The 60,948-nt window shown below is 42.9% G+C and overlaps 3 protein-coding genes and 1 pseudogene across 5 annotated transcripts; 2 read left to right on the top strand and 2 right to left on the bottom strand.

Moving 5' to 3' along the window:
• Positions 1-1,922: 1,922 nt before the first annotated feature.
• Positions 1,923-16,571, top strand: STYK1 (serine/threonine/tyrosine kinase 1). Of its 3 annotated transcripts, none has more exons than XM_077178395.1 (10): positions 1,923-2,173; positions 9,221-9,325; positions 10,151-10,294; positions 11,261-11,509; positions 11,759-11,940; positions 13,661-13,744; positions 13,976-14,184; positions 14,393-14,433; positions 14,716-14,812; positions 15,258-16,571. In XM_077178395.1, exons 2-10 carry the CDS (start codon positions 9,259-9,261, stop codon positions 15,460-15,462), a joined length of 1,278 nt encoding a protein of 425 aa, XP_077034510.1. In that variant the 5' UTR covers positions 1,923-2,173; positions 9,221-9,258; the 3' UTR covers positions 15,463-16,571. The 3 variants fall into 3 exon arrangements, with proteins under 3 accessions (XP_077034510.1, XP_054487135.2, XP_077034511.1); XM_054631160.2 differs by lacking the exon at positions 1,923-2,173 and adding an exon at positions 7,629-7,846; XM_077178396.1 differs by lacking the exon at positions 1,923-2,173 and adding an exon at positions 8,686-8,765.
• Positions 16,572-19,849: 3,278 nt separating this feature from the next.
• On the top strand, positions 19,850-26,344 carry LOC143694007 (killer cell lectin-like receptor subfamily G member 1; annotated as a pseudogene).
• An 11,253-nt stretch (positions 26,345-37,597) lies between these two features.
• On the bottom strand, positions 37,598-46,724 carry GABARAPL1 (GABA type A receptor associated protein like 1). Its single transcript, XM_054631162.2, has 4 exons — positions 46,494-46,724; positions 42,820-42,898; positions 41,572-41,690; positions 37,598-40,248 (listed from the first exon to the last, which is right to left on the bottom strand). The coding sequence occupies exons 1-4, from the start codon at positions 46,581-46,583 to the stop codon at positions 40,183-40,185; spliced, it is 354 nt and encodes a 117-aa protein (XP_054487137.2). The 5' UTR covers positions 46,584-46,724; the 3' UTR covers positions 37,598-40,182.
• A 7,114-nt stretch (positions 46,725-53,838) lies between these two features.
• On the bottom strand, positions 53,839-56,967 carry TMEM52B (transmembrane protein 52B). Its single transcript, XM_054632352.2, has 5 exons — positions 56,920-56,967; positions 56,270-56,313; positions 55,561-55,599; positions 54,491-54,657; positions 53,839-54,089 (listed from the first exon to the last, which is right to left on the bottom strand). Exons 1-5 carry the CDS (start codon positions 56,965-56,967, stop codon positions 53,839-53,841), a joined length of 549 nt encoding a protein of 182 aa, XP_054488327.2.
• Between the last annotated feature and the right edge of the window lie 3,981 nt (positions 56,968-60,948).

The following is a 60,948-nucleotide window of genomic DNA, read 5'->3' as shown; positions in this document are numbered from 1 at the left end:
TGTGCTCCAGCTGTCTTGGAGATAAAGAGGATGGTTATGTTAATAAAACTGCCAGTCTGCTGCCTTTCAGTGTGCTTAATCATAAGGAAAAAACAGAGAAGGATAGAGGATGTTAAACAGGCAATGTTTTCTTTGTGGATTCGCATACAATACAAGACATAGCAGGAAAAGTCTGTTTTTCGCAGGACAATAAATGACTTCTGTCACTTCACTAAGCAGGGGGAAAGGCTTGTTGATGAATGAGGAGGATTATATAGGCTGAAGCCTGAACTCTGAACCATTAAAATATCTTATCCAACCAGTCAGACTGGGAGCACAACAGGGACACTGGTGGGGAAAATTAAAAGCTGCAGCCATTGCTGCTTTTGCACATGCTTACCCTGAATATTTAACCCTTTGCCTTTCACACTCTCTTCCACAGTAGAGAGGTGTAGAAACTGAAAGGAGGAAGATTTTCAGTTGTCATATTTTTAAGCAGGAATCTGAATAGGTTTTCCCATAGGTGCCCTTGAGGAGGGTGCCTGTGGAATGTAACTCATTTCAGTAAGGAACTCATTTAAATGAGGAACTGTTATTTGCATTTTACTACTATTTAATGGAGAATGAGGTATAAGACAGATCCCCTGCTCCTTCATGGAGAAAACACTACAGAGAGTCAATGCAAATTAGTACCAGAATGAGAGGAAAGCTGAAATCAGAGTCTAGGCCTACATTCTACAGCTGTAGTGATCTTTCTATTTCAAGAAAATTTTCAATCTAGAAGATGTCTCTCCTGGTTTCTCAGGGGATAAAAATCCATATCACAGGACTGTTTTACTGATACTACTTTGCCCACTCCTGCCAGTGTCTGTAGAGAGATCAAGCAATGAAAAAATCACTCCTGCTTTTCACCATTTTGCACACATGGGTTAATGACAGCTGGAAGAATAATGCTAAGGAGAAGTCTCTCTTAAATTAACTATTGTCTTTTGATACCTAAAGGTATTGATTGTGCCACAACTAGAGTTTTCCCCACAACAACATAATTATATGCAGTGACAAAATGTTAATAGGAGTAGATGAGTTTGGCCAAAACAGTTGGCAGAGATCACATCATCTGCTTCATCTTCCCCAAGCCACCTGCATCGAGTTGCTGAGTGTGAAATGAAGTTTGTCTCTCAACAAGAACTGTTGTTTACTCTTGAAATGCAACTGCCTCTCACTCCTGTGAAGTAGGTAAGCAAATAATCTTGTGTAGACTCACATAGGCAGGACTCAGGCTTCTGAAACTCTTAACACAAGATTTATCAGTGACAGGGGAGGGCAGACCAACAGCTGGGGCTTGCATACATGGATTGGTTGGGAAGAAAGTCCCCAGAACTAAAATGCAGAGGTGTGATGAAGATTAGACCCCACGGCTGCTGAGGACACCAGGGAGCACAATGGAGACCCCTAGGGCATCATGGCAGGAAAAGGTCACAGGGAAGTTCAGGAATATTGTTTGTCCATGCATTCTGCCAGACCTTTCCAAAGTTCTGGCAGAATGCATGCACAGCCCAAGCAGGAGGGACACCAAGGGGCAAGGCAGAATGTGAAAAACCCTGTGTTTCTGCTGTCTGCTGTAGCATATTTTGATATCATTAGTCTTTTATCTCTTTCTTCATTTGCAGACTGTGTTCCTGATGGAATGCTTTTTCAGCCTCTGGAGTCCTGGGGGTTTTGTACAGATTTTCTGTTCCAAGAGCCCATTCTTTTTAAATGTGAACCTGTAGCCAGAAGTGTATGAATTCTTTTTATTACATAACCTGTCCCTCTTGATCTGTGTTGGTGTGCCTTTCAAACCCCACTGCAGGTGCCCGCCCGGGGGGCTCTTTGCTGTGCCTGTCTCTGTCGTCAGCCCATGAGCAGCTGGTGTGTGGAAGCCAGACAGACCTGTTCTGCAAGTGTGTGCCTTCCTGTCAGCTGCGTGTTGGACATCCCTGGGGAGACAGCTGGGGAGACCTAGAGCAGCAAGGAGCTGAACCTGGGCGGGACTGGAGTAGAAAAATCAGTGAGGAGGAACTTAATCATAAGAATTACAACCCTACCAAGGTAATCATCAGAGTTACTGGGAGTGGCCTCACAAACTGGGAACCGGCAGCCGGAGAGCTTCAGGAAAAGACAACCGCAGGGCAAAGGACGTGGTGTCACTCAGGTAAGTGAGAGAAAGAACTTCTGGAAGATCAGCCCATGAATATTAATTTCTTAAAAGACTTTTAATAACATAAATGTGACCTGAATTAGAAGGTGGCTGTACTGTAAAGTCTATATGTCTGTGTGTGTGCATGTGCATATGTGCATGTGCTTACTGCTGGTAGTGAAGCTACTTACAGCCATTTCTGTGATCGTAATGGTGTTGGGGTTTGAGGAAAAAATAAAAGAGGGATGTCCTCTACACTCTGTCTAATTTGAATGAAATGGCTCATAGGCCTTTTTTAAAGAGGAAGAAATTAATAAAGTAATTAAGTTTTGTATAAAATTAGCCTCAGTTCACTGAAACAGGGTGATGCTATGCATGTGTGTATAAATATGTCCAGTCTTTAGTTAAGTAATACATGCCTCGGGCTGAATTCGGAACTAATTACCATTTTACTCCCATCACTGTTGCTTGATTGTAATGCAGTGATCTCTAACCCAAAGTGGTGCAGATATCTAGATTTTTATGTGTTTACCTGTGTGTGCATGAGCTACTGATTAAATGACAAACAAAATCTGTGTTAGATCCACCAAGAAACATCCAGAACTTGGAAAACTAAAACTAAAGTTATCTACACAGCTTCAGGTGGCTGTGAATTTATGAAACCAGATTTATGTTGGATTTCTGAAACCATTAAGCAGCAATGTGATGTCATACAGTGTTTTTATCCCACAGTTGATTTTTCACAACAAGAGCTATATGTATGCATGGTCCTTTGAAACAAAAATCCTTCATTCTTCTCATGTTCTGTCATAGCTTTTGCTGTCACGGTTTTTCAGAATTTTTGTATTTGTGCTGGGGTTTGATACAGGCTTAATACAGACAGCTACCAGCAAAATCAGAGCTCAGTCAGCAGGGAGACATTTTCAAAAGTAGTATATGATTTTTGCTTTCATAAAAGGAAGCCATAGATAATAGTGTACTGTTGAAAGTTTGGCCTCTAGACTTTTAATAGCCTGCTCATTAAAGGCTTCGGTGTAATGTACTCCGTGGGTTTTTTTATTATTTTAACTCATTCTTCAGATTACCTGTGAGGAATTACTTTGGGTGGCCTTAGTTCATTGGGAATGTTCAAGATATGTTAATTTTCAAGATATGTTCATTGGGAATGTTCAAGATATGTTAATTTTCCAGAAATTATAGTAGTCCATGTCTGCATTAGAAAAAAATATCTTTGTCTTAATCCTCATTCAGGTTCTGTACCATTTCACACTTCTGTACTTAGATTTCCTTATGCAGCACAAATAAATTAATTTTTGTAGATGATCTAAGCAAAACCTAGCACCGTAAGAACTTGCATATCTCCACTGAAATGGTGCCAGTTAGAGCTAACATTTTTAGCATAAAGCACAGCAGCAGTGAGTCCTCCTGACTCATTTTTCAGTGCAGTAGTGACTGTTAACTTTGCCTGTTTTTCCTGCTCTATTGAAAGGGAGCCAAGTTTCCTCTAAGTAACCACCTGCTCAAATAGCAGCATGGGCCTCATTATTTGCTGTTTTCTCTGTGATCTAGCTCTTCAAAAGTGGTCAGCCTAATTTTCTTCCACTCTCTTAATATGCTTCTGTAGCAGCTAGCCTAAGTTTGATATTCCAGTATTGCTTTTAATTTTGGACCAAGAGAAAATCTTGTGTTTCTGTATCTGATTTTTGAAATACTGTTTTCTTACAGGGTGTTACAAAAGTGTTTCAAAAGTGAGTTATACCAGCTGTTTCAAAAGTGAGTTATAATACTAAATCTTTACAGCTGAGACATTGCTACAGCAAGCAACAGGATATTATTTTTAGTCCTTGATCTCAAGGACAGAAGGGACTTTGGTGTGGCTGGTCAGAATTTCCCATTCAGCAGAGGTGAAGATGCTGCTTGGTGACCCACAGCTGCCTTGCAGTGAGAGATGAGGTGACTCCGTGGGCCAGGGAAACCTTGCAAAAGTGACATGGTCTGCCAGGCTGTTGGAAATAGTCTCTATAAGGTCTTCTGCTGGCAGAAGAGACAGAATATGCAGCCTAACAAATGGATGGCTGAAACCTGTCAGGCTCATTTTTTATTTGTTTTGGATGCTGCTTTTAGTAAATGGTGGACATGGCAGGGAAAAAAAACCTCTCTTTTTCACTGTTTGCTTTACAGTGGTGCTTTATTCCTCCCTCTTCTCTGACATTCAATGTCCACAACTGCTCACACCTGTGGTTTCCTGCTGTTTTGGTTCCTGCAGTTCCCTGGTAGCTCCTCTCCCTTCCTGCTGCACAGCCAGCACAGTGCGCTTGTGCAGAGCAGTTGCCAAAGCCTTGACTGTTGACCATGTTTAAAGGTCAGATAAAAGAGGAAGGAAATAATAAAAGCAGCAGTGAAATAGTAATGGTCAAAGCTGGAGAGCAAGGTTTTGCCCCTGCAAGAAATTGAGTAGAAGACATAACGTTTAAGGATTTGTCTTTTATCAGTCAGGCAGTGGGCTGGACGAAAATTACTGAATTACTCAGCTGTTCTTTATGTGCCTGTAGTCACATTACAGCTGGTCCTCCCAACTAGTGCATGAAAAACAATTATTATTTTTACAACAATTATTAAAAAACAATTATTATTATTATTATTTTTATAATAAAGTGGTATGCAGTTAACATGGGACAGGATGTCTGGAGAAATAACTGCATTAAGTCCATGTCAGCTCATAGCATTTTTTATAGGGTCTAATAAAGATCTAGATGAATCTTAGTCTTTGTTTTTGTTGTATTTAATTAATCAGCTGTTTCTTTAGACCTTTAGCTAATCATTACACAAGGATTTGAATGTTTGCACTGATGATGGGAACTGCTCATAGCTTACAAATTAGACATATTCAGGGGCAAAACTGCATATTTGCTGTGAATATGGACAACTTAACTCTCCTGAACATGGCAGGAGCAAGCAGCAGGCAGCTTCTGTGTGGGCAGTATTCAAGCTGTCTGTTCCCATATATTCCATGGGCGTCTTAAGTCTTGATATTTCTTTTCAGTCTTCACCGCAAAGTTTGTCACTCAGGCTTCTTAAGTCTTCGTTCTGGCATTTTAAATAACATAATGAGAACTTCAAGGCCATAAAATGTCAGAGAGGATTGATTACTATAGGGTTTTACAATTATGTGAATGCTTCTGCTATTGCTATGGGGACAATATCCATCTGAGAATGAATGACAGGGGACTGGAAAAATCATGGTAAGGTTTCTGCTGGCACACAGTGCTTGTGGATCTGTGCTGGCACAGGGAGTGGTTTCACACTGCAGCTTTAGATGAATTAGCCATTCACCCCTGACTAATACCTGCCACTAAAATGGCAGGAAATCACCATGGCAAAAGAGCAGTGGATTTTTCCTTCTTGGTTAGTGGTTTGAATCAATTTACCATGTGATCAATTGCACATTTGAGAGCAAAACAAGCAATAAGAAGACAGCAAAGACAGGAGATAATCCCTTCTTTTGGCATTGGTGAACACTTAGTTCAGCTCAGCTACATTCACATTAACTATTTGGGTTTCCTGAACTGGTTTAAGCAGCTCCCACACCTGCCACCTTCTAGCTGCTTATTCCTGTCGCTGTGTTGCCCTCTGTGCTTTGTCTAAATTGCCAGGGCAGCAAAACAGCTTGGCAAGCAAACACAGCTGGAAACAAAATGCTGCCTTTTCCCCAAATGTTCATCCTGTTGGCAAATGTGCACAGAGGGGCAGTGTTGGTGTAGGATGGGGGCTAATTAACTTGTCACTGCTGCCAGGCTGTGGAACTGCTGTGCCACGTGTAGCGAGCACCAAGTAGCCTGCTAGGAGCAGTTTGCAAGTGCAGGTGACTGTAGTTCAACTTCTGCTAAGGTTTTGCCTTGTATTTCCCATTGTCTAAGAGCAGCTGCTTCTGCTATTTTTAGGTACTGTGGTCTTCATTGTATATTTAGCTTTGACATCAGGATTTGGGTTCAGAAGGGTCAGAAGGCTCTGCAGAGGGATCTGGACAGGCTGGATCCATGGGCTTAGGCCAGTTGTGTGAGATTCAACAAGGCCAGGTCGTGGGTCCTGCCTTGGGTCACACCAACCCCCTGCAGCTCCAGGCTGGGGCAGAGGGGCTGGAAAGCTGGGAAAGGCCCTGGGGGTGCTGGGGAGAGCGGCTGGACAGGAGCCAGGTGTGCCCAGGGGGGCAGGAGGCCAATGGCACCTGGGCTGTGCCAGCCATGGTGTGGCAGCAGGGCCAGGGCAGTGACTGTCCCCTGGGCTGGCACTGCTGGGGCCACACCTCAGATCCTGGGGCACTTCTGGGAACCTCAGGACAGGAAATGGACATTGAAGGGCTGGAGCGTGTCCAGAGAAGGGAACGGAGCTGGGGAAGGGTCTGGAGCACCAGGAGGGGCTGAGGGAGCTGGGGGGGCTCAGTCTGGAGAAAAGGAGGCTCAGGGGGGCCCTTCTGGCTCTGCAAAACTCCCTGACAGGAGGGGACAGCTGGGGGGGATTGGGCTCTGCTCCCGGGGAACAAGGGACAGGACGAGAGGAAACAGCCTCAAGTTGTGTCAGAGGATGTTTATATTAGATCAGGAAAAATTTCTTTGCTGAGATTCATTAAATATTGGGATAGGCTACCCAGTGAAGTTGGTGGAGTCACCATGCCTGGAAATGTACAAAAAGCCTGTGGGTGTGGCACATGAGGGCATGTTTTAGTGGTGAACATGGTGGTGGTGCTGGGCTGTTTGATTTGATGATTTTAATGATCTTTTCCAATCTCTATGATTCTGTGAATTTCAGTGAGTGGAATTCAGTCTGTGTAAAAGAATATTAAGAAATCCAGTGGAATAAACAAGCTGACATTTAGTTAAAATTGCACAAATTCTCTAATGCACATTCTAAATTGAAGTAACACAGTGTATATGTGCACATGATCTAGACAGCACTGATCTTGGTACAGTGTTAACCCACAGGCAAGGAAAATCAGAATGCCAGTGAGGTGCAGATTTTGAACCTTTTAAAATATTTTGCTTCCTTTATCCTGTCTTGGTACTGGAAAAATGTCTTCATCTAATAAAATAAGTCCTGTTCTGTGTTGAGTATGCACATGAACACATTAGTTCCACATAACTTTTGTGTATCTCCCATTGCAAAAAATATTAAATGTATAATGTGAGTTCTGTGGATTTCTGAGTTACCATTCTCCTTGTGAGTATAGGAATGTAAGAACTGCAGTGATGTTACTGCTAGACAAGTAAGCTGCGGAAACAGACTAGTACAGGAATTTATTTAGTCTTGGCCTGAAAAGTAGCACTGAAAGGCACTTCAGAATTACCATAGTGAGCAAAACTTCTTTTTCTGCTTGGTGAGTATTGTGAGAGGATAGAGAGAAAGAGTGTAAGTGGGCTTCTGTAATCAATCTTTTCCAGTGCTTACACCTCCATAAGAAACCGCAGCGCATGGGAGTGCCAGGGCAAATAAAGTGCCAGTGACTGCCAGTGTTTTCATTCCGGGATCCCACGGTTCTGCCCTGAGTGTGGCTGGAAAACATGAGTGCCACCCACTGGCATCACTGCTGGGAGGTGCATAAAGAGTAGGGAGGAATCTTTTTTACAGAGAGGGACCAGTGTAGAAATGGCTGCTGTGTCAGAGCTTTTTCCATGGATCTTTGCTGCACTCTTTGTAAGCACCAATGGGGGTGTATGTGCTTTTGTGTGCCTGTGCATGCATGGTGTGTAAATGTCAGTGTGCATTTCTAGTAAGCACCTGTGCAAAGCCATTGGCAAGTTTTAAGATGGAGCTTGGACTGTTCATGACTTATACAATATGATTGCTGACTAATGGTCCTGAAGTCTGTGTGTATCTGAGAATGAAGGAAGCCAGGACTGGTCCTGTTTATTTGTGTGTACATGTGTGTGTGTGTGTGTGTGTGTGTGTGTGTGTGTGTGTGTGTTAGAGCTGAGGTGGGTTGTTTCAGTATGCTTGCACTTCAGAGTGTACCTGAAAAGCTTGGTATTATTGCTGTGTTATTACTCCTTTGACTGGATTCCTGGTATAGCCAACCTTGGAACCAGGTAAATCTGCTAGCACATTAAGAATGAAATTAAATAAAAAAAGGAAACAGACTTTTTGTGATACCTTAAAGCACAGGTATATTCCATTTGCCTCTCTCTGCTGTCTCTGATGTGCAACTGGTAACAAATAATTTCACTTATTAATTTTAAGCATGAGAACAAACTGTTAAATATTTCATCACTAAATTCCATAAACTCAATGCCCTATATTTGCCATTGAGGTTAATTGCCTAAAACTCATATCTGAAAGCACAGTAGGCGCTTACAGGATAGAAGTTACAATTCCTATAAAATGTTCTAGATAATACTGTTTGCAAAGCTGTTAAGTCTTACATTTTGGCAATGTTTATAAGAAGCAGTGACTAAACAAGGTGGATGCTTGTACAGGCTGTGGATTTTCAGCTACAAATGCAGAAGAGATGCAGCTGTTGTGCTTCAGAATACCTACAGACTTGGCAGTGCTCAGGAGTTGGTAACAGAGAGCCCTAATGACAACTCTTTTTTCTCCTTATCTTTGTACAGCAACGGTAGGAGTTGTGGCAAGGACTGTAGTCGGGAATGGCATTTTCTCTGCATGCTGCTGATCTGTTCACTTGTAATAGACCAGAAGATAAAATGCTGAGCCATTCTGGCATCTTAGAAATGTGTTAGCTAGGAAGGTATTATATGTTCTGTAAATATAATTAGGTTCATATCTATGGATTTTTGTACATATGCCAGCCTTCAGGACTAGGGGGTCCTCATTTGCTTGTGGAGCACTGTAGAACAAGCTTAACCCTAAATTCTCTCTGGTCATGCAGTGCATCATCCATAGGATATGATAGTGGATGTCCTGTGTCATTCTGCAAGCCTTCAAATCCCAGTGCTGCTCCCTGCAGCCACTGATTGTAAGGGGTAGAAAGCTCCCTATTCACTTCACTTCTTGATTTATCATCATCCTTTCTCCCAATAAACTTTGTTATTATTCTCTATGTCTGTGCAGAAAGTGGGGGCTGGAGGCCTGCTTGCTTGTAACTGAACATGGCAGGGGATGTGAAAAGATTCTCACGGATGCTGCTGGAGTGCAATAGCAATGACAAGCTATGTGGTAAGATTCACACATTCCTTTAATAGGATTTCACATGCTTGCAGGAAGGCCAGGTTCACTAAAAAGTGTGCCAAGCCCTTTCTTCTCCTCCACTGCATCCCAGCCCACACAGAAAGATTTGATGGAGCTTTCCCTGTGTTGTGTTTCAGGGAAGAAATGTTTATGGGGATGAAGCCTCTGTGGCTGGATAAATCTCACATAATTTCAGCCATTTTAGTGAATTACTACTTCGAATGAGGTCCCAAAGGACCAGTTTTGTGGAATTTTGATTTCATGACTTTCTGCCATCTTTGGGAACAGAAAAAATGGTCTCAACCACCTCCAAATCTGGAGACATGAGAAAGATAGATAGTTACCTTCACAAGCCTTGCTAATTGCAACGTCTTCCAGTCAGATTCCAAAGGTGACCACACCTAGTTTCCTTTAAAATGCTCTTTGTAATTTTACTGGAAGGAGCTGGAGCTGTAGTTGCACATGATGACACAGCAATATCCAGCCCGTCCCATCTCCCTGCTGTCCTGCTGCCAGTGCTGTTTCTGTTTCACTGGTGGATGTGACTTCAAATGGCTACAATTCCTGGCCTGCATATTAAAGCATCTAAATAAGTGATGTTAGGTGTGGGAATCTTAGTGATTTCATACTGTTTAGGTACTCAGCACCTTTGAAAAATAAGGTGGCAGCACTAACAGTGTTCAGCTGTTCCAGAGGATGGAACACACACTTTTGAGGTTGGAAGTTACTGAAATGGATTGTTGCTACAGCACACTGTTTCTGTATAACCATGTAGCAACTCCTTGGTTTTCCATTTTCTTTCTCTGCTGGCAGTTGTGCGTGAACATCAAACAGAAGTGATCGTTGTCCCAGTTCTCCTGGTGGGAGTTTTTGTCATTGTGCTCACTGTGATCCTCTGGCTTCACTGCCGTGGCCTGCGAGCAAAGCGGGAGCAATCAGCACCAGCCACAACCCCAGGTAAAAAAATGCTTTTCAACCAGAGGAAAGAGTATTGGCCAATACAATATGGCCAATACAGCCAGAAGCCAATTCCATTTCCCCATCACTTGAGCTGTTAGGCAAAACCATTTATGAGGATTCTGAGTGGTATTCAGCAATCCAGTAAACATTAGAAAAATTGTGAACACTGATTTACTTCACTTTGCAGCAGCAGTGGTGGAAGCTGTAGTATAGATGGACCTGAGAAAATCTAAAGCATCATGCCATGTGGGCTGTTTAACATGCTGTGGTAACATCACAAGAGCTGCAAAGTGTATTTATGTAACAGTTCCTGGAGGCTGCTGCAAGGAGAGTTTTACGGGGGTAATTATGAATGATAGTAATTTTGGTGTAGATTACACCTAGTTAAGGCATTTTCTATACTGCCATTTAAGAAATTTAATTTCGAGCTGCTGTCACCCTCTTCCTATGGAGATAACATGAAGTAGAACAGGGTGAGGGGGTAGTAGGTAGTAGAACAGGGTGAAGTAGAACTGGTGAGGGGGTAGGGAAAGGTTTGTTGGTACACATGTGGCTGTGTGGAAATGAAAATACAGTTCTGAGCTAATTTTGTGTATGTAGAGGGAAACAGAACTTGTGCCTATATTAAGAGAAACAATTGAGAACTGGTAATAAAAGAAAATGTTCATTGCTTGAGCACTTTGAAATGAAGTCCAAATGTGTCTTATCCATAAAGGTTATGTAGTTAACTCTGGGAGAAATTTCTAGACTGATTCTGTCTTTTCATCAAATAGAGTGGGAGATAAATTCTTTGTCCTCTTCAAGGGCCAGGATAAGTAGGATAAAATAACAGTCCCTTTTTTTGCCCTGATTTCTGAAACACTGTGGAGCAAAAATTAAAGAGCATGGGAGGATGAGCACTGGCATCTATTACAAGAGTTCATCTGTCTGCTTTTATGCATCATATGTGTTTGCTTTTGTCAGTGACAAGAAAGAATCAGCAGGAACCCTGCTCAACAGAGAACCACTACATCCAGCTGAGTGAGAGCTCTGTGGAGAGCCTCCTAAATTCTGCATCCTTGACTCTGAAAGAATTAGAGATACCACGAGAGAAACTCTTACCACACAGCTTGCAGCTGATAAAACTTGGTGCCTATGGGAGCATCTACAGAGCACAGTTGGAAACTGGGAGCTCTGGGAAGACTAAGGCTGTGGTGTTGAAAGCCTTGCAAGGTATGGGCCGTGGTCAGCATCCACTTTGGTACAGTCTCTGTATCCCAGACATGGTGCTGGGCAGAGCGTTGCCATCAATACTGGGCAAGAACAAGCTATGTTCAGTACAGAAAGTCCAAGATGTTCTTGTAGGAATGTCTTGGTAGGATTAAAGATTGCTGACCATGTTGGTTTTAGCTGTCAACCTGTTCTTTGCTGCTTCCATTTGTTGTTGTTTTGTTTTCAATTTGTTTTCTTTTGTTCTCTCAGATCCAACTAGTCCCCAGAAAGTAAAGGATTTCTTGGGAAGGATTAAATTCCATCAAAATCTTGGCCATCATGAGAACTTGGTTGAATTGTTTGGATGTTGTGTAGACCAGCTCCCACTTTATATGATCATGGAAGATGTGTCTCTTGGTGACCTGCTGACATTTCTGTGGACATGTCGGAAGGTGAGTCAAAAGAAATGATAATAGAACAGCTTCTTAAATTCCTTAGGTACATATCTATCCATAAGTTATAATTTCTTTTCATCTCTCCATGCATCCCTCTATATCAATCAAAATTATTTCCATGCTCCAAAGAAGTTCTACACAGGTCCAACTTGGCAGATCATTGAAGGGCATTACAGGCACTGGAATTAGAATGAATTCATAAAGCCATCTGAATCATGTCTCACTCCAAATGCTTTTAAGAAAGCAGAGCAGTTACAACGCAGGGGAAGGTCATGGGATGATAACTAATTGGTAAAGACAGGAAATAGAATATAAGAATGAAAGGTTGGCACTTGCACTGAAGGGAGGTCAGCTATCTAGGACATGGTGCTGTTCATTCCGTGTATTAATAACCTAAAAATGGGATGACAATGACGTGAGGATATTTGCTGATGATTCCAGCCAGTAAAGCCGAGGGCAGACCCAAAGGAATTGCAGAAGGATCTTCCAAGATTGAGAGACTTGCCAATAAAAAGAACAGATAAAATTCAGCATAGTTAAAAATGAAATAATGCACAGGAAGAAGTTTCTTATATATGAATGATGGCTTCATGTCTGCCCATTGCTGATGAGTGGTAAAATCTGGTGGGATGAGGTCTGATAGTATGAGTCCAGTGAAAATGTTAACTCAAGCTAAAAAAGAGCCTAAATATCAGGGGAGGTTTAGATTGGATAGCAGGAGGATATTCTTCCCACAGAGCGTGCTGGGGCACTGAAGAGGTGCTCCAGGGAATGGTCACAGCTCCAAGGCTGTCTGAGCTCCAAGAGTGTTTGGACAACACTGTCGGGATCAGGGTGGGGTTGTTGGGATGTCCTGTGCAGGGTCAGGAGTTGGACTCAGTGGTCCTTGTGGATCGCTTCCACTTCAGCATATTCTGATTCTATGACTCATTGTTACAAAAGGCACAGAAACAAAACTCTGCTATTACTGTCTAAATCCATCACTCTTCTACATCTGAAACTCTAAATAGAGGATTGCTTCCTGTCCTGTTCAGCAGAAGGTCCAAGTGGTAGGAAATAAAGCCAGTACATGTCATGTTCAAAACAAACAAATGGAGGTGATTCTTCATGATCTGAGGATTTGACTAATGGAATGTCTTGCCACTGACTGGTGTGGATACTGACAGTTCATATTAGGTCAGTTATGGAAGGTAACCTTTCAAAGGTTACTGAACATGTGGAAACCATAACCATCTAAGGAAGTTTTTAAGTAGAATGTATCTGTGGGCTGTAAAATGGCACAGGAAGAACATTGTGTGTTTACCTTATTCTCTCTCTCATCTCTCACTGTTATAGGCAGGGTGGTAGGAGAGATAGACAGTTAGTCTCATACCAGGTGCCCAATTAATGTGTTAGAAATGCGGTTTTCTACTCATCATTCTAATTTATAATATATCTTTCATCTGTGTGGATTGTCATTCTTCACTGTCATTCTGACAATTTCTGTCTAACATTAATTTTTTCCCCATGTGTCAATTTGCCCACTAGTGTCTCTAATATATTTGTCTTACTCAACATACCCTCAGCATCACCCATCCACGTCCTCCTACATTTCAGTCAATTTATGAGCAATTGTGAGAAGGAGGAGCATAAGATTAGATAGATTAGAAGGAAACATTCCCCACAATCCTACTGCTGTGGCATTTGTTTTAACCAATGTCTCTTATTTTGTATCTAGGATGTAATGGCAATGGATGGTGTCCCCTATGACCTCACTGAGAAGCAGGTATATGAGGTTGGACAGCAGGTTGCAGCAGCTCTGGTAAGTCTGCTCAGGTTGGTTGCATTTTTTCCTTCTTACTTGATTGCAACACAAGTTTGTGTGGTGGCTTAAGTCTTCTTGGCCTAAGCACTGAGAATAAAGGCTTTGTGAAAATATGCTTCCTTTATGTTGGTGAGAACATGTAACTTCACAGTGCTGAAGACAAGCATAAACTCAGTGAAAATTTGTATCAATTAAATTTCCTGTTTTCTTTCTTTTCCAATTTCCCAGGCTTATCTCGAAGAAAAGAACTTGTTCCATGGTGACATTGCTGCCAGGAATGTCCTTCTCCATCACAACTTCACTGCCAAGCTCTGTGGTTTGGGCCTGGCCTACGAAACTCACGCACACGGTGCCAGCTCAGTCACACGGAAAGTGCCCGTCAAGTGGCAGGCACCAGAGAGGCTCCTGAACAAATTCCCTACCATCAAGGCAGACATGTATGGCTTCATTTTGGGACTAGAAGTTCACCTGTCTCTTTTACTCCTTTATGTATCATTTCATGTCCTGAAATTCACAGGAAGGCAGATCTAGTTTCAGCATAACACTCCACTTTTACAGCTCATTCTTTCTCCTGTCTGCAGGCCATGCCTAGTTTTAATGTATTTAAGCCAGCAAAAAACATCACTTTGTTTTCTTTTCTTGCAGATGGTCTTTTGGAATTCTACTGTATGAAATGATTACATTAGGTAAGAAGATTTAATGCTAATAAAAAAAATACATAAAGAAGCAGCAAATTAACAAGACCCAAAATCTCTAATTTTAGAATGTAAAGTTGGGCCATTTAAATAAGCACCCTCTTTTTTTCCAATTTGCAAAGTCTCGTCAATTCCTTTTAGACCTTCTGTTATTGTGAATTGTGTAGAAAGAAAACCAGATTTTGATAGGGAAGGAAGACAACCTTGCACAGAAGCTGCTCTCTGTAACCACTGCCATAGAGTTTTCTACTATTGCTCCTTTTGCCCTTCCAGGTGCTCCACCATATCCTGAGGTGCCACCTTCTGACATCTTATCATACCTGCAGAAACAGAACATTATGAAGCAGCCCTCGAGCTGCCAGCAAGCCATGTAAGCCACTCTCTTTATGGACAATTGAACATGAGGTTGGCAGAGCTAAATGGAAACGAGACGTAGAAAATGAGATTTTACACAAGATTTCTAAGTCTAGACTATACTGAGAATAATCTGTTAGCTGAGGAGATTTGTGTCTGCCACATCTCCTTACTGAGTTCTGCTGCATAAAACCTCTGTGGCCAAAACCTTTCTGTTCTCCTCTTGAAAATGACACTTGTTTCCATTCCCTTCTGTTGAAAATGACACTTGTTTCTGTTTGCTTAAGTGCCCTTGCCATTTGCTGCTCCAGTGTTTTCTTGCAAGGTACAGCACTGCTGGGGAATAATTTTTCTCTTCTAAGTGATAGGATATACTCTGAAGTGAACAAAGTATCCAAAGGGAAGACCTAAGGTACATTTCTTTGCATGAAGGCATAATTTCATCATTTCATGATTTACAGGTACTGCATCATGAAGTCCTGCTGGCAGTGGAGTGCAGCTGACCGGCCTTCCCCAGCACAGCTCTTGTGCTCCCTGAAAACAGCCATGAAGACCAGCAATGGGCACACAGTGCTGCAGGTGCCTGAGCCAGTGGTGCCTGAACTCTATGCTGATGTTGCTGGTGTTGATGTGCACAGCCTGGTGAGGGAATACACAATCCTCTGAAGGGTCCTTTCATGTTTTGGTAAAAGAGAAAAAAGTCTCAGAGTTTTCCCTTTCTAAGTATTTTGCAAGCTCAGAACGAGGTGCATATGTTGGAATCCCTTTGTTCTTCAAACATCTATAAAATCTCCATGCCAGACACAAGAAACTGTTATCATTATTGTTAAATCAACCTGTTGGTGTCATTCTGCCAGTGGTCATTTGGGAGTAAAGTGTGTTCAGGAAGCTGTAGCAAATGTAATGAGAAACTTGAGTTAAAGGAGTGTTAGGTTTGTGTGGCAAGGTTTTGGTGATGGGGTGGACTGCAGAGGTGACTTCTCTGAGAAGATGCCAGAAGCTTCCCCCAGCTCCACGATGGACCTGCTGCTGGTCAAGGCTGAGCCCTTCAGCAACACTGGTAGCACCTCTGTGATTACATATTCAAGAAAGTGTAAAAGATACTGCACAACAGCAGGTGAAAGAGAGGAGTGTGAATGTGAGAGGAACAGCTCTGCAAACATCCAGGGAAGGGCAGAAGGAGGAGCAGGAGTTGCTCCAGAGCTGGGATTCCCCTGAGATTCCAGGCTCAGCCCACAGAGAGGTGGCTGAGCCTGTGCAGTCCCTGGAGGGCAGGAAGGGTGCAGAGATCCACCTGCAGCCCCCAAAGGAGCCCATGCCAGAGCAGGGGGATGTCTGGAGGCTGTGACTCCAAGGGAAGCCTGTGCTGGAGCAGAATCTGTCCTGGCAGAATCTGTGGAGAGAGAAGCCCTCATTGGAGAAGGACTGCACCTCATGGAAAGGGATGCGTGCTGGAGCACTTCATCAAAACAACCCTTGCAAAGAACTTATGTTGGAGAAATTCTTGAAGGACCTACTTTCCTTTGGAGGGAGCCCACACTGGAGCAGGAAAAGCATGTGAGGAGTTCTCCCCCTGAGGAGGAAGGAGCAGCAGAGACAATGTGAGATGAACTCACCACAACACCCATTCTCCCTGCTGGATGAGAAGAGGTAGAGAAATTGGGAGTGAAGCTGAGCCTGGGAAGAAGGGAAGGGTGGAGGAAGGTGCTGAAAAACTTGGTTTTATTTCTCATTATACTTCCTAATTTGATTAGCAATAAACTAATTTTTCTCAAGTTGAGTTTCTTTTGCCCATAGCAGTAATTGGTGAACAATCTCTCACTGTCCTTATCTTGACCTGGGGGCCTTTTGTTATATTTTCTCTCCCCTGTCCAGTTAAGAAGAGGAAATTACTGAGTGGCTGGATGGGTACCTACCATTCAGCCAGTCAACCCACCATGAGGGTTCTGGAAATTTTTCCCCATCTTTTCTATCCCAGGAAAATGGGACCATTTGGGATCAGTTGGATCTGTTGGCATCAGCTGGGTATGTGAAAGAGGAGATGTCCTGGGGAACATGCTGGGATGGTGTTCAATAATTCTCTGGGATTTCTCCAGCGCTTTATACTCTAGCTTCCCTTGGGAGCATGGACACTGTATTCAAACACACAAACCCACAAAAAACCAATCCCCATGCCTCCCTGCCCAACAACAACAAAACCAAGCAAAACCCTTAATGTCTGTGGATGCAAGAAGCTGTCACACAAATGTCATACATCTTCATGGAGAATATGCTTTCTGTGCAGGTCAGGTGAGTACTCCAAAGCTTATATGAAATTTTTTGATCATTGATTTTAATGGACATACAGACATCATAAAAAATTATGCACTGGAAGTTGTGGCTATTTTACTTTCATTTAAAAAGAAGCAGAATCAGTCTGTGAAACAAATTTTCTCACTTCTATTTCTAAAGTTGACAGTATCTTAGAGTTTTTTTTCTCTTACTATTTTGGCACTTTGAGCATTAAAGGTCCTTGTGAAAAAAGACTAAATACACATTAAAGGAATAATTTTACCATTCTGTGTGAAGAGTGGATTCAGTGTTCACTCAGCATCCCCCCACTTAGCATGACTCTTTCCATTCTGGTTTCCATCAAAACTTGTTGGTCTTCTTCCAAAGACAATGGTAAGAAATTTTCTATTTTTAATGTAAAATGACATGAATGAAATAGTTGTTCTTTCTATGTCACTTAGGCTTTGTAGGAAATGATGTTTGCTTCCATAAATAAATGTAATATGAGTTCATACAGTACATGTGTCACCACTATACACTGGGACATTGCAAAGTTCATTCAGGAGGAAGCAGTCAGCTTTCTGACTTTTCCCATAGTGTTGGCCAATTGCCACTTGGATCTTCATAAACCAGTTGGTTAAATCTGACCTGGAGAATTGAGATAGTTTCTTTTCCAAATGGTAAAATAATAACATCCTTTTCTCTCTCCCTCACTTGAGAACAGGTTCAAAGCTGCCTGGTAAATTAGGTCAAATTCACAGTTATCTTTGGTGAATAAACTTTTCATTTAAAAAAGCATTTGAATGGTTCAAACCTCCCACTGAAGAGTGGATATTCAGAAAGGTCTTGCCTGTGAAAGGTGGGTGTGTGGCAGGTAATACAATCCCAGAGCTGTGAAAGCATCCCCAGTGCTGTTGCAGACCTGACAAATAATGCATAGGGAGCCTTGTTAAACAGAGAGCTAAAGGTAACAAATGCAGCACTGTTCTCAGAGCACAGAAACCAATGCTCTGCTTTACACAAATGCTCATATTTTATTTCTGTTGTGAAAGCTCTGATCAAGGCAATCCATGGGAATTCAGATGCTGAGCACCTCACAGCCTCCAACAAAAGGTCTACTTTGGTTTCCCCTGCAAGCAAATCTGTGCCAAGACCCTGCTTATGAATTTGCCCACAGAAAGGCTTTTCCTGCTGTATGATAAGATGTGATTTCATTTCCCTTCAATAAACTGGCCTTATTCATTCTAAGAATGTAAGCATTCTTACTCTGATTTGTCTTCCCCTGGTTAATTTATGTTGGTTTGGAAGTAACTGAATCTAAATTATAGTAAATTTTATACTGGCATCATGTAATTGTTCACGTGAAGTTACCCTAATTTAACTGCTCTCCCTGCTTTTTAAAATAGCCTATACAGAAATCTTTTCCACATAGCAGTCTCCATTTTAGGATCAGTGTAGACTCATGCATCAATTTCTCCTTAGTGAACCCACTGAGGACTTGGTGGAATTTTTTTAGTTGGTTTGTGGAGAATCATGGATTTTCAGTTTTTAGTGTTTTAGTTGTTTAATTTGAATATTTTGTTCCCATCAAAAATGTTGCCTTTTTATTATTATATTTAATTTTCTCAAAGATGACCGGGCCATCTGCATAATTTAATTAGTTTCTGGTGGATTGTTTCTCTGTTCTTCTTAAATGTAGCTTACCTTTCATTGCACATAAAGCCTTATCTCCTACCTGTCTTCTTCAGGCATCTGATCACCTTTTCAGTGAGAGACTGAATAAGATCCAATGGATCTCCTAAGGATGAGGAAATCCTGTCCAGACCAGGCAGAGAGTGAAAAAAGTGACAACAGACAAGAGGCACAGATATTAAATTTTCCTGGTATGATTTGGCCTCACCATTCTTGGAATTTTCATATGAGCAATATGAACTTTGAAAGTCTTTGAACTGCAAAATCTGTGTGCTACAGTGGGCATGTTGCAAAGGACTCTTCTTCAGCCACATGGAAGAGAAGTACTGCAGTACTCTTGCTTTTCTGAATTCACAGAATTGTATTTTTGGTGAGGGCTTTGGTTTAGTCATGAGAATGTGAGAGTGCACTGGTTTATGTGCTACCTCCTACAGCTTGTGGTTTCATTTATAGCAGGTGCTGCACCATCAAGAAATAGCAATAATCCACACACATCCCCCCCAACTGTCCAAGACATATAAAAAGGCCACTTTTTTCACATAAGTTTCATGTTACTCTCATATTTTTGGATGGTTTAACAGGTCTTTCTATCTATGATAAAAGGAGGAGGTGAGTTAGTGTTTTCCTCTTGCCTTCTTTTTGAACAGCCTCCCCCCCCACTTCTGCAAGGGGCATTTTCCTTCATGGAATCACGGAGTCATAGAGTGCCCCTGAGTTGGAAGGGATCCACGAGGATCATCGAGAGGAATTGTTCATGCTGATGTTAAACCCAAAATAAATCATGAAGGGATGAAAGACAAATTGCCTGTTTTGATTTTTCATTTTGCTAATCTTTTCATGTACAACAGTTTCAGAAATAAAACAATGCAGAATTTCACATCCATCCTCTGATATTATGTGGAAAATACTCCCTCTGTTATTTTATGTGCACCAGGTTTCTGTTTCTGTAGCTTATTATGCTCTTATGCATTTAAATGGACCTTGATTGGGTGACTGTAATGAAGTGGAGGTGCTCAACTCCCATATGACCTTGCAGAAATATTTTTTTATTTGATCAGCTTCCTATGACTAGTTCTTCAAAATTCAGTACATGGAGGTGAAGGACGATGCTTGGATAGGTAAGAAGAAAATATTTTGATGTGGAAAGGCTATAGCAGAGCTGTTGCCACTGGAGAAATCTCTTAACTTTCCACCTGAATCATTGCAACAAGAATGAGAGCAATTAGATATTTATGCCTGAGCCTGGTCATGGTCAATTGTTGCTTTTTTCTTTACACCAATAGCATGTCCACAGCTGAGCTGCAGCTCTCAACTCTTGACTTCAGCCTGTCTTCAAGACAAGCTGATGTTTCCTGCCTGGTTTAAATGAATATCCTCAGAAAAAGCATTTTCTGTGAGCTGCTGTTACCTTTTCAAAGTGTGGATTTACTGTGGTTTACAATTTGTGGGAAAAAAAGATGAGCTAGATACAAGTTGAATTGTCTGTGATCAAAGGGGTTTTTTTTAATGTGTATTTTTGGAATAAATGTACTTCAGCTCCAGGCTGGAGAAGAGCATTTAGTTTGATGAGTTAGGTTTAATAAGTGTAGTTACTTAATCTCTTACACTGAATTATTCATTTTATTGATATTATTGAATTAAATCCTGCATTCTGTATTTAAATTTTTTTATAAAATATACAATCAGTTGCAGCAGCACAGGGAAGAAATCAGGAATGTAGGGGCAGAATTTAGATCCAGCTTGCTGGCAAGTGGGAAAAGTCTGATGTTTACGTCAAAAGTCTGCCTACAACGAGCCACAAACTTGTAAAACAGGGCTAAAGTTCTGTGTTCAGTCAGTGCTCATCCTTTGTATGATTTCTGCTGTGTGCACAATTGATTCTAGGAAGAACTGTACTAGCTTGTTTTGCCCCATGAATCACTACCCTGTCTGGATGAGTTTGAAATATCAAAAGTCACAGAATTATTCTATGAAAATGGGTCAACAGCATCCTGCAGCTCACTCCTACAGGACTGTCCCTGAAGCTGGTGTGGACCTGCCAGCCCCTTAAACCACACACCACACAAAGTGGAGTGAGGGAGGGAGGAGGAGGTCTTGGGATGTGACAGCTGTGAAAAATCTCCTTCAGACCTTATTAGGCCACACAGCACAAGACAGAGCAACCTGTCAAAGCCCAAGGAGTTCCTTTCAGTAGCCAAAGGTTTATTGTAACGATTTATTTTAAAATGTCAGTTCCTCATGTCAGGCTGACAGTCCTGTAGTTCCCTGTCTTCTTGAAGACATTTGCTGCCACCTTTGTTTTGTATCCTGCTTTTTTAGGACAGACCATTGTTGAGTTCAGTGGAGCAGATCCTTGAAAACCAGTCCCATCTTCTCTACTGGACTCTCTGCCATGGGATTTTCCCCGTGAACACAGACTCCTGAGCAGACCAAAGTCTTTTCTCTTAAAGATCAGGCTTGATTGTGATTTTGTTTTTGTATCTTTCCCTTCTTTTCAGGAACTCCAGCATCTCATGATTACTGCCAGTTCTTCTCTGTGTTTTTAAAAACAAATGGAGTATAAGAAGAAAAATAAGGTAAAGGAACTTAAACAAAGGGGTAGAAAATATTTATATGTTTGAAAATTAAGCATGTATGGTCCTGGTAGCCTATAAAGTAAAAATAATCACACAAATTTTAATAGAATTATATTTTCAGATTTTAATAATTCTCAGAATTAACAAAATTAATTATTCATGAAGTCTTCTGTTCTGAAGATACTATAGTTTCTGTTTTCTGTCTGAAGTCCTGACCTAGCCTTAAGCAAATGTGAGCAACTTTTTTCTACACAAATCAAAGAGTTGATTGGAAAGGCTGATACTGGTGGAGAGGTCAGTGAAACTGTTGTTGCGGAAAAGGGCTGGCAGTACAAGCATATGATTTTAGTAATGGATTCCACAAATTGAACTTTTTCAATATATTCTCTTGCTCCATGAACGTGATATTAGAAATACCTCAGAGTTTGGTGCAACCATGTCAGGAACAGGTTGCCATGGTTGTCACTACAAGTCTGAAATGGTAGAGCTTTGTTCTGGAGTGGAAGAATTCAAGTTTCCTGTGTGGGTCACCACAATAATTATTTCTCATCTTGCAGTTGCCCTGTTTCAGGCAGAATGGTTGCTTTGCCACCCCGCAGAGTCACATATGGAGAATAGGACACAGGCACCACCTGTTCTACTGTTACATTTCAGCTTCCTCCTGTGGAGTTAAGGTAACACCCCTCAATTTTCTTGTCCCAGTTCTCAAACTCTTCTGTTTTGCTGTGTTGTTAATATAAATAAATAAATGGATATAATTAAGGATGTTGATACAGATGAAACGCACCTGCATTGCTTTCATTGATGGTGCTTGCAGTGAAAGAGAAATGTAATCTGTAAATTATCCCACTAGAATTACCTGTTTGCTAAGTAAGGAAATTTAATTTCTCACCTTTTTCATCTTGGTCAAGCCTAATTGCTTATTTATGGGATGTGAAGAATGCTAGATGACTTCACTCCCCTTCAAAGCAAGTTTCCCTCAATGATTTATGGAGCATCCATCAGAGCAGCAGTTTAATCACCAAAGATCGACCTCTTTGTGAGCTATTGTCATTGCTTAAACCATTTTGTATTCCAAAAAGCTGATGTATGACATCATTCCTTATGTATATTACTTTTCTGCTAATAATATGTTCTGTCATTAGAAATTATTCCAAAGTGCTGTGAGGAAAGCTCAATCGACCCTCAGGGAAATCCAGATCCACATCCAGGCTTTGTGGCAGCTGGGACTTCTAAATTCCAAGTAAAGCAAAGTTTAAAAAAGCAACACTTAAAAGCATGTGATGGATAAAAAGGAGCACTTCTCTCTGAATGTGAAACACAGAAGTGCCAAGCAACAGTGAATACAAAGAACAGAGGGGAATAGGGACATCAAGAGTAAAGGTAAAGTCTGTTAATAATGGAAAAGATACATGCATTAGTAAATAAGCAGTCTAGCAGATTTCATATCTGAATTAGAGATGTGCATTTGTATGCAAAGTTTTCCTTTCTGTCCTGCTGTTTGAGATTGGGCAGGATGGGCAGTTGAAGGTAGGTTAAAGCTGCAGATTTGCAGCTCCAACAGAGTGATCTAAGAACTTCTGTTGGTGCTGTATCAAAACACTCATGGTATTTGGACTTCCCTTCAGATGGAAAGCTGAGTTGTGACTGATCAATAAGCCCCTATAATGGGGTAAGTCTCAAGGGAGGAACTGTCAAAGGAAAGTGCAATGTACTGATGAAATATGCTGTGACTGAATTTTTTTGATTAACATTTGTATCAGTTGAGTGGATCAGCTGATTATATCAGCTGGCTGTGTGAATTTTTATTCATGAGTTAATAAAAAAGTGTGAATGTCTTTCTAAGTTAACCAGACCAGCAATGGGGCAGTGTGTATACATATATATAGCTTGATTAGCCTGATACATATTTCTTCCTGGTGCTAGCCAGTGTTGCAATGGTGAACATATAAATTCTGTCAGTAAGAATCACATTTGTATTGTGATTCATGTCTTTGTTGAAATTGCTACATTCTGTTAGTTTGCTCTTGTATTGTACTTCCAAGACATAGCTGTGGTTGATTCTGCTAAATCAGAATCTCATGAAACATCACATCTTCAAATAAGCAAATTTGTAATTAAAGGTTAAATTATCAATGTGTGGAATATCAAAACGATCCCTGTCAGACATTGTTGGACTCTGACATGAGTGCAGGCTTGAGGTAAACTGACACTGCAGTTTGACATGAATTGTATTTTTAGAGCTGGTCCCATTAAAGAAAACCTTACCTTTCTCACATTTATGTTCTTTTTCTTCTTGTTAGGTTCTTCTGTTTCATCTACTGTGGAGGTCCTGGGGAGCATCCCCAAAATTAAGGAGGCACAAGAATCTTGTCTCAAAAAGCTATTAAGACCCCACTGGCTCCCTCCCCTGTTCCTATGTCTGTTCCTATGCTCCTAAGCCACTCCCTCCTATTCCCATGTTGGCCATCATCCTGGTACTGCCTGAGAGCATGGGTCAGCCTGGCCCTCTGGGGACACAGAGGAACCTGGACTCTCAATATGTGGGTGCTCTGGGACTCTGAAAATCTCACCCTGTGTGGCTGAATTAAACATCTGTGCATATTATGCAAAGGCCCTTTTTGCTTCTTTACCCTGGACTTTACTAGCAGCAATTCAGACTGCAACAATCTACTACCTGCTGGATTGTTGCAGTGATTCTTTGCAGAAGGGATCCTCTTAATGGCATTGCTGGGAATAACAGGGCATTTTATTACCAAGGGTAAATAAATCTCCTTCACTGAAAATACTTCATTTGTCTGTAGAACTTTGTCAGGGAGCACAGCAGAGCTCTTGAAATCTGCTCATTGGTCCAAGAAGAACGTGGACCTCTTATCTTTAAAAAAAGACTTGCTCTCATGCCTATTTCCATTTGGATAATGGATGCCCTTCACAGATTCCTTCAGAGACTCTGATTCTTTCCCAGTCTCAGAAGAGCTCCAGGGATGGCATCATTGTAACTGGGGAGAATAATTTTCTGAAAGAACGCCTTTGTGAAAAGTGTTTGTAAGGAACTGGGCATGACTCTGAGTGGGAAGAGACATGTATGATTCTTTTTCAGGCTGCCCATGTCCATGCTGCCCTGAGCAGTGGGTGACCTACAGAGGCAGGTGTTACTCCTTCTCCAAGGAGAAGAAGGTCTGGAATTTCAGCCAGGAATCCTGCTGGGCACAGGGAGCTCATCTCCTGGTGACCAGCAATACCAGTGAAACGGTGGCTGCCTTTGCAGGGGCAAGGGCAGGACAAAGTGGGAGCAAGTTCCAGGCACAGTTCTGGCAGCTCCTTCCCTCTGGGAGGAAGGGAGAGTGTAAAAGGCTCCTGGAACCCACCCGCCACCTCCTTTGCATTGGCAAAGACAAGGTTTTCCCTTAGATACTTTGCAAGAGAGATTTGTTTGTTTCTGCCTGACTCAGCTGAGTTTTGTTTGTCATGAGTTCAGCCCTCAGAACCCACAGCTGGGGAAGCTGCCTGGCACTCTGAAATGCCAAGTCTCACAAAGCAGGTCCCTGTAGGAAGGAAGGGAATAGGTGCTCACATTCAAAAATAGACCCAAAATTTTGTCTCTCACACAGTGCTTCTTTCTTTACCCTTCAAAACCCATGACTTGACCTGGTTTCTCTGAGTCTACTGATCTCTCTGCCTTTCCATCCCTCCTAGGACTTCTTCCAGGTACTACACACCAAATCCCACTGGATTGGTTTACAGAGGGAGACCCATGGGGACTGGGCCTGGGAAGACAGCTCAGAAGTGAGTGATGAAAAGAGAGTATGGTGTTTCCTTTGTACTCTTAGATAAAACACCTGAATTTTAGATTCTTTCCCCCTCTGCCATGAAAAGTCTCCTGGTATTCAACAGAAGTCAGCCAGCAATGAACACGGCTGCTAAGGGATGTTCAGAGTGGCCATGGCTAAGGGCCATGCAGTTAAGGGCTTCCTCCTGCCCATCTGCCAGAGCCCAGTGAGGTGCACGTAGGCCTGGGAGTCTCTGTCCCAAGCTAATGGACACAGCTGCTACATTCCTGTCTGTAGGTCCCACTGGAGACAGCATACATGCAAGCAAAGGATTGTGACACAGTGATTGTGCCTGCAATCATCACCTGCTTCCAGAGGCTCAAACCCATCCCTTGCTTCACCTCCTCCCCTCTCTTTCCTCCTTGTCCCCTAAAAGTTCCTCAACAAGTTTTACAGAGGCCCTCTTTGAATGTACTCAAATCCTCCTGCTCCACTTTCATCCCAACTTTCTTATCTGTCACAAAGCCCAGAGTGCTCCTGTCCAAAGCTGTGCCTGGAGGCTTTTGATGGCCCATCAATTAGTAGTTGAAGACTTTTGGTCTTTGCAGTTTTGTCTGTTATTTCTTGAATGTTTGTGTCTGTGGATTTCTCTTTCATAATTTTGTCCTCATTATGCTCTTTTGCACTGAACGAGACCTTGATTGTATAACCTTAATGAAGCAGAGGCTTCCACCTTTCACACATGCATAGAGATGATTTTAACTGAATACTTTAACTGAGATACTTTATACTTTCTGTCCCAAATGCCTTTAGTAGAACAGCAAAAAGTCCCTCGTGGAACAGAACATTTATCTCTGTAGTGATACTAAATGGAGAGCCCAGTGTGAGACTGGTGAACTGCAGTCTCACATTGAGCTCCAGGCATTACAAGTGTCCCAGGATGGATCCTCCCTGACATCAGCTCATGAAGTCTAACTGCAGCTGGTCTCTTCCCTCCAAAGATGTGAGATGTTCTTCCCCCTGCCAAAGTGGGTATCCCTCTGTGGTGTTGCCCTGCTTGTGTGCTCTGTCTCCCACAGGGTCGAATCCACCAGCCCTGTACAGAACCGTGCTGTTCTGCTGAATGGTGCCATCCATGCTTCCAGCTGTCAAGTCCCTGCCCCATGGATCTGTGAGAAATCTGCTCAGTGACCTCTGTGGACCTTGTCTGAGGAAGTATTCTTTGGACAGCTGTGCTAAGGTCTGATTCCTGTGAAGTTTCTCTGAGAAGTGCTGTGCTCCTTGCTCCTGTGCCACCTGCTGCACTGCAAGGAATGAACGCAGCTTCCACAGGAGGTCTGAGTGCTGCTCCTGGCTCCATTCAGGATCAGTCTGGTGATGTTCACATTCATAGCCCTCCCCTAGAGACGGACAGTCTTCAAAGTGAGGAGAAGGGGGAGGAGAGATTTCTTGGAGTCTCTCAGTCGTTTTCAGAGGTACTTGAGCACTGCTGTTCTGAAGTCCTAGGGAGAGGTGAGCTTGTAATCTGTGAGCTCACGCAAGCTCTGAGTTTATTTCCCTCTTTTGTGACACTGGTGACATGCACCAAGGCTGAAAGCTAGCCTGAAGTTTGAAGCTGGCCTATTTTTGCAAGTGATCAGATGATGTCCATAGGACCTTTCTAACCTAAATTCTTCTGTGGTTTATGTTTGTACCTGGAGAAAACTGGAGCACGGCTCCTAGTGTTATGTTGCTGCGTAAATAGCTGCCAAGGAGTGAACCTGCTACCCTGCTGAGCTGAAAATAAACGTGAATTGCTTCTAACAATTTCTTCAGGAGTCACTTTTTCTGTTTTCCTCCCCAGGATTATTGCCTAGTGCATCCGTTGATTTATAAAAAGGCAAAATGGTGGCAGGAACAGAATCAGGAGAGTGGGGTAAAATACTTTGCAACAACACTGCAGCAGAAGTACAGCCACAGCCACTGAACAGTCTCCTACCCCAAGGGATTAAGGAATGGCAAATTTACCTTTTTCTGTAGCCAAATGAGTGCAGCCCTTCATCTTCCAGTCCCTTTGTCCTTAGGCCCACCTTGGCCATGGTTCAAGTGCCCTGCACCACCCCTGAGGGGTCTGTTTGTGCCCTGCTCAGTTTCCTCCAGAACAGGTCTCTCCTTAAAGAAGTCCTGCCAGACCCCTCATCCAGCACTTCTTCCCATGGGATTCAGCAGTCAGATAAATATAATTCCAATTTTAGTGACAAGTAGGCCACAATCACAAAATGTCCTGCGCTGTGCAACAGCACCTTGACTACATCATAGGATGACTGTGATGACTTTTTAGGGACAATCTGGTGGTATTTTATGACACTATTTCTTAAAATACTGTGAATTATGTTGTTAGGTTCATTGCTCTAAGCAGTCACAAAATAAATTATTAGAATTAGATGGAAAAAGTATGTTTGTTACAGAAATAAAGCTGGTTTTTACCAAGAAAATTTAGATGCTAGTGTAACACCCAGAATGTTTTAGATGACAAAACAGTTGTTGCCTAAAGAATATTTCTGAAAATCTCATCTTTAGTATTTTGGTATTAAAAAAAGTATACCACCTTTTTGGTATTAAAAAAAAGTAAGGTTAATTAAAGTTATGCAATAGTAGCTTATTGCTTTCCTGCATTCTTCATAGGTATCTTAAAGAACGTTTAATTCTCATAATACCATAGTTATTTTAAAATTGTTACTCCTTCAGAAACAATTTGGAAAGTTTCTTCTTTATGCTCTTTAGTTTTCTATGAGAGCTATTACTTTGAATTACAAAACCTAACAGAGCATGTGAGAAAAACAGGAGAGGGGTGCTCCAAATACTTTAATAAACTCTGTTGTTTTCTATATTTCTTCCTAGCAGAATGTAAAGCAAACCAGGCAGGATCCTTGGTTTTTAAATTCCCCTCACCTGGGGTGTTGTTTCAGCCTCTGAGGAGCACTCTCCTGTTTAATATGTATGATAGCTCCTCATGAATATACAAGTCTTTTCTGTGCACATGCAATTTTTGTCCCACTCTCCCTATAGAGTCTGAGGCATGAAAGAAATAGGATTGTGTTACTTCTGGAAGTTTGTGACTTTTCCATAATCAACTATTAGATTTATAAACTATACTGACAGCACTGGAGATGTGGGAAATTATTTGGGCTATGGAATGAAATCAGTGTGTACACATTTTAAAGAAAAAATAAATATTACAGCACAGCTTTCATTTAAAGGCACTGTACACTGCTGAGCTGCTCATCAGAAAAAATGAGGGAGAATATTAAATATATCTGCCTTGCTTTTTGTCTTGGTGAAAACCCTGTTGGCTTTCTGTTCTATGCTGCCTTCAGGGTGTTAAATGACTAAGCTTTTTCTTATGGTATTTTATGCAAATTGAAAGCAATTCTGCTGTGTACACAGTGTCAGATAAAAAAAAAACTGGAGAAAAAAACAAGTTTAGATAATCAGCACTTTTAAAAAAATTGTATCTCTCGTTTATTTTGTTTAGTAATATTAATTATGGAGGAATAAGGGAATTTTTCACTGTGATCTGACTTCTTTTGTATTGCCAGTATTTTAGGTATTAGAGGGGTGAAATATCCATTAATTCCACTATTGTGGTTTGGGGTGGAACTTTCAGCTGATTTTCAGATGAGAACTTCTAAGAATAGGTCCTATTTTATGCAGCTAGTTTGGAAAGCAGAAGAAAATATCATGTGTGTAAAAAAACCCTGTCTTATCAACTTCCTACAGGAGCAGATGCTGCCAGTTCTGGCAGTTCTTAGCACTTTGAACCTTTAAAATATGCTTTGCAACAGTAATTAACTAGCAGCAAGTAATATGTTTGAAATAAACTTCCAATTATACGTAATGTTTCTGCAGACGCGCATTTTAATATTTTCAATTAATTTAAATTCCTTTTTAATTTTTATTTCTTTACTTCTGGACCGGAGTCTTGTCAGTTGACATCAAATAAAGCATGTAGGTGAGTCAGACCTGCTAATTAATTTTGTTGCTCTGTTTTTTCTTTCAAATTCCCAAGTATTTTGATGAAATGCATTTGATTAGTGTTACATTCATCAGGAAAAAAATTGCTTGAAGGAAAGCTGCTTTAATCAAATTACTTGTTTTGATGCCAGGAAAGGAGAGATTTTAAGCTGGTGTTTATAGACTAGGCAAAATGTTACTGTGCAACTGTACCAATCTCAGTGCCAGGAATGTAGTCTAGAACAGAATCTTGTCTCAGATTCTAGATGCAGAGCATGCTCTGATAAAACCCAAACTGGAGCTTTTCTGTAATGTCAATGAAAGCAGAAACAAGCAGTTAATATTTTTCTTCCAGTGTAAATGCTTAAGGCTCCATTGATGCTCTTTCCTAACCTTTAAAGGCTCTTGGTATTTCTTGCTCCAGAGAAGTGTATTAGTTACTTTGTCATTGTATCTAGCTGGAAGGATATGGTTATTCTCCTTTACACTGTAAATACTTTCACAGAATTGACAGGATTGACAAGCTTTTGTCTAAATTTCATAGCAGTGAATCCTACTTAATGCTGTGGTCTTGGATCCTGCACTAACATTATTGAATCTGTCCCATCTGATGACTTTTAAATCTCTGTTCCACACTCTGAAGATTCACAGCTCCTCCACCCCACCAGGCAGACAAATAAATATCTTTATTACATTTACATTAGCACTGGTTATTTGAGTCCTTTGACTAAGGCATGAATTCTTAATAGAAAAAAGCTTATGATAGTTGTTGAAAGTAGAAAACCAGGATAACTGGGGGTTTTCTGTCTCACGCTAGGTTAGACTAGTTCAACCCATCTCTTTTTCTGTACTTTTTAAGAGGAAGTACAAAACTCCACAGAAAACACACAATCACCAAATTGTAGCCACCCTATATATTTTTCTCTGCTATTTTCTTATGCAAGTTAGTCTTTCATTTTTACTGCTTTCAAAACTCTCACATTATGCATGGCTTACATCTTTCATTTTTCCAATCAAAACCATGCCATTTGGAAACAGAATATTATTTTCAAACTATGCTCATGAATGAGTTATCTTTAGTATTTCTGCAAATATTGATCCAGTTCCAGCAGACAGTATTCCCTCTCTCCTGCTTCAGAGCCCTGAGGTTTTAATGCTTTTTCTACCCTGTAGGTAGCTGCTCTGTGATTATTTTCTGCAGCTTGAAGAACAGCTGCCTTTCCATAACCAGGACGATCATTTTAGTATCAATCTCTGTAGATTGCTTTGAGATCCTTTGGAAATGGAAGTTAGGCTCGTCATGTGATGCAACTTGCCCAGAACTATCACTCAGACAAAATGACACCTGAAACTGGTAAGTCCTAGGGAAAATAAGGAAAGCACAAACAGCTGTGGGGGGAAAGCTCAGTCAAGGCTCTGAACTACATCCTTGCTGTTCCATATAACTCAGGTACAGATCAGAAAGAAACACAGAGGAACTGGTAACAACCTTACATCACTGTAACATATTAGTGACACCAGAAATGACCATTAATTAACATGTGGAGAAATCTAAAGCAGCCTTGCCTGAAAATAATGAAATTGGTGACTTTCTGGCCACCTACATTAGGCAGTAAAACAATTGTTGTTGAGGTCAGGAACCCCATCACACAAAAGGCTAAACTTGAGCTGGAACTGGTACATGAACAAGCTGTGCCAGCAGGCTGCTCTTGGACAGTTTTACCAGGTGGAGTAAGGAAATGTGTCATGGCCAAAGCAGTCTTGACTTGGAGAATTTAATTTAATTTATCACCAACTAGAGCAAATTTTTGATTACTGACTTGGTCTTTGAGAAAAAAAAGAAAAACTAAAATATTAAACAATTATTTAGGTAAACACCTTTTTTTTCCTCTTCCTTCCAATTCAATTTCAGTCCAACACCACTCCCAAGAAGGTTGAGACCTTGTTGGTCCCACTTACCTTGTTTTTCCCATGCATTACACTCAATCTTTCCCAGTCCCTTCAATGTGGTGGGCAGTGCAGAAGGCTGAGCTGGAATGCAGTCATTTCTCTCTGCCAATCCATGCATTTGGCTCATTTTCCTCCACTCTGATATGGGTTTTCCACAAACCACAGTACCTCAGGCGTGTCCCTGCTCTGGGTGTTGCTCTTTCTTAAATCTGTTTGAGCAGGCTGTCACACTCTCTCTTGGGGATCTTCTGACTGGCTTTGACAGGCTGAGGTTTCTGAAGCATCCTGGGCTGTTCACATCCATACCAAAGTTATCTGGAAGCAACTGTGAGGCAGCTCCTGCTCATGGCACTCTGGCAGCCTTGCTACAGAAACCCTGCTCAGTACAGACTTGTTGCCCTGCTACCCCTCACAGACACAAATGGAGTATTGAGTTGGATTATTTCTGTGTGTGTGTTTGTGTTTCACAGCTAGAAATTGCCAGCCAAATCATCTCCCTCAGCAAGCAAAGCTTAGATTTTAAGTCACTGAGTGGTGTTCTTTTCTTATTGCTATCTCAATCTTACTTGTCCAACATAGCTTACTTTCCTTTTAGAATTGTTTCTTTATTATCTTATTCAAGCATAGGCTGCTAGACCAGGTGGCAGGTTCAGATTCTCCCTGGGGAGCAGGCTCTGACCCAGAATTCTTTGCAAAGGAGATTTTTGTAATTTTGTAGCTTGGACAGCCCAACACCAACTGCAGAAAGCAGAGAAAATGTCCAAGCTATGGGAGCAACTGGCCTACAACAAATGAGTCAAGAGAAGTGTGAGTGCACCATGTCAAATTACAGCTCTGCTTTCTGGAAAAATATGAGATTATTACAATAAAAGAAGATGCTGAAATATGAACCTGTCTCAGAGGCTTTGTGATTTTTCAAGAGCTCAGAAATTGCCCCAAATACCCACTTCATTCTGCCTTCTGGAACTGTCAAAATTTACAAAGTTTATAAAACATGTTCATAGTAAAATAGGGGACCAGATACCAAATACTTTTAAGTTGCCAAAAATCCAACAAAATTTAAATTACAAGAAGAAAATGAGCCTTTTTTTCCCCAGGCCTGCACTGTGATTTCTATTTTGTTCCAGAGAAAGAAGGCACAGATAAATGTATCAATGAGCTTTGCAGAGAGCTGTTGCTCAAAGACAATTCAGCAGTGTTTCCTTGGCAGTATGTCAAGAGGAGGAACTACCTTATTGTTGCTGCTTCTGGCAAAGAAATCAGAGCTTTTTCAGTCCACAAATGGCAGAACATCAAAATGTTACAACACTGTGTTCCTAGAGCTAATGAGGGGTTTCTTTCATTAATGAAAGATCTATGAATGTACAGAATCCACATTTCAAATTGTGCTGTGTAAAGAGCAGAAGCTTGTTATTAGAAGTTCTAGAGATCAGGGAGACAAGGCTTTTTCTCTGACTCTGTTTCACTGTATGGCCTTGAGGCAAGCCAGTCCACATGTCTGCACCTCCATTTCCCCAGCAGCAGGCTGAGACAGAGAGCTGCCCCATGGGGCCACTGAGAGTCTGAATAGATCATTTCTGAAAGAACTGAGACTGGCATATGGAACTTTGTATATAAGTGTGAAGTAATAGCATGCAAACTAATGAAATACGATCAGACCTGTCACTGCTCATTTTCTGCTGAATGCTTCTTGGAAAAAATGCACTGAGTGAGTGAGATCTGAAATTTTCCAATGTTACATCTGAACAGCAACTGGAAAGTGGAGCAATACTTATTTCAGATAGTAATTTGTATTACCACCTTCTCCATCATTATTATATACATTTTTACATAGTGAATTGCAGCTTCATTCCTGCCTTTTCTTGGTTACCATTCTAAAAGGCTTGTTTTACCCATTGTTTTCTACTTTTTCTTTCCTAAATATTTTATTAGAGTGCCAGCATATCTGCATAATGATACCACTCCTTCAATCATATGCTCATTTTGCTCTTGGGCTCAGAACATCTCTAAAGAAAAAGAAGGGTTCTCCCTGTGTGAGCGGTTCCCTCCCTTGCCCTGCCATGAGTTTTCTATGTGACAACAGGCAAAAGCATTTAGGATGTCCTTTACCTGCAGCCTGAATGCCTGTTGGAGAAACCACCCACCTAATCTGGAGGAGCTTTTTCTGCAATACCTTTGGCATTAGTTTAAGTCCTTTTCACTCCTGCCTTGGAAATCAATATGTTACTCCAGTGCTGGGCTTCCCATGCAATTCTGCCAGGTTCATCTATATCCTGCAGTCTCCTTACTCATCTGGGAGGGGTCTTCAGTGCCCTCCCACACCTTGTTGCACCATGCTACTACCTCCATCTGCACTCCACAAACTGAAAATACACCAGCTTTGCCTCCCTCTTTTCATCCCAACACAATTCAGTCCTAGTCAGAAGGGTCCTGCCTTTTCAGACTCTGATTTTCACCTTCAGTTGCAAAGGGAAAGAGCGGAATTTCATATTTCTTCACCTCTGAAATATGTCTGTGTGTAGTGGGCTTCCTTCTTTCAGGGTTTCCTGTGACACAATGCTTTCTTGGCATCCTTTGCACTCCACAGATGAGAGACACTTCAGTGGCTGTAGACTTTTCTGAGAGCTACAGGTTCTTTTCTCCCTCCATTTTCACTTGCAAGTTTTTCTGTAATCACCTGAAGCCCATGACTGTGTATTACTCCATGCATTTTTTCCACCCTGTGTTTCACTGTTCATTTCCACTCCGTAGTGGGAAGTATGGCGGAAAAGGTGGATGTGTTTGTGTTCCAGGTGTGTTTGGGATGAGTATGGTGTGGTGTACAGGAAATAAGGTACAGGAAGCAGCCACACTTCTGGTGTGTGGGTGAGGGGGTGTGTTCACAGGTGTGTATCCACTGTGGGAATGATGTGGGATCTGAGGCATTTTCAGCCCTGCTCACTGGCTGCAAAATGTCTTTGAACTCCAGGTCATGGAGATAGGGGATGGCTGCTGCGTGAGAGAACATCTCAGCCTTCTGTCATCTCTGAGAGAAAAGGTGGCTGGAGGGTCACCAGAGGGTGGGGAAAGCTTTCTGTTCCTGCTAATCTTGCTGGGAAAAGGGCAGGTGCTGCTGGAGGAATAGCAGGATACTGGAGGACAAAAGAGGCAAGGAAAAGGTAAAGGGTTTTTGTACAAGTGTATACACCATGAACTCCTGATCTCCCTGACACATTAGGAAACGCTCTCAAGTTCTGCAGGCAGTTGCCACCCTCTTGTCACCCTTTGTGCTCCATCAGTCCCTTGGGAACAGCAGCCATATCTGCTGAGCACTAGCAGAAGGGATCCTATTTGGGAGAGAAAAGCCAGATTTTCAGCAGCAAGGAAACAGTCTGCAGATTTGGTGGCAGCTGTGACACTTGCCACATGTGCTGGCAACACTGAGTGGGAATGCTTTTGCCCTAGCAAACAGCAGAGAGTTAAATCCTCTGCAAACAGTAGGGATTTATTAATGTAAGAATTTACATTCACTGACCTTAAGGTCTGCTGCTACATGGAAAATGGTAAAGGGGTCAAGTAGCGAGCTATCAAACCCAAGGTTTTATCAGCCTGAAAAGGTTATATCCATTGGCTCAAGGATGGTGAGGCACAAACACTGCAACCTCCTGAAAGCCCTCTAGGTTTCTGAAAGGTGTGAGGACACTGCAGGAGGCAGCTCAAGTGATAAAGAGAGGGTTGTGACAAAAAGCCAAAACAGGGTCCTGAGCTCTGACAAAGACTCCTCCCAGATATGGGGGGAATAAAGAGTGGTCAGGAAATGAATCAGATCAGTTTTTCCTTCAGCTAATAATTCAGTACATTCAACCTTATTGCAGTTCTAGCAATGTCCTCACTTGAAAGTTAGGACCTTTATGTTCTCCCCCTGCTTCCATGTAGCACTGTTTTTAGCATTCATTAACAATCTTTTGATTCCCAAAGGACAGTACAATATGCAGATGGCATTGGCCAGAGTGCAAAATCAGGGTGAATCAGACCCTTCCTTTAGGGAAAGGTGCTGCAAGATCCAGCTTTTTCAGTAGAATATTAACTAATTCCTGTAACACGTCTATATCCAGGCCTGGGCTGTACTTTGGGATGCCTGCAAGCTTCCAGGAACACAAACACCTCCTAAAGATTGGCAACAGGGGCTGGGGCAGCTGCTGCTTGTGGTCAGCTGTGCTGTGCTGGGGTCAGTCCTGGAAGTGCCATGTCAGCAATGAGCTCTCCAGTCACTCTCTGTGCCTCACCCTGGGGAAGCACTCATCTGAGACTGAATGACAACAATGAGCTGGACTTTCTCCCTCTGGTAGTCTTATTTCTGTTTTAATCAGTGATTATTTCATCTCAGACATGACTGTTTTATGGAAATGAAAACATCAGTGTCTAGCATAACTTGGGACATTTTATATTAGTCCAGATATGGCCTTCATGGTGATTTTGTAAGGCCTCAAAATAAGTGATCTCTTAACTTGTTAGTCTCTGCTTCAGGAAAATATTTTCTTCAAAGGAAAGCATCAGGATGACTGGAGAAAGGATCCCAGGTGCAGCAATAGTGACCAAGGCAGAGTATTAATTATTTAACCTCTCTAAGCCAGCTGAGCTCATAATTTCCCCCAGGCCTTGCTTTAATATCATTTCTATAACCCACAAAACAAAGGTTATAAATAAAACAGCCTTGGAGCACAAGCTGATATTCCACATTTGGACCAGGTAAATTACATTCAGCAATGTACTGGCCTGCATATTTTGTGTTAGTGCCTCTCAGCAATGGCACTGATACAAACATGCAAAGCAGCATGGCAGGTACAAACATCTGTGGCACCATTTTCCTTGGAAAGGGGTGAGAGAGGGAGTGGGAGATGACTACTTAGATATACTTTATACCACTTTTCTACCTGAGCCAGCAGACAATACCACAATCCACACAGAAAAATCTTTACTGTATTTGAATCTGAAATTCTAATTATTTCAGCTAATAGCGTATGCTTTTAGCTGCATCTGTGCCCATCTGGCTGTAGTCACAGCACCCTTCTGCCATACAGGGGCAGCTTGTTTCAGTCACAGTGGTGGATATGAGCTCAGAAATTGCTGCTGTGGGTAGGCTCCAATGCAGGATGAATTACTCTCTCCCTCAGTAGCAGCAACAGAAGCTCTCACAGTGGCTCCCCTCTGTATGCAGCAGGAAGAGAAGGTCCTATTAAGCATAGCAAGTTTTATGCCTGTGGATTTCAGTGTTGTAATTCTTGACTTTATCACTCCAAGCAACTCCCTCGCTCAATGCACAGGGCTGGAGCCAATGGTGCCCCTGGAGCATCGCCATGGCCCATTCCTGCCCCCTCAGCCAGAGGGATCCACACAAACCACAGGTGACATGGAAGAAGGGAGGGAGGGGTAGGAAGTGGCACGTCTGTCACTGCTTCTCCAGATGACAGCATGCATCCCTTTCCTCTTCACGCACTGCCAGAGCCTGGCTTGGAGTCATGGTGCTGAACAAATGGCACCCGCTGGTTTTGCCAGCTCCCAGCAGGACTCCTTCCCCCTCATGCACAGATATCCGCAAGGAAAAGCAACCTCATTTGTCACTACTGCAGGGTTCTTTTTCAAGGAATCCCAGATTTCCTTATCTTTGCTCTCCTACGTTTAGAGGATGCATAGCAGGCACCCTGGGCCTCCCTCACTTCTTCCCATGGCAAGTTCCACCTCAGCCTCCTGGGCTGTGGTGACACAAGATGGACGCCTGGCTCCATGAGGGACTTGGCTGGCACAGCACATGGGACTTATCCTACTGCACCCACCAGAGGCAGTGGAGCACAGCCAGAGGTGGTGACCAGCCCCATCCATTGGCGATGAGGCAGGAATCCCACCTGCCTGCCAGGGCCTGGCAAAGGTATGGCCTCAGGGCGCTCATGGCTGTGCAGGGCTGAGGGCACGGCCTCAGGGCGCTCATGGCTGTGTGGGGCTGAGGGCAGCTGCAGGCCAGCCCTGCTGCAGCAGCACCAACACAGGTGGCCACAATCCTGAGGGGCTGACAGGGACAGTGCCAGGAGAGGTGACCACAATCCTGAGGGGCTGACAGGGACAGTGCCAGGAGAGCTGGCCACAATCCTGAGGGGCTAACAGGGACAGCACCAGGACAGATACAAACAGTCCTGGCCATGGGCATCGGGACAGGTGGCCCAAGGTGCCTGGCAGGGACAGGCAGGGCTGGTGATGCCCCAGAGGCCCCATCACTGGCCCATCAAGGCCTTAAAATGGCAGAAAATACATCAGTGTATTCATTATGTATCTTAAGACTTTCTTACATCATCCAGGTCTAATTAAAAGTCCCACTAGTGGCATAGCAAGACACAGATAGGTGTGTATGTGACAATACCACCAAAAATAGGAGAGATGGGACTTGTCCTGGTAGCCAGGAGAGAGTAAACCTGGGGTTGTGGGAAAAAGTAGCAGCAAAAGTTCTGGCAAAGTCATCCCTTCATTTACAAGCCCACATCGGGAAGAAATGCTAGTCACCCATTTTGGACCAATCTGTGATTTTCAAATGCATCTTTATTGATAAGTTGATTAAGCTCTAGTCTGAACTTTATTTTACAAGAACCTGCAGCTAACCAACACAAAAAAATTACCATCATTACCTTGTACAATACTAGCACAAAAACAGAAATGCCACAATTCAGTTGAAAGAACTGTAAAAGAACTAAATTAAATTGTAAACTCTACACTTAACAAACAGTTGTGATTAGTCCCACGTGTCATTTAAACCCAGCAGCGGGAGGGGAGGACTGAACACAAAACCAAGCACCCCAGATGCCAACTCTTTCTCCCCTGAGTGTGCTTAACCACGTGCTTGGCATAAACAAGTGGGACAGCAGCAGAGAGATGCACACCATCTGCCTGTGTCTTCTCTTTTATCCTAGAAAGCCTCCCGGGTCTGTCCTCTGCTTCACAATATTCAGAGCTTCCTAAAATAAGAGATTGATGCAGATTTGCACCCAAAGGATGTGAAGAAAGCCTGGTAGTGGAAGGAGAGTGAGTCTAAAAGAGAGGACTGAGCAGTGCAGGCAGTGCAGTTATCCAAGTTGGCAGTAGGTACAACTCATCCAAACACATTTATTCCAGATGAACACAGGATGGAACAGCAAACCTGAAGTTCAGGATGTAATACTGGGGATATTATGCCAACCACTTCATCATCTGCACCCTCATTTTCTGTCTGCCTATTCTGACTACTCTGTCTGCATCCTCTGTGGTTCCTCCCTTCTCTCCCATTCTTCTGGTACTTCCCACCCACACAGGCAGTAACCCTCCCACCCCACCACGCTGCCCTCCCTGACCTTCACGCAGTTCTGCCAGTAACTCCCACCTGACACTCCCATCAGCTCTCCTGCCTCATGCACCTCCATGTAACAACAGTCAGAGAAACTGAAACCTGATTTCCTGTTCCCCACACTCAGAGGAGCACCCATCTTGATTTCTCATTCCTGAGGAACACAGGGAATGGTGATCTAACTTTACAAGTAAGTAAATTGAGCAAATGCCTTCAACTTAATTTGGAGTTCACCTGTATTCTCCATCCTTCTTCTCTTTTCCTCCCTCTTGGTCCCTCTTTTAAATGCAGGAATGTTTACAGTAATTCAGGCCTACTCCTCTGATTTTTAGATAAGACCCCAGAATTTTCCTGAAAGTCAGCTCACTCTCCAAGACCTATTCCTTCATCATAGTTACGGCAGTAATGGGAAAATCTGCTGTTCCTGCCACTGAGAGGAAACTGCTTTGGCATGACAGCATAAGGCTTGCACAGCATCTGACACCCTCCTAAGAACACTGGCTTAAAAGAAAATAAGACAAAAAAATCTACAGATAATCTATTCCCTTTTCCCTTCAAGTCTAAAAGAACCTCTCCTGTGGCACAGAGAGGCACTGTTACCCAATCACAAAAAGCCAGCAGAACACACGTGGCAGTGACTGATTTCCTACGCTTGTGCACGTGGTGCAAGGGCTGTACAGGGATGAGACATGGAAGGGAAGGTTAAACCCACAGGAACTCTGCCATCTTCAAATCTGCAGAAGACTGGTACAAGGACAACACTGATAGATAATTTTCTGTGTTCACCAAAAACAAGACCACTAGTAGTTAGTTGCCTTAATGCACAGCAAGGGTGGCTAAAGTTAGGTATCAGGAAAAGCAATCTCACTTGTAGGCTAGCTAGGAACTGAACAGACAATCTCAGCAGCCTCCAGGATCTTCCTCAGTGAAGTTCAGTAAGAACAAGTTTGATGAGCAGCCATGGTGGGCATGTTTGGGATACTGGTGTGGGCTCTTGAGGTCCTTTCTAGCCCTGTGCTTACGAGTTTATCAGTTGACTACACTGAAAAGAACAAAAGGGTCATTTTTCTGTCCAGCAGTTGCAATTAAAGCAACAAAGGAAAGAAAAATTGCAGAATTTTTCCTTCCTTTCCCCAACCTTCATGTCTCACTGCTGAGGAGTTCCCAGCCCTCAGAGTAAGCCCTTCTAATACTGATGGACAGAGCTACCAGCCCTTCTAATACTGATGGAAATGATGGGAAACACAATACCCTCAGAACAATTCACAGGTAGTACCTGGAGGGAGGACTGTCAGCACAGGACAGCCTCATGTGGGCAGAGTGAAGTATTTCACAGCTCACTGAATGGGGGCCATGGACAAGACAGGACAAGGTCAGTGACAATACGTGGCATGCCTTCTTCATCCAATGAAAGGGTTACATGAAAATGGCCATCCTGCCCAGTCACTCTCCTGGAGCTTCACTACACTGGCTTGTCTAGCAGCCTCCAGCACTAACTACTTCCAGCTGTGGCAAGAGAAGAATTGTGAACAGTGGAGTTTCCCCACCCCCCAGTGTGGAACCTCTCCTTAGTCTTCAAGTTCACCCTGTCCCCCTACCCTGACTCCCCCTCAATTTAAAAAATAATGGTGATAATTAATGCGTGGAAGCTGATGACATTGTGCAAGTGGTTCACTTCCAGTTCTCTTTTTCTCTTCTCATGCATTCTCCTCCTGCCTCTCCAGCAACCCCCTCCCCGCCAATCCATTCCATCAGTCCATCCAGCCTGCATGCCTGGGGGGGCTGCTGCTCACTTGCCATAGACGCTCTCGTCGCTGTAGGCCACATAGAGAAAATAGTCCTCCTCGTGGTTATCCTGCCAGGGACAAAGGGACAAAGTGAGGAGCCAAAGCTGGGAACTCACTCCATGTGAGAAAGCTCAACCCAGAGATCATTGTAACATGAGCAAGTAACTTCTCTTTCACTGCTCTTCTCCATTTACATTGAAGGCTTTGCTTCCCAAGACCAAAGAGAACTCTGGCCACAGCTCTGCTTCTACCCACAGGCAGGACACATTTCTGTACACAGGGAATTTACTTGAAGAGCCACAGCCAGGCTGTGTTGCAAGCATGCAACAGAAACAGCTCTGACTGTTCACCAGTATGTCAGCAGGGGTGTGGTCTTAAGACTGAGAGAGAGAATTGGAAGGATTTAACAAGTCAAAAGTCACCTCTACATGGTATTTTTAATTTTTCAGAACACTCTGACAAGTGACTGTATTTCTAAGTCCTGTTTTACATACGAGCAGTAGAGCTGATATGTTAAGTGATTACACTGACACAAAAGTTCTGTGGAGTGCCAGCAACAGAGATCTGACATCAGCTCTGGACAGTCAGACACTTTCCTTTGACATGTTCAGATTTGAAAAGCACCCTGCCTGTGTTATCTTTTATTATCTTCATCAGTACACAGACTGATGAAGTATCAAAAAGTGACAGGCCAAACAAGGCTCACAGCACCACGCCAGAGCTCTTTTATTACAACACCCAGCAGAAGGAGAAATCAAGGAGAAATCAATCCAGGCTGCAAGCCACCCATGATATAATGGCTATAGAGCTGAGAAATATGGGCATCCAATATGCCTTTAAGATTGATCAAATAACACTGCTGAGTAGAAATAGTGGGCAGCAATGCTCGCAGCATCCTATGTAATCCTCACTTACACAGTACAAGCGAGGAAAAAGTAATTCTAGGCAAAGAATAAGTGTTCCTCGAGAAAGTATTCATAGACAGATGGATGTCCAGTGATACTGGCCCTTTTACTGGCTTTTTACTTACTTTTACTGGCTAAAAGGAAATCTCTTTTGTATACACAGCAAAACTTATGTTCGGCACCCTCCCCAGCCCCAATCTGTGAAAAGGAAGTGGTTTATTTCAATACTTTGTTAAAGTAGTAGGAGCAATAGATCATTGCTGGGGCAAGTATTTGCCACAACCCTTTCAACAGCAAACAACCAGCTGAATTGATAAGGCTCCCCAGGCTCCTAAGTGGGGGATGGAACTCCCCATACCAGGTGATGGGGTACAGCTCAGGGCAAGAGGGTGCCCGTGTTCAGGCATCTCTGACCAAGCTGAAACCACTGACACTTCTGGACATTGCTCCTGCCAATGAAAGGCAAGAGAAAAGGGCCAGGCTTACCTCATACAGCTGGCCCATGGTAGCACTGGTGGGAGGGATGGTGTTATTGACGAAGAAGAACAAAGCATCTTCCGGCCTCAGGTGGATCCGCTTTCGGATTAAGAAGTAGAATTGACCAACTGAAGAGGAACAAAGAATGCCTTTAGATGCAGAAGGAATGTTGGAGGGGTTTTTTTTGTTGTTGTTGCTGTTTATTTCTGTATTTTAACCCTAACCATGACTGTTTTCTTTTGATGGTGGAAGTCACATGCTGTATATAAAAAGTAGGGGAACATGAACAATGCAGGAAAAAAGCAAGAGAAGAAAGCAGTAACTTCATGACTGTAACCACATGAGCAGCCAATCCACTCAGAGCTGGTAGTTTCTCAGGTACACATCCCATGCCACGTCCCCTCTCCATCTACTATGCCACACTCCACCTAGTATGGTATGAAATGCTCTACTGAGGGGAATTGGTGAGAAGACCTTTAACTAGCTTAACCTTTACATCCTACAGATCAGAGACACCTTAGAGAATTTAGCCTTGGTGTAAATGGTTATATCATTCCTGGGAAAAAAAAAAATCCTTATTATTTACTTGAACTATATTGCACAAGAAAGTTTTTCACAGTCCATTAAATACTGCAAGAAGAAGAAATGCTGTTCCTTTGACTCATGTTCTTGTTCTTCTGCATGTTCTTAAACAAAAACAGATGTAATCACACTCAAGATCACCATGACCATTCAGAAAAAAGAATTCTGTAGCTATGACTACAGCGGTGGAAAAAGGATGGGACTATTGCAAGAACTTGTCTCTTCCTGCAACAAGAGTACAGCCTCTGGCAACTCTGCAGCTAGGTCATCATTGACTGGCCATGACATTGCCCATGATACACAATTTAGTTAGTCACTGTTGTCATGGTTAGAACTCAGCTATGACACGCTAGCTAAGCCACTGAGATACCTCAAAAGATCTCAGAGAATTCTGCATGTTGTAATCCAGGCTATAATGTGTAACTATAACAAGGACAGCAGATAAATGAGATGTGGAGCCTGTCTGGATATTTTCTTTGCGCTGATCACAGAGTAAAAAGCACTTCTTTTCCTTCCTTTCCCCAACCTTCAGGTCTCACTGCTGAGGAGTTCCCAGCCCTCAGAGTAAGCCCTTCTAATACTGATGGAAATGATGGGAAACACAATACCCTCAGAACAATAGTACTGTGTACCCTCTCACTGAAAATCAGGAAGAAAGGAGGTAGGCATTGTTACCTGTGAGGTCAGAAGGCACGAGATACTTTCTTTTGTCTAAGTCAGGTACTCTGGCTTTGGGTGCTTTTTCCACGATTACCTGGAAAGAGAGAGAGAGAATGCAAGAAACGGATGATGAGTATCATAAACCAAAATGGTCCAAAAAGCATCAGTGGATATTACCATCTCATACCAGGCCTTTAGGTATATAATCTGTAACAAATACACAACATTAAAGAACACACAGGTGAGATGACTCAAAGAAGAACAGAAGACAACCTAAAATCACTCCCAATAGCTGTGCTAGGAGCCCAGGCCTGCAGCAGTGAGCATGGTGAGTGAAAAAAAGAGTCCAGAACAGACATAAAAATAAACCATAATGGCTGAGGAAAAAAAAAAATTAGGACACCTTGATGTTCCCAATTCAGGTTAATTTTGTGTGAAGAAGCTGTCAGGAGGCTAATACACAAACACAAGTAAGTTAAACTGTTTCCAGGTTACAGTTCCAAACTGCCTTGCACAAAATCAGCCCTACTCCCAGTAGTCCCACATCCTAATTTCTACTTTCACCAACACCAAGTGCTCTAGAATGAAGCAAAGAATTAAAGAGAAACTACAGCTCCTTGGGGATTTTTTTTTTAATCTCCAGTTCTTCAGGAGTTATCATCTACTCTGAAATTCATATCCTTTAAGTTTATTATCCGTATTTCACATAGCTATGGAAATTTCCTTAGTCAAGTAAACATACAATAATTAAAACCAGCCTACCATCTGGGCAACTGGACCCATTGAGATCTCTTGACAAAAATACCAGTTTCCTTCCAACACAGAAATATACAAAGCACAGCAGCTTTAAGATCAAACAGACCAAGAGGTCTTTTGCTAAAAGATAATTTTTGTTAGCAGAGCTAGGCAAAATATTTACCTCAGAAACAGGAATTATTCCAAAGTGACCTGATCTCCTTTTCCATTGAAACCTTTGGAACTACTGTGTTTGTGCAGAAAAAAAATGCAGGTTTTTTTGTGATGTGTATTTTTGAACTGGTAAAAGATCCATCACGTTTCAATTTATGTGGCTTGCTGTTCTGCAGAAGCCATTCTGACCACCCACACTAAATCTATACCTGGATTTTCTGAACTTTCTAAACTTTTTAATTCCCTTAGGCCCTATACTAGTAAATACTCCACCTGAAACACCGTGGGACTAATTTCTAAGGGTTCCATGCTCCCATTGTTCTTTGGCAACCCCAATTAGCAAATACAGCTGTTGTGTAAGAGAAAAGGTTGAACTGCTGTGGACTAAGCCTTCTTTGGAAGCAAAACGATGTTGCCCCACCAGTGAGACACCACACCAGAACAAAATGTTATTGTGAGCTTGGTGTATTTTAGCCTGGACATGGTGCTGTGCTAACCTGAATCCTTCTAGAGCCAAGTGAGAGTCTACAAAATATCTCACACCAGAGAGGTACCAAGTAGGACACATTTTCCCTGTGCTCCATTTCAATGTGGCCAGCACAGCCAAATCCCCTGAAATTTCCAGGTTTGATTTTAAAATAGAAACATGGTTGCCTCATCTACTTCAAGATTTTCAAGTACCTGAGTTAGCACAAGACACTCAAGCTCCTTCAGGCAGTTTGAGGTAGGACATGCATTTCTGTACAAGATGCAGCTGGTAAATGCTGTGAGGGAAGGACAGTACCACAATCTCACTGAACAGCAACAGCACTTCTCACACTTTTTTACCAGCACAGCCAAACAAAGCAGTATCTAACACAGTAAACTGCAGTGGGGAGAAACCTTTAGTTCTTGCCTCCAATTAAAAAGTCCTACTGACAAGTCAAACTGCTTGCTGTGACTACCCTAACTGGAGGTGGGGGGGAAGGAGGGGGCTTGTAGATTGATCATTAGATAATAAAGGAAAAGAAGTCATGCCTATGAGAACAAGGTGAGTGTTGGGGCTTATAATCCCCTAGGAAAGATTTAAATCAGATGACCACTGATTTAAGAGATGTTAAGAAACATCTCCGTCCTGCAAAGATGCACAGAAGGAACGGAGGTGCTCTGCTAATCTGACTGGCAACTGCAGTCAGTTTGCTGGATAATGCAGGTTGTCTCTTCTGAAGCACTAAACCCTTCACATACCTAAAAAAGCCTTCTAGGAAAATCCTAAGGGCAGAATACAGACTATCTACATTTGAGCTGTTGCTGAGTGGTGACTGTGACAATGCAGGGCAGTGAAATCTCATCAAAATGCTGAGATGTATCACGGTACTGCAGTGTAGGCAGCCAAAAGGATGACATCTTCAAGGATCCTGCTGTCAGGAAGGGCAGACACAGAAGTGATGTGAAGAACAGAGTGCTGCATTCATTTCTTTGTATGCAGCTCTGTCAAGAGGCTATCCCTAATAATTCACATCTGGGCCTTGCCATGCACCATTCCAATGATCCTTTGCTCCAGCACACCCTGTTACTCTGGTCCTAGTTTTCTTCACAAAGTTCTGCTGATGCCCCCCCCTATCTTGACCTCCTTTATCTCCTCCCAGACTGGGCCTCGTCCTGGGCTCCCCACAGGGTTCTTCCTGACACATTTGTCATGGCCTGCTGTGCAATCTGCCACGTTAATCCTCAATTTACACCTTCTCTCTCGGCCGACCTACAGAGCCCTCATCATAAATGCCCAACCCCACACACTTCAAGCTGCATGCTCAACCTATGCTATGCCAGGCCTCCCAAAAACAGAGAGAACAAAGACACCCAAATACTGACTTCCAAACACTTTTTCAAGTCTATTTGAGGGTCCCTCCCAAGATAAAACATGCTGTTAGCCTGCAGGGAAAACATGGAGTATAACTGTTCCCCCTCTGTCATTAGTTTTACAGGGCGATCCCAGTTTTTTTAAATGCAGTACACCTGTGCAGTAAATCTAGGGCAGACCTCTCCAGTGGGGATAGGAAAAAAGAATACTTGCAAAATGTTTATTAAAAAGGAAAAAACACTCTACACTTAATTAGATTTGTCATTTCTTTTTGTTTTCATCCCAATAATTATTCGGAATTACGAAGCCAGAAGTTTCCCACAGGCACTCCAAAGGGGCCTAAGAATGAGGAAGCAAAATTTAGCTAGATGACCTTGCATTCCAAGTGACATTTTCTCCATAGAATGATTAAACAGGAGGGCGAAAGGGTTGAGAAGTATCATGTTTTTGCTCATGCAAAGGAAAAGAGCAAGGCTATATCGAAAAGACATGCCAAACTGAAGTAAAAATAAAAATAACAGGGACGTATGAGATGACCCGGATGCAGACCATGTTTAGTATGAAGAGTACCCGGTTAGCCCACTCACGGATCTCCATTTTCACAGAAACAAGGGTGAGCTCCTTCCCCACTCACCCCCACGCATGCCAGAAAAAGATCAGCAGCGTTCCCACTGGAGTTACTGCGGATCCCAGGGGAAAAGGTGTATTCCACCCCCCACCCACACTGCAGCCCTTCGCGCATCATAAATAGCCCCAGCTTCGCACTAAGGATAAAAGCAGCCGGGGATTTGAATCAGAGCAGCGAGATCACCATCATCTGCACTAAACTCATTTCCTTCGCCTTCAAAAGAAGGCGAGCAGCAGCCGACGGCCAGCACGGAAAACAAAGGCGGCCGAGCCCGGGCTCGCAGCCATGGCCGCCCTGGCAGCGCGCACTCACGGGGACTCTGTCGGGGTATTTCTTCCGGATCTTCTCCCCTTCTTTTTTCCTGTACTCGAACGGGTGGTCTTCCTTATACTGGAACTTCATGGCGCCGGGCTGTCCCTCCGCTCGCGGCTGCGGTTGCTGCTGTGGCGCTGCCTCCGCCCCGGCCGCGCTGCGCACAGAGCTCCGCCCGGCCCCGCCGCCCGCCGCGCTCCGGCCGCTCCCACCCCGCGCGGAGCCGCCCGACACAGCGCCGCTCTGACGTCACGGACAGGCACCGCCCCGACCCCTCGCGGGGTGACGTCACGCGGAGGGGCCCCGCCGCCGAGCCGAGCCGTGACGTCACGGGGAGATGCCCCCCGAGCCGAGCCGCGCTCTAACGTCACGGGGAGGTGCCCCCCGAGCCGAGCCGCGCTCTGACGTCATGGGGAGGCGCCGCGGTGCCCGGGATGGGGAGAGGTGAGGGGAGAGGGGAGGGCGCGTCCCGTTCGGGCAGAGCTTTATTGCTCGGCAATGCGTAAACAAACAAACAAACAAACTAATAAATATTTAAAAACTAAATTTTTTTTTAGCTTAAAGGCAGCAGAGCGCCGCCCGCCCTCCGCAGCGTGACTCAGGGTTATGAACACGGCCCCAGCCGTACCGGGGCACCGCACCCGCCCTGGGGGTCGGGGCTCCCCGGGCGAGGCCCGAATGCCCCCGCTGGTCCGAGTGAATGTCACCTGCGCTCTCCGCGGCTGCGAGGTGTGACACGCACACACAAAAATAACTGCTTGTTCTCGTCCCCGTGGCTGCTGGATCGGGGCTGTTGCCTTGTTAGTGGCATGTCGGTGGCAGAAAGCGTGCCATGTGATGTGTCACACCAGATGTGTGTTGCAAACAACGAGCCAATTTCGGCCCAGTTACTCAGCTGGCACGTACTGTTTTTATGTGTAAAATATCCGTGTTTTTTTTCCCCTAGGAGTAGATCACTCACAATTATTCACTGATCAGCAGAAGAGCAGGTATTAATGAATGGCTCAGCATGCTGAAATCAGGATAAAAATCAATTGCTGCTACCCTAGGGACAATGAGTTGGATTGTGTTAAATTATTTCTTCTTTGCATCCTTTACCTACAGGAAGCAGAATTTTGCCAAGGCTGATCTTCTATCTGTGCAGGTGTTTTAGCTGTAGCAGAATATGAGTTGAACAGCCAGGTGATTCTCCATGGCCACACCAAAGGCAGAGGTAAAAGACACAGATTTCCTAATTCAACCCAGTGTCTTGCCTGAGGATGAACAGGGGTAGAAAAAAGTGTGTTGGGGTGTGATTTTTCTCACCCGAATCATGACACCTACTTTTGGATGGCTGAAGTGTGTCTGCAATAAACTCTGGCAGGTCCTTTACATTCTAAGCTTTTATTACTGGTACCTTTTTTATACCAAATACTTTTATTTAGTACGGGGTAGTGTGACCTCCTGCTAATGGTCAGTTCCAGCAGATGCATGCCCAAATCTCCTAAGGATCAAGCAGCTCTCAACGGGAATGCCACCAGCCAGTGTGTCCCAGCCCTCACTATTTGTGTGCCTCAGGTTTGTACAGGAAGCACCATCAACACGTTTCTGTCTGTCCTAGGACATGTAAACATTCTCCCATGGTTGCCAGGTCAGAGGAGATCAGAGGGGTGAGTCAGAAGGAAGTCAGAAGGAACTATTTGCAGTCCCATAGCAAATAGCTTGGATTGAAGGAACCCCAGGGTTTAGATCCAAGGAAAATTCTGGTTTCATGGCATTAAACTTTTATATAAGGCCTGTGGTTGGCCTCCTTGCTTCCTAACTGCCTGCAGCACAGCAGCTGCTGAGGTGTACTGAAGGTCTGTAGTGATGCCTCTTCCTCAAGCACAAAAGAGAGAAAGTTTTCTAGCCTGTTTCACCTAAGCCACCAACATATTCTGGCAATTTAAACAGACTGATCTCAAACTCCTCTTTTCCTGTGAATTGCTGTTTTTATCCCCAGGACTGCTCCCAAGGCAGCTAAGGTAACACCTGGTTTTAGTTTCTCATGACAAATCAGAGAGAAGTTTTTTTTTTCAGTTTTTTTTCCTGTTCTGATGCAAAGACATGGTCCTGTGAGCAGATTGCTGGGTGACTTCTCCTCACTGAAGTCTCTCCCTGCCCTGATGTGCAGCCCTGGATGTGCAGCCCCAGGACTCGCTCCTCCTGCTTCCCCACTTCGTCAGGCACTGAATTCCCAGCTCTCTCCTTCAGCCTCAATAATAACAATAACGTCACTGGCAAAGCAGGCAGGAAGATGATACATGCAGAAGCAGTGACAAACACCTAAACATCTGACTTAGGGTTGTTAAAATGTCAGCCCATGGGCATGTGACAAACCCCACGTTCTGGATTCGTTTGCCAGAGGGAGGAACTGGAAATGGTGTTGGCTAATTTTCCTCCCCTGGACTGCCAGCACAAAGTGCTCCTTCAAGGACTGTCAAAACAATATATTTTTTCTTAACTTAGAGTATCAGCACAGCTCTGAGCACGTACTGTACTGCTGTGTCTGCAGGTCATGTGGGTACATTCTACAAGGGATTTCCCAAGTGTTGCCAATGCTGCAGCCATAGGAGCAGGAGACAAAAATATTTGCACAGAACCTGGGGGCAGGGTTTGCAGCCTGTGCCGTACTATACAGTCCTCCTAATTATAACTCTGGACTCCCTTGCATATTTATTTCATTATTACCTCCCCCTGGGTAATTTATGCCTCTACAGACTGTTTTTTAATTTTTTTTTTTAATTTTTTAAAAAATCTTAACTATGGACTCTGCATATCAAAGTCTCTTTTGTCAGAAAATTTGTGCTTTGTGGTCTGAATGGTGATTAAATCACAGATGGCATACCTGAGGGTACTCATGCTTCTGATTTGCTTGCTTTCCACCCACGGCACAGTCCTTGCCTGGTGTCCCTGCTGTATCCCTCATGACTGGTCACCAGTTTCTCTTGGCACTGGATCTGTAGCACCTTCAGAGCCAGTATGGGCACATTGGTCTTGGATGAGGGCACAGGGTTAGTCACTCCCAGTAAACAATGTCTAATTGTGTAAATGTTTTCCTTTCCTCTAGGAAAGCACTCTGTATTGTCCATGCTGGGCTGCTGTCTTGCTGCTCTATTTTCTACAATTTCTTAAATTATTTTTAATAAAAAAAGATGCTCTTTCTTACCATACTTCTTGTATGGTCCAGCTTCAGCTGAAGTTGCTTAAAGGCATACAAATGATGTTCTGAGGAGATTAAGGGGCACGATCACAATTGCTGCATGATCAAATGCAGCAGCAAAGGACAACAGCCCAGACACGCAAAGAAGAGTTTGAGATCCATTTGTTCCAGCCAGTGACTGGGAGTGGCCTGTTGGGGAGGAGCATCATTGTTCCTGTGAAAACAAAGGAGCGACAGCAACAGTGGGGCCAGTGGGATGTTTCTGAAAACCGGTTTTTCTCAAGTACTCTGTGTTTTAGGGGAACCTAAGGGTGGCACTGTTACCAAACAAGTTAATATTTCTTTTAAAATGAGCCTGTGCAGCAGTGTGGGGAGGGAATTGCTTTAAGGAGATTTAATCCATGAATTGAGTAACAGATGACAGGCAAGCTATGGGTGATGCCCATGTGTTAGAAAAACAAATTACAAATTTAGGGACTGACGTGCTTCAATGCTCTTTGACCAGAGAGAGAAATTTGTTGTTGAGACCTGGACACAAGGAATGCAGAATTTATAATCAAAGACACATACAGAAACTGGAGATGAGGGAGAAACTAACAAAGACAATTACTGAGATTCTCTTTACTGGGAAAAAGAAATAAATAATAAAAAGACTAAAAATGTGGATTAATTTGCATTAGAAGCAATAAATAAATAACAATAGGTGATAGAATACTTAATGAAAAGAACTCTGTAGCTTGTAAGCCAATGAACACTAATTTCTTTGTTTCCTCAAATGTATAAATCGTTAAAGGTTTGATAACTGGCATGTTCTGTGGAGATATCCCCATGTACCCGAACACTGAATAAAGTTATGTTGACTTTCTACTCTAACAAGTAGAGTTAGAGTTAATTTGGTTAAAGAGTGGTTAAAGAGTTTATTTCCCAGCTTTTGGTGCCCAGTTTCTGGTACCCCAGATGGGACAAAGAGGTGCCAGCTCAGTGGACCAGAGGAATCATTAGCACTCCAGTGCACACCAAAATACTTTCAGGGAGAATTTCCTGTTTCCTGCTCTGGTGAGTAGATCACTCTACCCTTTCTGGGAAAAAGAATACAACATTACTTAAGGTAATTTATTTGAAGGTATTTTTCCTGCCCATAAGTTTCACTAATAGAAAGTTTGCAGTGTGAGGCTCAGAGGTTTTTGGGAAAGGTTCTAAAAAGTTGTAAAAGATTGTAAGAAGTTATAGAAAGCTTGTAAAAGGTTTTAAAGGTGTTTAAAAGTTTTTTCTTAAGATGGTAAGTATGGGAGTGGGGCTATCTTCATAGCTCCCATGAGAGCTATGAAGGTTCCCCCCAAAAGGTTCCCCTTTGGGCTGTATCCTAAGGAACTGGAAAAGGTTGGGGGTTTGGGAAGGATGAACCCCTGGCACAAAAACAACTTGTTGAATATTGTAATCATTGGTGGCCAATACATAAACTTAATGGTTGTGAAAAGTGACCAGTTAATGGGACTGCAAATTACAAACACCATTTTGCAAAGAACACTGTTTTGTAAAAGGAAGGCAATGGACCACCTGTCTTATGCTGCTTTGGTTTTTTGGTTGTTTTTTTGGGGGAGGGTTTTTTTGGTTTGTGTTGTTTTGGTTTTTTTTAAATTTTTTGATTTGTGGAATAATCCTGATTAGTGGAAGGAATGTATGCATGTGCCTAGAGATCTGATGGTGTTAGCATTAGAAGGGGTGGGAAGCCACTCGAAAGGTGCTGCTCTGGCTGCAGTCCAGGCTGAATCCCCAGTGTCAAGCGTGTGGCTGCGGGCTCCTGTGGCACAATGAGCTGGGTGAGTTTGTCCTGCAACTGAGGCACTGGTGCAGCTCAGCACTGGGGCTGCTCAGGGAACATCATGTGGAAAGGCTTCACCTCAATCCTGGACTTGCGCTTCAGGATATTTACTGTTTCATAAGGACAAAGGAGTTCAGTCCAGGAAGGAAAAGAGGCTGTCTGTCCAATCCTGAGCCCCTTTCTAAGAGAGAGCTGAGCCTGACTGCAGGAAAGGTTTTCAGGAATTGAAAGATGCTTTAATGTCTGCTCCTGCACTGGGACTACTGGGACTACTGGGCTTTCTAGGCAGAATTGCTGCCCTGTAGAGCAGAGTCACCATCACATGTTAAATGCCAGGACAGCTTTGGGTTTGCAGGTAGGATGAGCTGGATGTTCCCCCTGGAAAGCACTGTGAAGATTTCTAGGGAGTTTCTGGGCTTGACAGTACTTGACATATGTTCAGCAGACTCAAATGTCTCGGCTTGCTTCAGGCTTTTACTGTGGAGTAAACAAGAGCCTTCCAGGAAATGTTCTGCAGCTTGGTGCAGCCAGGCCTGAACAGCACTTCAGAGAGCAGCTAATAAAAGAGGTCACTCCAACAGGTGTTCCACAAGCAGTTATAATTATTATTATTTCAAGGCCAGGCTGGACAGGGCTCTGAGCAACCTGGTCTAGCCAAAGGTGTCCCTGGCCATGGCAGGGGGGTTGGAACCCGATAATTTTTAAGGTCCACTCCAATCCAAACCATTCTACAATTCTAAGACTGAAGAAAGGTGTAATAGCAGAAGGGACATAAACTTGTATGTCACTTCTTTACTTATTCCATTCCAGTTTATCACTTGCTACTGATACAGTTAATAATGACAACTCAGGAAGAAGTTTGTGACCTCAAAATCAAGACCCTCATTAAATTCCTTTAAATACAAAATTCCAGTGACTTGACAAGGTCTGGGGCATCATCAAAGATGTTTTGGTTGTTTAATTTAGCTTTATTCTATCTTCTCTAAAATTTTCTGTGGTTGTAATCTCAACAGCAGTTCAGTTCCTAAACATGTTTGGGACCTAGTCCTAGTAGTTGGACCTTGTTCAACATTGTCCTTGTTCTTCTTATCTACAAAATAACTGTATTTTCTGTATTTCACAGGAAAAGAGACCAGCATATTAACTAAAGTGGGAATTTGGGTACTTCAGTGGGAAGGGCCATGCAGGCATTCCAAAAAGATGTGACCTGTAACTTCATATCAACATAAACATATATGTGCAATTTATTCATGGCTGAATGAATCATCATGTGATATTTAATGTTGTGCTGCTTTAATGTTTTCAGGTGCTGAATCCAGGGTAGAGACAACACTGATGTGGTTCAACACTCATCTTCTCCTGACAGCCTAGTCCAAGGTTTTACAGATGGGCCATACCTATGTTCATCCAGTTTCATTAATATTTCTGGATGGTTCAGCATATTTGTATTGACTAGGAGAGACTCACAAATTATTCAGTCTGAGAAATGTTTTGCATGTTTTAAATGGTCTTATTTCAATTGATCTGGTTTTGACACCAACATTAGGAATTAATAAATGATACTATATGAATGCATTGAAAATATGATTGAGCTTTATTTCAGAGGTCATGTTCTTTTTCCTCCCCTTGTTTAATCTGTTGGCACGTATATAATATTTTAAAATTCAAATATGAGAGCTTGTGACTACCATTTCAGAATTGCTATATATCCCATTCAGAACCAGACTCTGTTCATTCTGTGTATCCTGCAGGGCATTAAGAGCACACTGTGTACATACTGTCTGTATCTATGCTGTCTTTCATTTACAAGCAGATTGTTTCCTTTTTTTTTAATTTACTATAAATGATTGTCAGTTTCCAGAAGTTTGATGTTAATATTGGGTTGCAACAGACCTTTGCAAAAGACTTTTTTTTTCTTTTTTTCTTTTTTTCTTTTTTTTTTTTTCTGTTTTGAAGACCTCTTGCCATCCTGAGGAAACTTAGGCTAAAGGCAAGAGGAATGAGACTGCATCTGCAGGCACCCTGCAGATCAATAGCCTACAAAATGGCTCAACACCTTGATCCTGCTGCCTGCTTATTTGTGCAAAGTGTGATTCTAGTCTTGTGTGCATGTAATGAATGGGCTTGGAGATTGCAAATTATCTTTAGGAGGTGTCAAAGAGAGCCATTAGACTATGCTAGATCTGAAAATATTTTGAATTTTAGTCGTCCCCCCCCCCCCCCCCCCCCTTCTCAATTGACTAAGGGAGTTAATCTGAAATTCTTAAAGCCCTGCCCACTTGAATTAGTCTCTGCATGCAGCTATCCTGTATTTTTTGCTATCAGGTAAAACGAGACCTCCATCAGTGTCCCGGGAGGGCTGGCTGGGCGTCCTTGCCCTCAGCGGGCGCCTGCGGCTTTTCCTCCGGCACCGGGTCCAGGTCCGGCACCTTCTGCCCCGCCTTGGCCACGGTGAACCTGCTCATGTGCAGAGCTTCTTCGTACACGGGAGGGGTGTCAGGGGCAGAGAGGGGAGGGGTGCCCTGGGCAGCGCTGTGGGAGCGTGCCACAGCTAAAATCCTCCTGGCAGCAGGCCCGAACACCGAGTGGAGAGCTGCAAGAGAGGAGACCAAAGCTGTTTGCCTCACCCTGAAGGCATCACGTGGTTAGAGGAGGGCAAGGATACCCACAGGGCATAGGATCTTCTCTTCCCACAGCCAGAATGTTTCCTTTTCCTGCTCCTTCAGTTTTCCCTAAAAGAGTATGTGTGTGAAATCCCGCCAGCAGCATCCCACAGTTCCTCTCTCCTGAAATGCCACTGAACTCTTATTCCACCCAAACATGTCTCACAGCTGACACCTTAGCTTGCAGCACGCACAGAGGTTGCTTCCCCTCCATCTGGCCATGAACTTCCCTCCCTCTGCCAGCCCCGGGGTGTCACCAGCTGGGCTTTACAGTGCAGCCCCTCCCTTCGCAAGGTGCTGAAGTCCCCAGGGTGGGGCAAGGCCAACTCACAAGTGATGGTGCTCTGGAGGGTGCTGTCATGGTCAAAGGCAATGACGGTGACCTCGTAGGGCTGGGGGCCCGCCTCGTCCCCTGCCTGCTGGCACTGGAAGCAGCACCTGACGCAGACGGAGACCAGGCCACACAGCAGCAGGAGCCCCCCGAGCACCAGCACCAGCCTGCAACGGGAGGGCACACAGAATTAGGACAGAAAGGTTTTGTTTACAGGACACCTCCTAATGTCTCTGATTGCTTGCAGCACGGCTAACCTCAAAGCTGAACAAAGTCACCTGGGGCTTTGTCCAGCTGAGTTTGGACAGTATCCAGGGATGCAGATCCATCATTCCCTCCAGGCACCTGTTCAAGTGCTGCACCATCATCAGGGGAAGCATCTTTTCTCCTGTCTAATCAGAATTTTCCTCTCTGCAGTTTGGTCAGCTGCCTCATGTGGTTCTACTGAGCACCTCTGAGAAGTCTCTGTCTTTATTTTCTCTCAAGATCCCCCCTGGGTAGTGGAAAACTGCAATAACTTTATCCCCTTAGCTTCCTCCAGGCTGAAGAAACCTGGTTCTTTTTATTGGCTTTCCAGGGGACTGGCTTCAGTTTGCCAACATCTGTTTTGTACTAGGGGACCAAAACTAGGAATGCCAGACATCTCGTCATGAGTGACAAGCAGAGAGGAAAAATTGGATCTTGAAATCTTCTGGCATACCCTTATCAATTCAGCCTTCCAGATTTTCAGCAACTACCATCCTTCTTAATCTCATCCTGGTGGGAATAACTAAGAAATCAGACAGAACTTACTTTAAAAATCAGTCTTTTGAAAGGCATATTGTGCCATGAATACTTTATTAATAGTGTTCATATGACTAAATATGTGGAATAAAAAAGGAGGCTGGTGGGTCAACTTTTGTTAAAGGCAGGGAGATATCTGAGGGGTTGCCTTGGTCTTGTAGAGATTTAGAGAATCCCAGGAAAAAGGAGGGGGTGGCATCACTCTTGAGCAGGTCACATTTAATCCCATTCTTTGCTACTGGAATTGTCTAGAGATGCAGATATTTAGAGTAAACATGTTATCTTACCAGATATACCACAGACGGTCCCATTCTGTACCTGAACAGCTGAAGAGAAGAGGGTACAAGAAATAGTTATCCACAGAACACCAAATAAAGGCAAAGATCCCTATGGTACCCTCCTCCCTCTCCCCTCATGCTCCTCACTTACTGTCCAGATTCCAGATGCCACAATGATGAAATACTCATTGTGCTTTGTAGAGGACACAGCTGTCCAACCTCATCAATATCCCTGTTGGGTCAACCCTTCTCTTGGATTTATATCTTGACTGTTTTCCTGATATTTATCCTTGCTAATTCCCTTTGCAAACTTTAGAGATCTGCATTCATGTTTGTTTTTCTTTTTTGTCAATATATAATTTTGATTATTCTTAAAAATGATATCACTGATAGTAATATTCAGCAAAGTGGTATATTTCAAACCATTTTTTCAAGGAAAGTTTGATTCTAAATTCATAATCCCAGTCAATTGAAATTACAAAAGGCTCTTAACTATTGCAGTAATGCAAATAGGCAGCAGGAGCAGTACCACACAATCAGCATGTTGATCAATAAAAATAGTAATTGATACAGTTCATAGTGACAGTAATGGTGATTTTATATGAATTTTTAATACAACTAAATAAGATTTTCTGGAAAATGTCAACCATCAGGTCATAATGCCCATGTCCAGTATTGCCTTTTCTCTAAAGAAGAGCAAGATTGACAAATACTTAACAGTTCAGTGTTAAGGCAGCCTTCCTCACCTCTCACATGGGGGAGCTAGAAGGAAAAAAGCAGCAAAGACACAGCTAGAGTGAATTAAATCTTTGTCAAATGCATCTTGTATATCTTTCATATTATGAGTCTGGATCTCCTATGGTAAGGATGCACTGTTATCTGTTTTCCATTGTTTCTATTGTATATTTTGCTGTAGATTTGAAGTTACTCTTACCAACAGCATTGTTTCATATATTAACTTCCTGTGGTCCTTAAAATCTTACTTAGTACTGTTCTGAACTTCATTATTACCACAACCTTCCCTTCCTCCACTACAAGCCATGTCATTCTCCAGCTGTAGATCCTTCTCCATGCTCAAATATTAAGAACATTGAAATACCCTGCTTCCTATTATACCCACCCTGGCTTGAAAACTGCTCTGTCCCTCCAGCACTCCTACCCTTTTCATTCCTTTTCCTTGGGTACCCTGATGTCTGAGTTACCATCCCTGCAATAGTAGCAAATATTATCTTCACTGTGTGTGCCTTTTAAATGTCCAGCTCTTTCTAATATCTGGGAAATTATTATTCCTAATGGCCCTCCATCTTTCCAAGGTAACTCCATAGCCAAGCAGAGACCCCATGAAGAGGAAAGTCAAAGATGACTTACCCAAAAGAAACTCCCTACAACAAAGCAGATCACGTCTGAGTTATGCATCCCTGTAAGGTAGTTTTGTGGCCTCTTGGTGTTTCAAGCTGCTTGGAGTCTTCTTGTCCTTTCTACTTTCAGTTCAACCTCACCAGTCCAGTGGCCAGGAGAAGGAGCAGCTTCTGTGCTGTGTATTGAATCCTACTCTGCTTCTTTCTGTCCTTCAGGTTTTTGATTTCCCTCTTTTCCTTTTTATCACTGGCAATTCCTGATTTTTTCTGCCTTTCTTTGTTATTCTATTGGCCCAGTTCTCTTCCTCTTTTGAAGGGATTTCTAAAACCTTCCAGTCAGATCAGGAGAAGAGCAGTGGCTACAAGTTCTTACTTTAGATGTTTAACTTGTTCACTGAAGGGCATCATGAGATCTCTGCGGGCCTGACCCTTCCCTTCTATGAGCAGAAAGGGTCTCTGAGTTTGTTAATTCCCAATTATTTCTCTCCCCGCCCCTACCCTGAGGGGTGTGGGTTGAAGGTCATGTTACTGACCTGTTTAATTGGAGTTCAGATTCCTCTCCATCCTCCAGTACCTTTTCTGCTCCTGCACTCACATTGTCCTACCTCTGACCATCCAATCTACTGACTTGGAAGTGAAAGAATTTGCCATATAATAACTATATCCAGCAATAAATAAATAAATAAATAAATAAATATGCAGTTACATGTATATAAACATATATATGTGTATATATATGCAACATGTATGCATATATATATATATATATATATATTCATATGCAGCAACTCTTGTACTTCCCATTTTAAGGCTCTGCCATCATCCGTCTTACCTGTTCATGTCCTGTTCATGTCCTGCTATGTCATTCCTGCAGCTGAGAGTCTGTTCACTCACAGGTCCCTGTTCACTCACAGGTCCCACTCCCAAACTTCCTGCAAGGCCAGATAAATCTCCCTCAATCCCTTGCAGCAGAGGGATTACACGTTGATTCTCCTGTCCTGGATACTATTAATCCTACAGCTGGTTATATTCACAGGCTTCATTCAATGACCCATTAATTTTCTCTGTCTTGTAGAATTGCTTAAAATTTCTGTTAGTGCTCATGGCTGTGCACAGTGTTATTACAGTCATGTAATTGGGTTCTCCTAATCTTTCTCTTTTGAATAGCTGGGACAGAAAAAAATACTCTGCAGTAATGTGTAACTATTTGTGTTTGGGAACCACCTAGGACTGGTGCATAAATGTTTGTTGAAGGCAGGACAGCAGCTAGTGAGACATGGTGCCCCTTGTTGCAATCACAGCCCTTTCACATTAAACTGGTTAATCATTAGCCCTGGTGGTGCATTTTAGAGTTGCAGAGCAGAACCAATGGATTCATGAACTCAATGTTTTCTCCCAAGGCAGGCTAAAACCCATTTGCCATTCTCTAATTATAAAAGTACTGGTGCAGTATAAATATGCCTTAGCAGTAGTTTATCCATCCATCCATCCATCCATCCATCCATCCATCCATCCATCCATCCATCCATCCATCCATCCATCCATCCATGTCTGCGGAAAGGAGGTTTCTAATGTACAAATAACAAAAAAAGAAACATGACCTACTGACATTGTATTTATATAGGAATTGACCAACAGTCTTTTGGTCTCCTTCTCCTAAATTCTTTGGTGTATTATAGAAGTCTTAGAAGAAAAGTCCCAGCAGAACTGTAAAATAGCTTTTCTTGTATGCATGGCTTTTGAAACTGGTGGGATTCAATGTGGAAAAGAAGTAAAAAACCAGTGTTTCCAGGGCTTTTTATTATCAGTGTGATAATTCAATAGATCATCACTTGATTTTAGCTGAAATTCAGTCATATGATAATCTCAAATTCTGGGATGATCCAAATGCAGAAAGAGCAAGAAAAGTGATAAAAAATTCCCTAAAGAAAAAGCTGCATGTGACATGAAACAGTGACCCCTCCAAAAGGATATCATAATTAATTCTTACTGAAACTTATTGATTACTCTTCTTCAATTTCTATGGCATTGCTATTAACACTCTGCTTCCAGTGTTACCAAAAATAGGTAAAAATACAAACTCTTTAACACCACTGTAGCATTAAGAAGCAGGCATTCTTTATTTGGCTAGATGCATGTGGGGATATCCTCTGGAATATTGTGCATGCTGAGTACAGAAAAAGCTCCCATTTAGAGGCTTTATTTTACACACATATTTATTGATTTTCCTGGAATAAACATACATTTGATAATCATTTCCCCAAAATCATTAACATATTTTCCCTCCTCTCTGCAGATGTGTTTTTCTGTCCTGGGGGTCTTTCTGGTGGTCCCTGGTGGCTGGTGATCCCAAAGTCAAACCTGACTGCCTGGTGAACTGATAAAAGTTGGCACAACTGGGCTGTCTCCTCTCCAGTTCTTCTTCCTACAGAATGGGCATGGTGCAGTTCCATGGGCCAGTGGTTTTTCAGGAATGATCATTGTCTTAACCCACCAGGTGCAAACAATTCTTCATCTGGCAACATTCTCCCCTTAAGCCTTGGGAAGCTTGTCTTTAAGTGTTCCAGGAGGTGGCCTTTTCTTGCTTATGGGATTGTTTTTTAAACAAATTGGACATTGCACTGTTGCAGATTTTTCTATTTCAGTCATTCCCACACTAAGTACAGAGTTTTGGAGACTAGATGTCAGGGACTCAGTTCCCCTGAGGGATTTGTTGTGTTCTTTTTCCATTACTTTCCTCCTTACAGGAAGTGCAACTATAACCTGCTGGCTGTTTCTTACCCACCATCCCTCTTGGATCTTAGTGGCTTTTATATATTTTCTTAATATTGATCTTCACTATCAGAATTAGCCTTCAATTATGTCAATTTATTTTTGTGGTGCTAACACAAAAAGGTTGGGATGCCTTTTTCAGCTGCTCCTCAAGCTGCTGTGTCTGCCAGTCAGTTTCCCAATCTAACATTAGTTTGTCCAGATTGAAGTGCTTTACAATGCATCACTGCATTGTCTTTTTAACTTCTTTCAGAAGTTGTAAAATTTCTTCTCTGTGTTGAATAGATGATCCTTGAGCCAATAGCAGTTCTCTTCCTTTGCTTATGGCTCCATGGGCATGAATCACAACAAATGCATATCTAGAATCAATCCAGATATTCACTCTTTTGCCCACTGCCAAGTTCAATGCTTGTTTTGGTACTATTATCTCTGCTTTTTGGTCTGGTGTATTAATTGGTGAAGACTGAGCTTCTAATAGCTTAGTGGCAGTCACCACTGTCTATCTTGCCATCCATTTCCCAATTTTAAGAAACTCCTGCCATCTGTAAATAATTCTAAATCAGGAGTCTTTATTGGTTCATTCTGCAAATGGGTTCTGCTGGAATATACCTGTTCCATGGTTTGGAGACTATCCTGTGTCAGGGCTCCCTCACCCACTGCCTTTGGATCAAGGAAAACTGCTGGATTTGTGGCTGCTGTCATCTTTAACTCCACGTCATTCTGTTCCAAGAGCACAACTTGGTATCTGAGCATCCTGCTGGGACAGCCAATGCCCCTCCTTTTGCTCCAATATGGATGTCACCATGTGAGGGACAAAAGCAGTGATGTGCTGTCCAGCCCTGAGCTTCCTGGCCCCTTGGATCAGCAGAACAGTTGAAGCAATCTCTTGCAAGCATCCCGGCCATCCTCTGCTCACGTTGTCCAGCTGTTTGGAGAAATAGCCCACAGCTCCAGGTTCCCAACTTCTGCATCAGGATCCCCCAGGTCCCCTCAGGTTATCTGAGCATCCAGTTTTCCCCATAACTCTCTCCCCAACAAGGGGACTGGGCATTAAAGCATGCATAGAAACTGATGAATAGTGCAGTTCTTTCCTAATTTAAATTTCATGGGCTGTAAAAATGACCAAGTTTCACTTTTCTCTGTAGCACCAGTTATATTTACCACATGTACCAATTTACATTTAACTATCAGCAATTTTCAATTTACAATTTACCAATTTACATTTACCACATCCTTACTAAGCTTTCCTTTACATGCATTCAATACA

This window comes from Agelaius phoeniceus, chromosome 5 (genome assembly GCF_051311805.1).
Source record: "Agelaius phoeniceus isolate bAgePho1 chromosome 5, bAgePho1.hap1, whole genome shotgun sequence".
NCBI lineage: Eukaryota > Metazoa > Chordata > Aves > Passeriformes > Icteridae > Agelaius > Agelaius phoeniceus.
Note: the sequence above shows the minus strand (reverse complement) of the source record. Positions and strands in the feature narration are given on the sequence as shown.

What these genes read in the sequence shown, in the direction of transcription:
- TMEM52B (XM_054632352.2), bottom strand. Translation starts at nt 56,967, where the DNA reads ATGCATAACTCAGACGTGATCTGCTTTGTTGTAGGGAGTTTCTTTTGG. An exon ending in GGCTGCCTTAACACTGAACT is followed by an intron (nt 55,600 to 56,269) that starts GTTAAGTATTTG and finishes TCTTCTCTTCAG; the next exon opens with CTGTTCAGGTACAGAATGGG. An exon ending in GACCGTCTGTGGTATATCTG is followed by an intron (nt 54,658 to 55,560) that starts GTAAGATAACAT and finishes CTCCCGTTGCAG; the next exon opens with GCTGGTGCTGGTGCTCGGGG.
- GABARAPL1 (XM_054631162.2), bottom strand. Translation starts at nt 46,583, where the DNA reads ATGAAGTTCCAGTATAAGGAAGACCACCCGTTCGAGTACAGGAAAAAA. An exon ending in AATACCCCGACAGAGTCCCC is followed by an intron (nt 42,899 to 46,493) that starts GTGAGTGCGCGC and finishes CTCTCTTTCCAG; the next exon opens with GTAATCGTGGAAAAAGCACC. An exon ending in CGTGCCTTCTGACCTCACAG is followed by an intron (nt 41,691 to 42,819) that starts GTAACAATGCCT and finishes GTTCCTCTTCAG; the next exon opens with TTGGTCAATTCTACTTCTTA.
- STYK1 (XM_077178395.1), top strand. Translation starts at nt 9,259, where the DNA reads ATGGCAGGGGATGTGAAAAGATTCTCACGGATGCTGCTGGAGTGCAAT. An exon ending in TAGCAATGACAAGCTATGTG is followed by an intron (nt 9,326 to 10,150) that starts GTAAGATTCACA and finishes CTCTGCTGGCAG; the next exon opens with TTGTGCGTGAACATCAAACA. An exon ending in TCGAGCTGCCAGCAAGCCAT is followed by an intron (nt 14,813 to 15,257) that starts GTAAGCCACTCT and finishes CATGATTTACAG; the next exon opens with GTACTGCATCATGAAGTCCT.